General features: G+C 37.2%; 1 protein-coding gene and 2 non-coding genes across 3 annotated transcripts; 2 read left to right on the top strand and 1 right to left on the bottom strand.

The window, feature by feature from the left end:
- Positions 1-20,224: 20,224 nt before the first annotated feature.
- LOC112787466 (small nucleolar RNA R71) lies at positions 20,225-20,328 on the bottom strand. Its single transcript, XR_003194879.1, has one exon. It is a non-coding gene; the product is annotated as a small nucleolar RNA R71 (small nucleolar RNA).
- Positions 20,329-29,254: 8,926 nt separating this feature from the next.
- LOC112787751 (small nucleolar RNA R71) lies at positions 29,255-29,358 on the top strand. The gene has a single exon (XR_003195145.1). It is a non-coding gene; the product is annotated as a small nucleolar RNA R71 (small nucleolar RNA).
- Positions 29,359-40,521: 11,163 nt separating this feature from the next.
- Positions 40,522-62,219, top strand: LOC140183053 (protein FAR1-RELATED SEQUENCE 1-like). Its single transcript, XM_072231054.1, has 6 exons — positions 40,522-40,896; positions 46,624-46,888; positions 59,750-60,194; positions 60,299-60,390; positions 61,016-61,632; positions 62,166-62,219. Exons 1-6 carry the CDS (start codon positions 40,522-40,524, stop codon positions 62,217-62,219), a joined length of 1,848 nt encoding a protein of 615 aa, XP_072087155.1.
- Positions 62,220-72,089: the final 9,870 nt, after the last annotated feature.

The raw sequence follows: 72,089 nt of genomic DNA, 5'->3' as shown, positions 1-72,089 counted from the left end.
ATGAGCCATATGAACCACATATAGAGCCACCACAATTCCAACATCAATATTTTCAAGAGCCACCTCCTCCACATTATTACCAAGATGAACCACCTCCAATATATGAAAATTTTCAACCACAAGATGAATACTAATTTCCACCACAACCTCCCATGGAAGAATACTCATATCCATTGATCCAAGAGCCACATGATCCTAATCATATTATCCAAGAGGAACAAGAGTCAAGGGATTCAAGCAACCATGGAGTGTGTTGTGCAACAAGTGGAAAGAGTTGAGAATATTGAACCACCACAACTCTACCAAGAAGAACCATCTTCCTACTATGAACTCTTCCCCCAAAATGATGAATCCTTCCGTCCACCCCAACCTCTAATGGATAACATCCTTGGTGTTCTTGTTCAAGGGCAAGAAGAGATGAAAAGTGATGTGCAAAATTTCATGGCCGCCTTAGATGCGGTAACAAATCAATTAGCCTCCCAATGCTTGAACACTCAAGGAACTCCCATGGCTACATGTGGAGAATCAAATGAAGAACATAGCATGAAGGAGAGATTGGAAACTCTGGTGGAAAATGAGGGAAGTTGCTTTGTATTGGAACAATTGGAGGAAGCTTTAATTGTTGAAGACAAGGAAGAAGTGGTAGAAGACTTAGGAGATGCGGAGCTTCCATGGGAACATAGAGTTGAAGAAAACCCCTCCAAGAGGATTAAAATTGATGCTAGGGAGGAAAGTGCACACCTTACAAGGCATATTCCATATGAAGACTTGGATGGGATAGAGCAAGAACTGAGTTCCCATGGCAATAAAGAGCAAGCATCAAGTCCTAGTAGTGGAGAATCCTTTGAACTTGAAGAACCTTCTCCCGGTGCATTTGCAAAGGTTGTGGAGGTAAACTCCTTTCACCCTCCCAATTATAGTTTGATTAAGGGAAAAGGCTTAGATAGTTTGATTATTTATGAACAAAGGATTGAATTAGAGAAATCTTTTGAAGAGGTGGAAGCCCCTAGAAATAGAAGAACGGGGGTTGGTTATGCTTTGTCAAGATCTTTGGAAGCATCTTTGCCTAGGTGGCCATCTACTCCTTCACTTGAGTGGGTAAAATTCATTTCTATTAGCTTTATTGTCCCACTTGAGTATGGCTTGCTTGAAACGGATGGTCAACTTAGGATCCTTTGTGGGATGAAGCGTAAGCGAAAGATGTTTCGTGGTTGGCGTTGTAAATCAAGGCTCATTATGGTTGATGCATCAAACATGAGATATAAAGGTTGGAGTAGTGCTCAAATAGATGGGTCTAGGAGGATTGTTGGCCACTATAGAGAGAATTCACCTTACTCACCATCCGGTTGGACTAATAATGATGATCAACCTCAAGACGGGTGTAAAAACAAAGTGTGGGATCCCGGATTACAAGAAGAGGATCAACTTTGGGAGCCCCACGCTTGTGAAGAACTCCATCAAGAGTTGGCTCAATCCATGAAGAATTTTGGGGCACAATGGAGAACCAAGCATTGGTGGGAGTTCCAAGATGAATACAAGCACAAGCCACCTTGATGAGGAGCTCCCCATAAGTCCAACTTAAGGACAATAAACAAAAGTGCTAGGTGGGAGACAACCCACCATGGTAAAATCCTTTCATTTTCTCTTTTGTACATATTGATAGAATTAGTTTAATTTCATGTTTTGTTTAGATAGTTGAGTTTAATTGGTAGTTTAGTATGTTAAATAAGGTTTTAGGATGTTTTGGTAGATGCTTGGAGGTTTAGAATGTTGAGATTGGTGCAAAAATATTAAAAAAAAAATTTGAAAAACAGAGCACCATTCACGCGTACGCGTACATGGCGCGTACGCGCACTTCAAGCATTTTCTACCATTTACGCATCCGCGTACATGGCGCGCGCGCGTAGATGCAGAAGTTCCACTCCCAGCTAGCAAACCCGAGAGTTAGGCCTTCACTGTGCGAATGTTGAGCCCCTGGCCCAACACCATCTGCGCGTCCGCGCACCTGGCGCGTACGCGCCCATCATGCTGAATTCGCAACACACGCGCAAGCGCACATGCCGCGCGCGCGTCGATTAGGCCACTTGCACTTCTGGTACTTTTACCAGAGAGTTGTGCCAACTCTGGGCCAACAGTAGGCGGCCGGCCTGGCTAGCCATTCACGCAGATGCGCAAGGTACGCGTCCGCGCCCATGCCCACATCCCCATCTACGCGTGAGCGCAGAGTACGCGTCCGCGCCTCTCTCTCTATTCCACCACCCGCGCGCCCGCGCCATGTGCGCGTTCGCGTGGATACCCTTTCTCCCATCCACTTCTTTTCTTCTCCTCTTTCTATTTCTTTTCTTCTCCTTTCTTCCTCCCTCCTACTACCCCTCATCCAACACTTCATTTTAGTTGGTTGTTAGTTAGTTAGTTGATTAGTTAGTTTTAGTTTAGTTTTCATTTTATTTTCTCTCTTTTCATCATAAGTGTTGGAGTATTGACTTTGTTTACTATACGTTGCTATATCCCTTATTGCCTAAATGCTATTTTAGCATGAATGTTTTTAGATAATCTTTGTTGGATCCTATGATTGAGGTTATATTTTGCTACTTGGTTTTGAGTTTTTCATGCTTACCTTTTGAAAACTACCAAGTGATGAGAATTGCCTTCGAACTTGTAATTCTTTTGAATTGCATGATTTGGCCACCATGTGATTTGAACTGTATTCTTTGATTAGGCAATCTCTTGATGGATGATGTTGAGCATTTACCTTAATGCATTGTATTTCATGATTATATCCATCCATATGTTTGACTTAAATGCTTTCATGCTTCTCTAATGCTTGTCTTACCTTACAAGCTTACTTAAAGCATCTCAAGCACACTAGGATAAGTGACGTGCATGCTTCTTTTGTGACATAGCTCTTTATACTAATGTGTATTCTAAACCGCGCAATTTAGAATTCACACACCTAATATTTCTTAATGTCACACTAATTCACTCACCTCATTCTAGTGATTTACCTCATTCCAACAAAGTATGCTTCCTTGCTTCTATATCTTCTCATCTCATGGTGTTATATTTTTGTTTTTTATAACGAATGCACCACAAGCAACCATGGAAGCGGAAGAAAGAACACATAGCAATCCGGAGAGTTGCCGTACCCCCTTGCTCATCTTTGAGTGCACCGAGGACGGTGCAAACTTTTAAGTGTGGGGAGGTCGTCCGACCGGTCGGCGATTTTGGGTGACAAATTTCTAATCCCAACACTTTTGCATTTTATTTTAGGTTTTTAGGATTTTTACTTTCATTTTCTTATTTTTGCATATGTATACACAATAAGCTTAGTCAAAATAATGAAAATTTTCAAATAATGAAAATTTTCAAGATTTCTATCTATAGGGCATCTCAATTGATTTGAGTGAAAACCTTTCATAGAACTTGCTTGAATTATATATATTATGGATCATGTTTTGAGCTAAGAACACAAGCTTGTGAGACTTGAGCCTAATAGCGTGGTTACATCTTATAACCACTTATTTTTCCTTCTTGTGTGCATTATTCTCTTTCTATGATTGTAATCCTTGATTTGTTTGATTCTTTATGTCCATTATTTGTATTCATGCATTTATATGATTGAGGCCATCATTTCATTAGCTCACTTACCCAAATGGCCTTACCTTTTATCTTCCTTTGTTAGCCAAATTTGAGCATACGCTTAACCCACTTATTCTTTAATTTAGCATATTACTAGCCTTAAAGCAAAAAATAATAAATGTCCTTAATTTGGATCTTTGATTAGCTTAGGCTAGTGTGTGTGAGTATCATTCAAGTGTGGGAACCTTGGGACATTGGGTGAATAAAAGGGTAGTTTTGTAATGTTATTGGAAATATTGGGAATTGGGTACATACTCATGTATTGATCAAATGTAAAACCTTATGCATTGAGGTTCTTGTATATAAAAAGAAAAAAAATAAGAAAAACAAAAGAAAAAGAAAAGAAAAATAATATGGAAAAGAAAAAAAATAGAAAAAAAAAGAAGAAAAAAATAATAAAAAGGGGACAAAATACCCCAAAGCAAGGTCCAATAAAATCAATGCATAAGTGTTGTGAAATGAAAAAGAAAATGCATGAGTATGTGAAAAAGTGAAGAATGGGTAGTTAGGTTAGAACTTAATTGTATAGGATGTCATAGGTTAGGTGGGAAGTCTAAGCTTATGAAAGATTCAAACTTCAAGCTCACTTGACCATATATGCATCCTACCTTGACCCTAACCCCATTACAACCTAAAGAAAAGACCTCATGATACTTGTATGCATGCATGAAATATATGTCGATTGTTAGAAGAAAAACAAATCTTGAAAAGCATGATTAGGGGAGAATTGAGAGAATCGACCCTAAACACTTGAGCGAATAGAGTGCAAACACTACCGGTGAGGGTTTGATGCTCAATTACATGTTTTCACCTATGATCATCTCTTTTCATGCAGGTTTGTAAAAACATTTAATAACTCAATCCAATTGTGGATTAGGCTTGCTAGTTCTTAGCCCTTGTGCATATATACTTCTTGGGAATTGATTTATTTTGACCAAGCAATTGCATTCATTTAGATAGTTGCATATAGGTAGATTGCATTTAATTAGTTTCCATTGAATAAATGCCATGCCATTTGCTTCATTCTTGGTTTAAGCATGAGGACATGCTTGGTTTAAGTGTGGGGAGGTTGATAAACCCCGTTTTGACGGTTTATCCTGTATTGATTTTAAGAGATTTTATCACCTTTTACCACATTTATTCAATGAAATAGCATGGTTTTGTGATTGTCTCCTTATTTGTGCTTAGATGTGAAAACATGCTTTTAGACCCTTAATTTGATGGTTTTAATCTCCCTTTGATTCCACTAGATGCCTTGATATGTTTGTTAGTGATTTCAGATTGAAAAGGCTAGGAATGGATCAAAGGAGTGAAGAGGAAAGCATGCAAAGTGGAGAAATCATGAAAAGTCAAAGAAGTTGAACTCGTCCATGGACGCGCGCGCGCACCTGGCGCTTGCACGCACCTGCGAATCACCCCATGGACGCGTACGCGTGCTGTGCACGTACGCGTCGGTGCTGGTTTATGATTTTTTAATGAAAACGTGACCAACGAATTCTCAAGGGTTGTGGGGCCCAATCCCAACCAACTTTGGCGCCAAAGATGCTATTTAAAGCCAAGGATTGAAGAGCAATGGGGATTCCAATCATACACACCCATTAGGATTAGTTTAGAGTTAGTTTCTAGAGAGAGAAGCTCTCTCTTCTCTCTAGAATTAGGATTAGGATTAGGTTTAGTTCTTAGATCTAGGTTTTAATCTTTGCTTTCTTCCACTTCTATCTCTCAATTCTTTGTTGCTACATTCAATCTTCTTCTATTCTTTTGTTGTAATTTCCTTTATGTTGTTTTTATATTTTGTTGTAGATCTAGTATTGTTCCTTCTACATTCCTCCCATTCAATAAGAGGTAATTCATAATAAATGTGTCTTCTTTGCTTTTCTATTGTTGATCTCTTGTTTTTGTAGTTGTAGATTCCTTTAATTCTTGCATTTAATAATGTTTACTTCTATTGCACTTTATGTGTTTGTTGAAATGTCTCTTTTATTTTTAGTGTAGATTTTATTCCTCTTGGCCTAGGTAGAGTAATTAGTGACACTTGAGTTATCTAATTCCTTTGTTGATTGATAATTGGAGAGATTGCTAATTGGTTTGGAGTGCACTAAAGCTAGTCTTTCCTTGGGAGTTGGCTAGAACTTGTGGCTCAAGTCAATTCATCCACTTGACTTTTCTTTATTTAGTAAGGGTTAACTAAGTGGTAGCAATGAACAATTCTCATCACAATTGAGAAGGATAACTAGGATAGGACTTCTAGTTCTCACACCTTACCAAGAGCCTTTTATAGTTGTTAGTTTACTTTTCTTGCCATTTATAATTATTGTCTAAAAATCCTAAAAACCCCAAATATAACTCACAACTGATAACAAGACACTTCATTACAATTCCTAGGGAGAATGACCCGAGGTCCAATACTTCGGTTTATAAATTTTAGGGGTTTGTACTAGTGACAAACAACTTTTTGTATGAAAGGATTATTGCTTGGTTTAGAAACTATACTTTACAACGAGATTTTATTAGTGAATTTCTAAACCGTCAAAAATTCATTCATCAGCCCTCCGTCCGAATTGTGCGTACGAAAGAATGGGGGGTGGTACCTGCAAAGACACTCCAATGCTTAAGTCAGCAAGGGTGTGAGCAGGTCTAGAAAGTATTGGGACTTAGAGATACCTGAGAAGTGTCAGTGTATTTATAGTGGTGAACCAATAATCACCGTTGGAGTAGTGCCACTTTTTTAGGGTGTTAACCGTCCCTTTATCTTAGGGAAGTTAAGATATGGCTTGTGGAAGTGGGTAGAGAGATTCTAGGGGAAGTTATTCATTCAAATGAGTGCTTATCTGCCAGCTAACCCTTGTTCCCGACTTCTTTAGAGCAAGTCGTGACGAGTACCGACTTCCTAAGACGAAGATTGGTACTGGGTGAGGCCCAACCCTTTGGATTAGGCCTTTCGCTTGGTTCTGGGCCTTTATTATTGGGCCAGGGTATGAACAGTGCCCCTACTCGAGCCCAATTTCTCTTTAAGATTTGGGTTCGAGTATTTTACTCGGGGTTGTAGCCGACTTGTTGGAGGACCGACGTGATGGTCTGAAGCCGACGTGACTTTTCGTGACCTTTTGGTTCTGACAGTTACGTCTAATCAAGCGTCGTGTCCGTTAGGAATGTGCGTAGGGATTAATGGCCTTGGTAACGGTGCGTCTTTAATGACTGTCCCGTTTTTACCATTGTGCCCCTAACGTACTTATAAATACTTTCCCTCTCTTTCATTGTTTCGTTTATGCGATTTTTCAAATTTCCTCTTCACTCGTTCGTGCTGCATCTTTGCGTTTTCAAAGGCTTTTGCTTCCCCCAACCCTCATTTTTTGGATAAAGGTTAGTTCTTTCTGTAACATGCCTTTCTATTTTCATACCTTTATTTTGTAGATAGGTGGGTTTGTAGACTTTGGTTCCGTATACCCTCCCTTTAGAGACCGTGTTCTTGATTTTCCTTTTCTTTTTCCCTTGTAGGTTTCTGTCACCCTTTTAAGAAAAAGAAATGGCCTCCGTAGATGTTCTTTCTCAGTGGGTTGATGTCACGGTCCTAGGGGAGGAACCCTCGGTCGATACTGAGTTTATTACCCATCTTCGCACTCACCACAGAATTTGTGCTTCTGAGGAAGATGAGCCGAAGTATGAATCGGTAGTCCCGGGTCCAGAAGACCGGGTTTGCTTTGGGAGGGTCAATGAGGTGGCCCCTCATTTTTTCTTTATGTACGAGTGTATGATCACCCGTTTGGGTATTTTTCTTCCTTTTTCAGACTTTGAGATGTCTGTTTTGCGTCACTGTCAAGTTGCCCCTACTCAGCTTCACCCCAACTCTTGGGGTTTTTTGAAAATTTATCAATTTATTAGCCAAGCTTTGGAGTTCCCGACCTCTTTGAAGATTTTTTTCTATCTTTTTCATATGACTAAACCCTTTAGTGGGCTAAACAATAAGCAACAGTGGGTATCTTTCCGAGCCATATAGGGTCGGAGAGTTTTCACCCTTTTTGACGAATCCTTCCATGATTTTAAAAATTATTTTTTCAAAGTTCAAGCTGTAGAGGGTCACCACCCCTTTTTTCTGGACGATAGTTCTTCCCCCCGCTTTCCCTTGTACTGGTTGGAGGCTTCCCCCTGTGAGAAGTATGGTCTGGATGATCTAAACGAAGTGGAGGCAGCCGTTGTGGGGTTCCTCCGAGAAGTGTGGGGGAGGGCCCCATATCTGGACGATAAGAAATTCCTGCAGGGGTCTCCAACTTTTATCCAGGCGCAACTAGGTAGCCTTTGTTTTTTACTTCCGACTTGCGTTTTCTTGTACCGACTTGTCTGACTTTTTGTTATTTTTTGTAGAGATGGCGAAGAAGAATGCTCAGGAGTCTTATCAGAGGGTCCAGGAGGCCAAAGCGAGGTCTCGCGCCAGGACTGGTGGCGCCAAGGCGGTTATCTCTCCTCCTCCTCCTCCTCGGAATGTTGGGACTCCCTCCCAGTCTATTGTGATTTCTTCTTCTGCTTCCTTTCAGCTGCCCCCTTCTGCCCGATCTTCTCCTGAGCCAGAGAAGAAGAAGCGCAAGACCTTAGAGTCTGGCTCTTCTGGTGAGGTGAAGGCGGATGCTCTTGCATTCGTCTGAAAGAACATCTACCCCATGCTCGTATAAGCATGGATGATGTGTCTGTTCGTCCCCACCTTACCACTCTGGTTGAGGAGAGTCTCAAGGCGGCGGGGGTTTGTGGCAAACTCTTGGATATATTTGAGAAGGCTCCTCTCATCTCTTTAGGAATGACCTCGAGGGTCGAGGAGCTGGAAGGAAGGCTTCGTATATATCAGGAGCATGAGAGGGAGTTGAAGGAGGAAGTCGCCAAGCTGAAGGAGGAGAGAGATAACCTCCGGGAGAAGGGGAGGAAGTTGCAAGCCCAATGCAACATGGAGGTGGACTTGAGGAAAACAGCGCAGGGCAGCTATCAAAAGTTATTTGAAGATCTTGTGGCTGTGAAGAATGACCTGCTGAATTCTCGGAAGGCCTATGCCGAGTTGGAGGATTCTATTGCTGATGGTGCCGAGGAGGCTTGGAGGGTCTTTAAGGAGCAGGTCGGAGTCATTGCTCCTGACTTGGACCTTTCTCCTTTAGATCCCGACAAAGTCGTCATTGATGGTGCCATTGTGGATCCTCCTGTCCCTGTGATTGTTTCCGAGTCAGAATTGAAGACTCGGGGGCAGAGGATCATAGAGTTCCCTCCTCGTCCTGAGGACGTTCCGAGCTCTTCTACTGTTCCTCCGACTTCCTCTTCACCTCCTATGGATGCCTCTCTTCCCGGTCCCGGTGGCGCTCCTCCTGACTCTGGTGGTGGTGATCCGTCTATTTCTCTTTCGAGAAAATAATTTTGTTGGCTATATGGGGGCCCGGCCTGTGGGTCCCCCCTTTTTAAAAATCTTTATGTTTGTTTGTTGAACAATTTCTTTCTGGCCTTTTAAGGCCGTAAACAAAAAATACCCTTTTTGATCAGGGTTTAATTTAAAATAAGTACCCTTTTTTGGATAAGGGTTTTTAAGTTACCTTATGTGTGCATGCTTTTTGATAGTGATTTTTCGAACTCTCCTTGATCTTTTCTAAAAAGAAAAACCTTTTCTTTGGCTTGTCTGTCTTTCTGCACCTTTTTGTTTTAAAGATTTTAAGGACAACTTTCTGATCTTTTCCTGGGTTTTTCGATCTCTTTTGTTTATTCCTCGTACTCAATTTTGTTTTATTGAGTTTTTATGACTTAGGTTATTTTTGCGATGCGTTTCTTTATTTCTCAGCTTTTTCGACTTGTAAGTCAGATAATTTCCGAGTTCATTACGATCAACTTTTATAACCTCTTTACACCGACTTGTACCTCGTCGTTTTATCCTGACGACCATCTAGGTCGGTTCATGGGATTTTCACATTTTGTCGAGCTTAAGTCGGCGCGTTTCGTCGAAAGAGAAAACAAAGAAGGAATTTATAAGAGATATTTGTAAGATGAAAAAGATCTTTATTAATTGGGGAGGTACTTTATTGCTACTAAGGGTTTTTGACAGTTTGTTTCCCTTAGCCCCTACTATGATGCCTCGTTAAAAACCCTTCTCGAGAAAAAACCCTTTGATTTTGGGAAAAAATCATGAAGTTGGAAAAAGAGTACATCAGGGAGTAGAGTTCGCTTCCAACTGTAGTACCTTTTCATGTTACAAGCATGCCACGACCTTGGTAACTCGGTGCCGTTCAAGTCGGTCACCTTATAATAACCTTTTCCTAAGACCTCATTGATTTTGTAAGGTCCCTTCCAATTTGCAGCGAGTTTTCCTTCCCCTGATTTGTTGACTCCAATTTCGTTTCTGATCAAGACTAATTCGTTCAGGGCGAATGCTCTTCGAATGACTTTTTTGTTGTACCTTGTGGTCATCCTTTGCTTCAACGCTGCTTCTCTTATCTGGGCTTCCTCTCGGATTTCGGGGAGCAAGTCGAGCTCCTCTTTGTGCCCCTGTATATTTCCGATCTCGTCATGGAGAATCACTCTTGGGCTTTATTCGTTGACTTCTATTGGGATCATGGCTTCTACGCCATAAACTAGTCGGAATGGTGTTTCTCCGGTGGCGGATTGAGGAGTCGTCCTGTAAGCCCATAGCACTTGTGGGAGCTCTTCAGCCCAGGCTCCTTTTGCATCTTGTAATCTCTTTTTTAGCCTTGCCAGTATGACTTTGTTGGCTGCCTCGGCTTGCCCATTGGCTTGCGGGTGCTCCACCGAGGTAAACTGGTGTTTGATTTTCATGCTGGCTACTAGGCTTCTAAAGGTAGAGTCGGTGAACTGGGTTCCATTATCTGTAGTAATGGAATGAGGTATCCCATACCTTGTGATGATATTTTTGTAGAGGAACCTCCGACTTCTTTGTGCAGTGATGGTGGCTAATGGTTCTGCTTCTATCCACTTTGTGAAATAATCTATTCCCACGATCAGGTATTTGACTTGTCTTGGCGCCTGGGGAAAAGGACCTAACAAATCCATTCCCCATTTCGCAAAGGGCCATGGAGAAGTGATGCTGATGAGCTCCTCCGGGGGAGCCACGTGGAAATTTGCATGCATTTGGCATGGTTGACACTTTTTCACAAATTCGGTCGCATCTTTCTGCAAGGTCGGCCAGTAGAATCCAGCTCGGATCACTTTCCTGGCTAATGACCTTGCTCCGAGATGTTTTCCACAGATCCCACTATGGACTTCCTCCAATACCTCGGTGGTTTTTGAGGTCGGTACGCACTTTAACAATGGTGTTGATATCCCCCTCCTGTAGAGAATATTTTTCACCAAGGTGTAGTGTTATGCTTCCCTCCGAATTTTCTTAGCCTCTTTTTCCTCTTTTGGGAGGATGTCGAATTTCATGTATTCGACCAAGGGGTTCATCCATCCGAGGCTTAATCCGACTACCTCAAGAACCTCTTGTTTGTCTTTCTCTTTTAATACGGAGGGTTCCTAGAGAGTTTCCTGGATCAGGCTTCTGTTATTCCCTCCTGGCTTGGTACTTGCTAACTTGGATAGGGCGTCTGCTCTGCTATTTAGATCTCGAGTTATGTGTTTGACCTCGGTTTCTGTAAAGTGCCCAAGGTGTTCCAGAGTTTTTTCCAAGTACCTCTTCATATTTGGGTCCTTTGCCTGATACTCTCCACTTATCTGGGAGGTCACCACTTGCGAGTCGCTATATATCATCACCTTTGTAGCACCGACTTCTTCCGCCAGCTTCAATCCAGCAATCAAGGCTTCATACTCTGCCTGATTATTTGAAGCTGGGAATTCAAATTTGAGGGAAACCTCTATCTGGGTTCCTCTTTCATCCACAAATATTATGCCTGCGTCGCTTCCTGTTTTGTTTGAGGATCCATCTACATAGAGTTCCCATGTAGTTGATTTTTCCTCTTGGTCTCCTGCGTATTCTGCAATGAAGTCGGTGAGGCACTGGGCTTTAATCGTTGTCCGAGTTTCATATTTCAAGTCGAACTCGGAGAGTTCTATTGCCCATTGAACCATTCTCCCTGCAACATCCGTCTTTTGGAGGATTTGCTTCATGGGTTGGTTCGTGCGGACTCTTATTGTGTGAGCTTGGAAGTAAGGTCGTAGCCTCCGTGAGGCTACTACTAAGGATTAGGCAAACTTCTCTAGTTTGTGGTACCTTAGATCAAAGCCTTGTAGAACTTTACTGATGAAATATACTGGATGCTGACCGGCCTCGTCTTCTCTTATCAGGGCCGATGAGACGGCCTTGTCTGCTACAGATAGGTATAGGACGAGGTCTTCTCCAGCTATAGGTCAGGTCAGAATAGGAGGTTGGCTCAAGAATCTTTTGAACTCCTGGAACGTCTCCTCGCATTTAGGAGTCCATTCGAACTGACATCCCTTTCTCAATAAGGAGAACAGTGGAAGGGATTTTAATGCTGATCCTGCCAAAAATCTGGAGAGGGCTGCAAGTCGGCCATTCAGTTGCTGGACCTCTCTCAAACAAGTCAGGCTTTTCATCTCCAGGATAGCTCTACACTTATCGGGGTTAGCTTCAATCCCTCTTTGTGTTAGCATAAACCCTAGGAATTTTCCTGCCTCTACCGCGAAGGCGCACTTTGAGGGATTTAGCCTCATCCCGTGCAACCTTATGGTGTCAAAGACTTGTGAGAGGTCAGGTAAGAGGTCGACTTCTTTCTTGGTCTTTACCAGCATGTCGTCGACGTATACTTCCATTAGGCTCCCTAGGTGAGAGGCAAACACCTTATTCATCAACCTCTGATATGTGGCCCCTGCATTTTTCAGTCCAAATGGCATGACCACGTAGCAGAAATTAGCTCTGGGTGTGATGAATGATGTCTTCTCCTGGTCTGGCTCATACATCGGGATTTGGTTATACCCCGAGTAGGCGTCCATGAATGATAAGTATTGATACCCCGAGCTGGAGTCTACTATGGTATCAATGCTTGGCAACAGATAGGGATCCTTGGGACATGCCTTATTTAGGTCGGTATAGTCGACACACATTCTCCATTTGCCATTTTGTTTTTTGACTAGCACTACATTGGCTAGCCACATTGGGTACTTGACTTCTCTGATGAAGTCGGCTTCTAGGAGCGCCTGTACTTGCTCTTCTACTACCAGGGCTCGTTCTGGGCCGAGCTTGCGTCTTCTTTGTTGTACAGGTCGGGACCCCGGGTAGACCGAAAGCTTGTGGGACATGAGCTCGGGGTCTATCCCAGGCATGTCGGAGGCCTTCCAGGCGAAGAAATCGGAGTTATCTCTTAGGAGCTTAGTCAACCCTTGTTTTAGGGTTTCCCCTAGGTTGGCTCCTGTGTGAGTATTTTTCCCCTCCTCTTCGCCTACTAGTATGCGAAATTATTACTCAGGTTGTGAATATCTTCACAACTTCGCATAACTAACCAGCAAGTGCACTGGGTCGTCCAAGTAATACCTTACGTGAGTAAGGGTCGAATCCCACAGAGATTGTTGGTATGAAGCAAGCTATGGTCACCTTGTAAATCTCAGTCAGGCGGATATAAAATAGTTATGTAGTTTTCGAAATTTAGTAATAAAAGAAGGATAGAACTACTTATGTAAATCATTGGTGAAAATTTCAAATAAGCGTATGGAGATGCATTCGTTCCTCTGAATCTCCGCTTTCCTGCTGTCTTCATCCAGTCAGTCTTACTCCTTTCTATGGCTGGCTTTATGTAAGGATGTCACCGGTGCCAATGGCTACTTTCAATCCTCTCGGGAAAATGGTCCAAATGCTCTGTCACAGCACGGCTAATCGTTTGGAGGCATCACCCTTGTCGTTGGTTGCATCCTATTCCTCTCTGTGAAAATGGTCCGATGCACTGTCACTGCATGGCTAATCATCTTGGAGGTTCTCGATCATACTGGAATAGAATTTACTATCCTTTTGCGTCTGTCACTATGCCCAGCACTCGCGAGTTTGGAGTTCGTCACAGTCATTCAATCCCAGAGTCCTACTCAGAATACCACGGACAAGATTTAGACTTTCCGGGCTCTCATGAATGCCTCTATCAATCTAGCTTGTACCACGAAGATTCTGATTAAGAGATCTAAGAGATACTCATTCAATCTAATGTAGAACGGAAGTGGTTGTCAGGCACGCGTTCATAGGAAATGATGATGATTGTCACGTTCATCACATTCAGGTTGAAGTGTGAATGAATATCTTAGAAGCGAAATAAGATGAATTGAATAGAAAACAGTAGTACTTTGCATTAATCTTTGAGGAACAGTAGAGCTCCACACCTTAATCTATGGAGTGTAGAAACTCTACCGTTGAAGAATACATAAGTGAATAGAGTTCATTGGTCTCGGCCCCAGAAGGGAACCGAAGCTACCAAGACTTGATCACAGGATCAAAAAATACAATCCAGGATGTCTAATACAATAGTAAAAGGTCCTATTTATAATAAACTAGCTACTAGGGTTTACAGAGTAAGTAATTGATGCATAAATCCACTTCCGGGGCCCACTTGGTGTGTGCTTGGGCTGAGCTTGAATGTTACACGTGCAGAGGCTCTTTCTGGAGTTGAACGCCAGGTTGTAACATATTTCTGGCGTTCAACTCTGGTTTGTGACTTGTTTCTGGCGTTTAACTCCAGACAGCAGCGTAGAACTGGCGTTTAACGCCCTTTTACGTCATCTAAACTCATTCAAAGAATGGACTATTATATATTGTTGGAAAGCCCTGGATGTCTACTTTCCAACGCAATTGGAAGCGCGCCATTTTGAGTTTTGTAGCTCCAGAAAATCTACTTTGAGTACAGGGAGGTCAGAATCCAACAGCATCAGCAGTCCTTCTTCAACCTCTGAATCTGATTTTTGCTCAAGTCCCTCAATTTCAGCCAGAAAATATCTGAAATCACAGAAAAACACACAAACTCATAGTAAAGTCCAGAAATGTGAATTTAACATAAAAACTAATGAAAACATCCCTAAAAGTAACTAGATTCTACTAAAAACATACTAAAAACAATGCCAAAAAGCGTATAAATTATCTGCTCATCACAACACCAAACTTAAATTGTTGCTTGTCCCCAAGCAACTGAAAATCAAATAGGATAAAAAGAAGAGAATATACTATAAATTCCAAACTATCAATGAAACATAGCTCCAATCAGCTGAGCGGGACTTGTAGCTTTTTGCCTCTTGAATAGTTTTGGCATCTCACTTTATCCATTGAAGTTCAGAATGATTGGCATCTATAGGAACTCAGAGTTCAGATAGTGTTATTGATTCTCCTAGTTCAGTATGATGATTCTTGAACACATCTATTTTATGAGTCTTGGCCGTGGCCCTAAGCACTTTGTTTTCCAGTATTACCACCGGATACATAAATGCCACAGACATATAATTGGGTGAACCTTTTCAGATTGTGACTCAGCTTTGCTAAAGTCCCCAATTAGAGGTGTCCAGGGTTCTTAAGCACACTCTTTTTTTGCTTTGGACCTTGACTTTAACTGCTCAGTCTCAAGTTTTCACTTGACACCTTCACGCCACAAGCACATGGTTAGGGACAGCTTGGTTTAGCCGCTTAGGCCAGGATTTTATTCCTTTAGGCCCTCCTATCCACTGATGCTCAAAGCCTTGGGATCCTTTTTATTACCCTTGCCTTTTGGTTTTAAGGGCTATTGGCTTTTTGCTCTTGCCTCTTGGTTTTAAGAGCTTTTGGCTTTTTCTGCTTACTTTTCTTTTTCTTTCTATTATTTTTTTTTGCTATTTTTTTTTCTGCAAGCTTTGTTCTTTGCTGCTTTTTCTTGCTTCAAGAATCATTTTTATGATTTTTCAGATTATCAAATAACATGTCTCCTTGTCATCATTCTTTCAAGAGCCAACATATTTAACATTCTTAAACAACAACTTCAAAAGACATATGCACTGTTCAAGCATACATTCAGAAAACAAGAAGCATTGTCACCACATCAATATAATTAAACTAAGTTCAAGGATAAATTCAAAATTCATGTACTTCTTGTTCTTTTAAATTAAAACATTTTTCATTTAAGAGAGGTGATGGATTCATAGGACATTCATAACTTTAAGACATAGTTACTAACTACTAATGATCATGTAATGAAGACACAAACATAGATAAGAATTTAACATAAAGAAATAAGAACAAGGAATGAATCCACCTTAGTGATGGTGGCGTTTCCTTCTTGAGGAACCAATGATGTCCTTGAGCTCTTCTATGTCTCTTCCTAGTCTTTGTTGCTCCTCCCTCATTGCTTTTTGATCTTCTCTTATTTCATGAAGGATGATGGAGTGCTCTTGATGTTCCACCCTTAATTGTCCCATGTTGGAACTTAATTCTCCTAGGGAGGTATTGATTTGCTCCCAATAGTTTTGTGGAGGAAAATGCATTTGAGGCATCTCCGGGATCTCATGGTGATGAGATTCATGCGCCTCTTGAGCTCCATGAATGGGCTCTCTTACTTGCTCCATCTTTTTCTTAGTGATGGGTGATGAGCGGATAATTTATACGCTTTTTGGCATTGTTTTTAGTATATTTTTAGTAGAATCTAGTTACTTTTAGGGATGTTTTTAATAGATTTTATGTTAAATTCACATTTCTGGACTTTACTATGAGTTTGTGTATTTTTCTATGATTTCAGGTATTTTCTGGCTGAAATTGAGGGACTTGAGCAAAAATTAGATTCAGAGGTTGAAGAAGGACTGCTGATGCTGTTGGATTCTGACCTCCCTGCACTCAAAGTGGATTTTCTGGAGCTACAGAATTCGAAATGGCGTGCTTCCAATTGCGTTGGAAAATAGACATCCAGGGCTTTCCAGTAATATATAATAGTCCATACTTTGGCCAAGAATAGATGACGTAAACTGGCGTCGAACGCCAGCTTTATACCCAATTCTGGCGTCCAGCGCCAGAAAAGGAGCCAAAACCAGAGTTGAACGCCCAAACTGGCACAAATACTGGCATTCAACTCCAAGAAGGACCTCTACACGTGCAACACTTAAGCTCAGTCCAAACACACACCAATTGGGCCCCGGAAGTGGATTTATGCATCAATTACTTACTCATGTAAACCTTAGTGACTAGTTTATTATAAATAGGACCTTTTATTATTGTATTTGACATCCTGGATCCTGGATTGTAATTTTGATCCTGTGATCACGTTTTAGGGGGCTGGCCATCTCGGCCATGCCTGAACCTTTCACTTATGTATTTTCAACGGTAGAGTTTCTACACTCCATAGATTAAGGTGTGGAGCTCTGCTGTTCCTCAAAGATTAATGCAAAGTACTACTGTTTTCTATTCATTTCATCTTATTTCACTTCTAAGATATCCATTCGCACCCAAGAACGTGATGAAGGTGATGATTATGTGTGACGCTCATCACCATCTCCCTTATGAACACGTGCCTGACAAACACTTCCGTTCTACATGAAATAAGCTAGAATGAATATCTCTTAGATCTCTTAACCGGAATCTTCGTGGCGTAAGCTAGAATGATGGCGGCATTCAAGAGAATCCGGAAAGTCTAAACCTTGTCTGTGGTATTCCGAGTAGGATTCAATGATTGAATGACTGTGACGAGCTTCAAACTCGCGATTGTTGGGCGTTAGTGACAGACGCAAAAGGAGGGTGAATCCTATTCCAGCATGATCGAGAACCGACAGATGAATAGCCGTGCCGTGACAGGGTGCGTGAGCATATTATTCACTGAGAGAAGGGGATGTAGCCACTGACAACGGTGATGCCCTTGCATAAAGCCAGCCATGGAAAGGAGTGAGACTGATTGGATGAAGATAGCAGGAAAGCAGAGGTTCAGAGGAACAAAAAGCATCTCCATTCGCTTATCTGAAATTCCTACCAATGATTTACATAAGTATCTCTATCCCTATTTTATTATTTATTATTCGAAAACTCCATGATTATTTTATATCCGCCTGACTGAGATTTGCAAGGTGACCATAGCTTGCTTCATACCAACAATCTCCGTGGGATTCGACCCTTACTCACGTAAGGTATTACTTGGACGACCCAGTGCACTTGCTGGTTAGTTGTATCGAAGTTGTGACAAATTATGAATGTGTAACCACGATTACACGTACCAAGTTGCTCACGTGCCATGAATAGTTTGAGCCTGGACATCACAATTTCGTGCACCAAGTTTTTGGCGCCGTTGCCGAGGATTGTTCGAGTTTGGACAACTGACGGTTCATCTTGTTGCTCAGATTGGGTAACTTTCTTTTCGTTTTCTTTTCAAAAATTTTTCAAAAATATTTCAAAAAAAAATTTTTTTCATCTGTTTTCGAAAAAAAAAAAAAAGAGAGGGTTCAAAAATAAAAATGTTTTCAAAAATATATTTTCCTTTCAGAATTTTTAAGAATGAATTCTAGTGTTTCATGGAGCATGTTGAAGCCTGGCTGGCTGTAAAGCCATGTCTAATTCCTTTGGGAATGAGTATGTCAGGCGTGTCATGTCTGAGTTACATACAAAATCTTGGCTGGCTATTAAGCCATGCCTGACCCTTTGATTGGAGCTTTAGAGCATAAGATTCCTGGAATTCATATTAAAAATTTTGGAATCCTTATTTTCTTTTTCAAAATAATTTTTCGAAAAATATAAAATAAAAATCCAAAAAAATTAGAAAATCATAAAAATCAAAAATATTTTTGTGTTTCTTGTTTGAGTCTTGAGTCATATCATAAGTTTGGTGTCACTTGCATATGCATCTTGCATTTTTCGAAAATTTCATGCATTCATAGTGTTCTTCATGATCTTCAAGTTGTTCTTGGTAAGTCTTCTTGTTTGATCTTGATGATTTTTTGTTTTGTGTCTTTTCATGTTTATCATATGCATTCTTGAATTCTTAGTGCGTAAGCATTAAAGAATTCTAAGTTTGGTGTCTTGCATGTTTTCTTTGCATTAAAAATTTTTCAAAATTGTGTCTATGATGTTCATCTTGACATTCATAGTGTTCTTGGTATTCATCTTGACATTCATAGCATTCTTGCATGCATTCATTGTTTTGATCTAAAAATTTCATGCATTGCATAATTTTCATGTTTTTCATAAAAATTCAAAAAAAAAATCAAAAAAATATCTTCCTCTTTTCTCTTATCAAATTCGAAAATTTGAGTTGACTTTTTCAAAAATTTTTAAAATCAAATTGTTTCTCATGAGTCAAATCAAATTTTCAATTTGAAAATCTTATCTTTTTCAAAATCTTTTTCAAAAATCAAATCTTTTTCAAAATTCTTAGTTATTTTCGAAAATTCCAAAAATATTTTTCAAAAATCTTTTTCTTATTTTTATACCAAATTTTCGAAAATAACAATAGCAATTAATGTTTTGATTCGAAAATTTCAAGTTTGTTAATTACTTGTTAAGAAAGATTCAAACTTTAAGTTCTAGAATCATATCTTGTGATTTCCTGTGAATCAAGTCATTAATTGTGATTTTAAAAATCAAATCTTTTTCAAAACTAATTTCAATCATATCTTTTCAAAAATATCTTCTTATCTTATCTTTTCCAAAAATATCTTTTCAAAATATCTTTTCTAACTTCCTAACTTCTTATCTTTTCAAAATTTGTTTCAACTAACTAACTAACTTTTTGTTTGTTTCTTAACTTTTTCAAAACTACCTAACTAACTCTCTCTCTCTAATTTTCGAAAATATCTTCCCTCTTTTTCAAAAATTTCTTTTTAATTAACTAATTATTCTTATTTTTATTTTTAATTTTAAAAAATTTTTCGAAAAAAAATACTGACAATTTTCAAAAACCATTTTCGAAAATCACTAACTCTTTTTCAAAATAATTTTTGAAAATTATTCCTCCCCTATCTTATTCTATTTATTCATTCATATCCTAACATCTCATCTCACATCTCTGCCATCCTCACAGTTGTGTTTCTTCCATTATATTACATTCTTTGTCTCCCCCTCTTCTTCTACTCACACAGGGATCCCTATACTGTGGTATAAAGGATCTCTATTATTATTATTATTATTTTTCTGCGCCTTCTTCTTTGTCATATGAGCAGGAGCAAGGACAAGAATATTCTTGTTGAAGCATATCCGGAACCTGAAAGGACTCTGAAGAGAAAATTAAGAGAAGCTAAAATACAACAATCCAGAGATAACCTTTCAGAAATTTTTGAACAGGAAGAGGAGATGGCAGCCGAAAATAATAATAATGAAAGGAGGATGCTTGGTGACTTTACTGCACCTAATTCCAATTTATATGGAAGAAGCATCTCCATTCCTGCCATTGGAGCTAACAACTTTGAGCTGAAACCTCAATTAGTTTCTCTGATGCAGCAGAATTGCAAGTTTCATGGACTTCCATCTGAAGATCCTTTTCAGTTCTTAACTGAATTCTTGCAGATATGTGATACTGTTAAGACTAATGGAGTAGATCCTGAAGTCTACAGGCTCATGCTTTTCCCTTTTGCTGTAAGAGACAGAGCTAGATTATGGTTGGATTCTCAACCCAAAGACAGCCTGAACTCTTGGGATAAGCTGGTCACGGCTTTCTTAGCCAAGTACTTTCCTCCTCAAAAGCTGAGCAAGTTTAGAGCTGATGTTCAAACCTTCAGACAGAAAGAAGGTGAATCCCTCTATGAAGCTTGGGAAAGATACAAACAGTTGACCAAAAAGTGTCCTTCTGACATGCTTTCAGAATGGACTATCCTGGATATATTCTATGATGGTTTATCTGAGCTATCAAAAATGTCACTGGACACTTCTGCAGGTGGATCCATTCACCTAAAGAAAACGCCTGTAGAAGCTCAAGAACTCATTGACATGGTTGCAAATAACCAGTTCATGTACACTTCTGAAAGGAATCCTGTGAATAATGGGACGCCTATGAAGAAGGGAGTTCTTGAAGTTGATACTCTGAATGCCATATTGGCTCAGAATAAAATATTGACTCAGCAAGTCAATATGATTTCTCAGAGTCTGAATGGAATGCAAGCTGCATCCAACAGTACTCAAGAGGCTTCTCATGAAGAAGCAACTTATGATCCTGAGAACCCTGCAATAGCAGAGGTGAATTACTTAGGTGAACCTTATGGAAGCACCTACAACTCATCATGGAGAAATTATCCAAATTTTTCATGGAAGGATCAAAAGCCTCAACAAGGCTTTAATAATGGTGGAAGAAACAGGTTTAGCAATAGCAAGCCTTTTCCATCATCAACTCGGCAACAGACAGAGAACTCTGAACAAAATGCTTCTAATTTAGCAAATCTAGTCTCTGATCTATCTAAGGCTACTGTAAGTTTCATGAATGAAACAAGGTCTTCCATTAGAAATCTGGAAGCACAAGTGGGCCAGCTGAGTAAAAGGATCACTGAAATCCCTCCTAGTACTCTCCCAAGCAATACAGAAGAGAATCCAAAAGGAGAGTGCAAGGCCATTGACATAAGCACCATGGCCGAACTTGTAAGGGAAGGAGAGGACGTGAATCCCAAGGAGGAAGACCTCCTGGGACGTCCAGTGATCAATAAGGAGCTTCCCTCTGAGGAATCAAAGGACTCTGAGGCTCATCTAGAGACCATAGAGATTCCATTGAACCTCCTTATGCCCTTCATGAGCTCTGATGAGTATTCCTCTTCTGAAGAGAATGAGGATGTTACTGAAGAGCAAACTGCCAAGTCTCTTGGTGCAATCATGAAGCTAAATGCTAAATTATTTGGCATTGATACTTGGGAAGTTGAACCTCCCTTGTTCATCAATGAACTAAGTGATCTGTATCAACTGACATTGCCTCAGAAGAGATAGGATCCTGGAAAGTTCATAATACCCTGCACCATAGGCACCATGATCTTTAAGGCTCTGTGTGACCTTGGTTCAGGAATAAACCTCATGCCCCTCTCTGTAATAGAGAAACTGGGAATCTATGGGGTGCAAGCTGCTAAAATCTCATTAGAGATGGCAGACAGTTCAAGAAAACAGGCTTATGGACAAGTAGAGGACGTGTTAGTAAAGGTTGAAGGCCTTTACATCCCTACTCATTTCATAGTCCTGGATACTGGAAAGGAAGAGGATGAATCCATCATCCTAGGAAGACCTTTCCTGGCCACAGCAAGAGCTGTGATTGACGTTGACAGAGGTGAAATAGTCCTTCAATGGAATGAGGACTCCCTTGTGTTTAAAACTCAAGAATCTCCCTCTGCAACCATGGAGAGGAAGCAGAAAAAGCTTCTCTCAAAGCAGAGTCAACCAGAGCCCCCACAGTCAAACTCTAAGTTTGGTGTTGGGAGGCCACAACCAAACTCTAAGTTTGGTGTTGAACTCCCATATCCAAACTCTAAGTTTGGTGTTGGAGAGTCTCAACAAAGCTCTGCACATCTATGAGGCTCCATGAGAGCCCACTGTCAAGCTACTGACACTAAAGAAGCGCTTGTTGGGAGGCAACCCAATTTTTATTTATCTAACTATATTTTTCTTAGTTATATGTCTTTATAGGTTCATGATCATGTGGAGTCACAAAACAAACAAAAAAATCAAAAACGGAATCAAAAACAGCAGAAGAAAAATCACACCCTGGAGGAGCATCTGTCTGGCGTTCAAACGCCAGAACAGAGCATGGTTCTGGCGCTGAACGCCCAGAATGGGCAGCATCCTGGCGCTGAACGCCCAGAACAAGCATGGTTCTGGCGTTCAACGCCAGAAATGGCAGTAAATGGGCGTTGAACGCCCAAAATGGGCACCAACCTGGCGCTAAACGCCCAGAGTTATGTGCAAGGGCATTTTGCATGCCTAAATTGGTGCAGGGATGTAAATGCCTTGACACCTCTGGATCTGTGGACACCACAGGATCATCTCAGGATCTGTGAATCCCTCACCCACCTCACCCTCTCTCTCTCCATTCATGACCATCCCTTCTGTTCTCCATTCACCACTCACATCCATACACAGATCCCTCCATCTCCTCTATATCTTCTTATTCTTCTATTCTTTCTTCTTTTGCTCGAGGGCAAGCAACATTCTAAGTTTGGTGTGGTAAAAGCATAGCTTTTTTGTTTTTTCCATAACCATTGATGGCACCTAAGGCCAGAGAAACCTCTAGAAAGAGGAAAAGGAAGACAAAAGCTTCCATCAAGGTTCTATAGCTCAGTGGTAGAATATTTGACTGCAAATCAAGAGATCCCTGAGATACCTCAGGGGATTCATTTTCTTCCACACAATTATTGAAAGCAACTAAGGGTGGAACATCAAGAGCACTTCATCATCCTTCATGAAATCAGAGAAGATCTAAAAAGCAATGAAGGAGGAGCAAGAAAGGCAAGGAAGAGACATAGAAGAGCTCAAAAACATCATTGAAACGCCATCATCACTAAGGTGGATTCATTCCTTGCTCTTATTTCTTCTGTTTTTTTTCGTTTTCTATGTTATGGTGCTTATCTATGTTTGTGTCTTCATTACATGATCATTAGTAGTTAGTAACTATGTCTTAAAGATATGAATGTCCTATGAATCCATCACCTCTCTTAAATGAAAAATGTTTTAATTCAAAAGAACAAGAAGTACATGAGTTTTGAATTTATCCTTGAACTTAGCTTAATTATATTGATGTGGTGGCAATGCTTCTTGTTTTCTGAATGTATGCTTGAACAGTGCATATGTCTTTTGAAGTTGTTGTTTAAGAATGTTAAATATGTTGGCTCTTGAAAGAATGATGACTAGGAGACATGTTATTTGATAATCTGAAAAACCATAAAAATGATTCTTGAAGCAAGAAAAAGCAGCAAAGAACAAAGCTTGCAGAAAAAAAAAATAGGCGAATAAAAAAAAATATATATATATATAGAAAGAAAAAGCAAGCAGAAAAAGCCAAAGCTCTTAAAACCAAGAGGCAAGAGCAAAAAGCCAATAACCCTTAAAACCAAAAGGCAAGGGAAATAAAAAGGATCCCAAGGCTTTGAGCATCAGTGGATAGGAGGGTCTACAGGAATAAAATCCTGGCCTAAGCGGCTAAACCAAGCTGTCCCTAACCATGTGCTTGTGGCGTGTAGGTGTCAAGTGAAAACTTGAGACTGAACGGTTAAAGTCAAGGTCCAAAGTAAAAGAAGAGTGTGCTTAAGAACCCTGGACACCTCTAATTGGGGACTTTAGCAAAGCTGAGTCACAATCTGAAAAGGTTCACCCAATTATGTGTCTGTGGCATTTATGTATCCGGTGGTAATACTGGAAAACAAAGTGCTTAGGGCCATGGCCAAGACTCATAAAACAGCTGTGTTCAAGAATCATCATACTGAACTAGGAGAATCAATAACACTATCTGAACTCTGAGTTCCTATAGATGCCAATCATTCTGAACCTCAATGGATAGAGTGAGATGCCAAAACTATTCAAGAGGCAAAAAGCTACAAGTCCCGCTCATCTGATTGGAGCTATGTTTCATTGATAGTTTGGAATTTATAGTATATTCTATTCTTTTTATCCTATTTTGATTTCAGTTGCTTGGGGACAAGCAACAATTTAAGTTTGGTGTTGTGATGAGCGGATAATTTATACGCTTTTTGGCATTGTTTTTAGTATATTTTTAGTAGAATCTAGTTACTTTTAGGGATGTTTTTAATAGATTTTATGTTAAATTCACATTTTTGGACTTTACTATGAGTTTGTGTGTTTTTCTGTGATTTCAGGTATTTTCTGGCTGAAATTGAGGGACTTGAGCAAAAATTAGATTCAGAGGTTGAAGAAGGACTGCTGATGCTGTTGGATTCTGACCTCCCTGCACTCAAAGTGGATTTTCTGGAGCTACAGAATTCGAAATGGCGTGCTTCTAATTGCGTTGGAAAGTAGACATCCAGGGCTTTCCAGTAATATATAATAGTCCATACTTTGGCCAAGAATAGACGACGTAAACTGGCGTCAAACGCCAGCTTTATACCCAATTCTGGCGTCCAGCACCAGAAAAGGAGCCAAAACCAGAGTTGAACGCCCAAACTGGCACAAATACTGGCGTTCAACTCCAAGAAGGACCTCTACACGTGCAACACTTAAGCTCAGCCCAAACACACATCAATTGGGCCCCGGAAGTGGATTTATGCATCAATTACTTACTCATGTAAACCCTAGTGACTAGTTTATTATAAATAGGACCTTTTACTATTGTATTTGACATCCTGGATCCTGGATTGTAATTTTGATCCTGTGATCACGTTTTAGGGGGCTGGCCATCTCGGCCATGCCTGGACCTTTCACTTATGTATTTTCAACGGTAGAGTTTCTACACTCCATAGATTAAGGTGTGGAGCTCTGCTGTTCCTCAAAGATTAATGCAAAGTACTACTGTTTTCTATTCAATTCATCTTATTTCACTTCTAAGATATCCATTCGCACCCAAGAACGTGATGAAGGTGATGATTATGTGTGACGCTCATCACCATCTCCCTTATAAACACGTGCCTGACAAATACTTCCGTTCTACATGAAATAAGCTAGAATGAATATCTCTTAGATCTCTTAACCGGAATCTTCGTGGCGTAAGCTAGAATGATGGCGGCATTCAAGAGAATCCGAAAAGTCTAAACCTTGTCTGTGTTATTCCAAGTAGGATTCAATGATTGAATGACTGTGACGAGCTTCAAACTCGCGATTGTTGGGCGTTAGTGATAGACGCAAAAGGAGGGTGAATCCTATTCCAGCATGATCGAGAACCGACAGATGAATAGCCGTGCCGTGACAGGGTGCGTGAGCATATTATTCACTGAAAGGAGGGGATGTAGCCACTGACAACGGTGATGCCCTTGCATAAAGCCAGCCATGGAAAGGAGTGAGACTGATTGGATGAAGATAGCAGGAAAGCAGAGGTTCAGAGGAACAAAAAGCATCTCCATTCGCTTATCTGAAATTCCTACCAATGATTTACATAAGTATCTCTATCCCTATTTTATTATTTATTATTCGAAAACTCCATGATTATTTTATATCCGCCTGACTGAGATTTGCAAGGTGACCATAGCTTGCTTCATACCAACAATCTCCGTGGGATTCGACCCTTACTCACGTAAGGTATTACTTGGACGACCCAGTGCACTTGCTGGTTAGTTGTATCGAAGTTGTGACAAATTATGAATGTGTAACCACGATTACACGTACCAAGTTGCTCACGTGCCAGGAATAGTTTGCGCCTGGACATCACAATTTCGTGCACCAATGGGCTTCTCTTCCTCAATGGGAATGTTTCCTTCTATGAAAGCTCCAGCTGAGTAACATAGATGGCAAATAAGATGAGGAAAAGCTAGCCTTGCCATGGGGGATGACTTTTTGGCTATTTTGTAGAGTTCAAGGGAGATGACTTCATGAACTTCTACTTCCTCTCCAATCATGATGCTATGAATCATGATGGTCCGATCCACAGTAACTTTAGATCGGTTGCTAGTGGGGATGATGGAGCGTTGGATGAACTCCAACCATCCTCTAGCCATAGGCTTGAGGTCCAGTCTTCTTAGTTGAACTGGCTTGCCTTTGGAGTCAATCTTCCATTGAGCTCCTTCCACACATATGTCCATAAGGACTTGGTCTAACCTTTGATTAAAGTTGACCCTTCTAGTGTAGGGGCGTGTATCTTCTTGTATCATAGGCAAGTTAAACGCCAACCTCACATTTTCCGGACTAAAATCCAAGTATTTTCCCCGAACCATTGTAACATAATTCTTTGGATTCGGGTTCTTACTTTGATCATAGTTCCTAGTGATCCATGCATTGGCATAGAACTCTTGAACCATTAGGATGCCGACTTGTTGGATGGGGTTTGTTAGAACTTCCCAACCTCTTCTTTGGATTTCATGTCGGATCTCCGGATACTCATTTCTCTTGAGCTTGAAAGGGACCTCGGGGATCACCTTCTTCTTGGCCACAACATCATGGAAGTGGTCTTGATGGGCTTTGGAGATGAACCTTTCCATCTCCCATGACTCGGAGGTGGAAGCTTTTGTCTTCCCTTTTCCTTTTCTAGAGGATTCTCCGGTCTTAGGTGCCATCAATGGTAATGGAAAAACAAAAAGCTTATGCTTTTACCAAACCAAACTTAGAATTTTGCTCGCCCTCGAGCAAGAGAAGAAAGAATAGATGAAGAAGAAGAAGAAATGGAGGAGAGGGAGAAGGGGTTGTGTTTCAGCCAAGAAGAGAAGAGAGGGTTGTGTTGTGTGAAAATGAGGAAGAATGGAGGGCTATATATAGGGAAGAGAGGGGGTGAAGGTTCGGCCATTTAGGGTGGGTTTGGGTGGGAAATTGATTTTGAATTTTGAAGGTAGGTGGAGTTTATGAGGTAGGTTTATGGGGAAGAGTGGATGGATGTGAGTGGTGAAGAGGTGATGGGGAAGAGAGATTGAGGTGATTGGTGAAGGGTTTTGGGGAAGAGTGTTTATGGGATTTTGTGAAAGAGGGGTGAGAAGAAGTGAGTGGAGGTAGGTGGGGATCCTGTGGGGTCCACAGATCCTGAGGTGTTCAAGGATTTACAACCTTGCACCAAATTAGGCATGTAAAATGCCCTTGCACACAACTCTGGGCGTTAAGCGCCAGGTTGGTGCTTGTTCTGGGCGTTCAGCGCCAGCTCTCCTCCAGGGTACATTTCTGGCGTTCAAACGCCCAGATGCTGCCCATTTCTGGCGTTCAGCGCCAGAACCATGCTCTGTTTTGGCGTTGAACGCCCAAAATATGCTTCTTACTGGCGTTTAAACGCCAGTAAGGTTTTCCTCTAGGGTGTGAATTTTCTTCTGCTGTTTTTGATTCCATTTTCAATTTTTATATTTATTTTGTGACTCCATATGATCATGAACCTATAAAGACATATAACTAAGAAAAATATAGTTAGATAAATAAAAATTGGGTTGCCTCCCAACAAGCACTTCTTTAATGTCAATAGCTTGATAGTGGGCTCTCATGGAGCCTCACAGATGTGCAGAGCTTTGTTGAGACCTCCCAACACCAAACTTAGAGTTTGGATATGGGGTTTTGACACCAAACTTAGAGTTTGGTTGTGGCCTCCCAACACCAAACTTAGAGTTTAACTGTGGGGGCTTTGGTTGACTCTGCTTTAAGAGAAGCTTTTTCTGCTTCCTCTCCATGGATGCAGAGAGAGATCCTTGAGTTGTAAACACAAGGTTATCCTTATTTAATTGAAGGATCAATTCTCCTCTGTCCACATCAATCACAGCTCTTGCTGTGGCTAGGAAAGGTCTTCCTAGGATGATGGATTCATCATCTTCCTTTCCAGTATCCAGGACTATGAAATCAGCAGGGATGTAAAGGCCTTCAACCTTTACTAACACGTCCTCTACTTGTCCATAAGCCTGTTTTCTTGAATTGTCTGCCATTTCTAATGAGATTTTAGCAGCTTACACCCCATAGATTCCCAGTTTCTCTATTATAGAGAGGGGCATTAGGTTTATCCCTGAACCAAGGTCACACAGAGCCTTAAAGATCATGGTGCCTATGGTACAAGGTATTAAGAACTTTCCAGGATCCTGTTTCTTCTGAGGTAATGTCAGTTGATCCAGATCACTTAGTTCATTGGTGAACAAGGGAGGTTCATCTTCCCAAGTTTCAATGCCAAATAAATTGGCATTCAGCTTCATGATTGTACCAAGGAACTTGGCAGCTTGCTCTTCAGTAACATCCCCATTCTCTTCAGAAGAGGAATACTCATCAGAGCTCATGAATGGCATAAGAAGGTTCAATGGAATTTCTATGGTCTCTAGATGAGTCTCAAATTCCTTAGGTTCCTCAGAGGGAAGCTCCTTATTGATCACTGGACGTCCCAGGAGGTCTTCCTCCTTGGGATTCACGTCCTTCTCCTCTCTTGTGGGTTCGGCCATGGTAATTAATTCAATGGCCTTGCACTCTCCTTTTGGATTCTCTTCTGTATTGCTTGGGAGAGTACTAGGAGGGATTTCAGTGATCCTTTTACTCAGCTGACCCACTTGTGCTTCCAAATTTCTAATGGAAGACCTTGTTTCATTCATGAAACTCACAGTGGCCTTAGATAGATCAGAGACTAGATTTGCTAAGCTAGATGGATTCTGCTCAGAATTCTCTGTCTGTTGCTGAGTGGATGATGGAAAAGGCTTGCTATTGCTAAACCTGTTTCTTCCACCATTATTAAAGCCTTGTTGAGGCCTTTGATCCTTCCATGAGAGATTTGGGTGATTTCTCTATGATGGATTATAGGTGTTTCCATAAGGTTCACCTAAGTAAATTACCTCTGCTATTGCAGGGTTCTCAGGATCATAAGCTTCTTCTTCAGAAGATGCCTCTTGAGTACTGTTGGATGCAGCTTGCATTCCATTCAGACTCTGAGAAATCATATTGACTTGCTGAGTCAATATTTTATTCTGAGCCAATATGGCATTCAGAGTATCAATTTCAAGAACTCCCTTCTTCATAGGCGTCCCATTACTCACAGGATTCCTCTCAGAAGTGTACATGAACTGGTTATTAGCAACCATGTCAATGAGTTCTTGAGCTTCTGCAGGCATTTTCTTTAGGTGAATGGATCCACCTGCAAAAGTATCCAATGACATCTTTGATAGCTCAGATAAACCATCATAGAATATGTCCAGGATGGTCCATTCTGAAAGAATGTCAGAAGGACACTTTTTGGTCAGCTGCTTGTATCTTTCCCAAGCTTCATAGAGGGATTCACCTTCTTTCTGTCTGAAGGTCTAAACATCCACTCTAAGCTTGCTCAGCTTTTGAGGAGGAAAGAATTTGGCTAAGAAAGCCATGACCAGCTTATCCCAAGAGTTCAGGCTGTCTTTGGGTTGAGAGTCCAACCACACTCTAGCTCTGTCTCTTACAGCAAAAGGGAAAAGCATGAGCTTGTAGACTTCAGGATCTACTCTATTAGTCTTAACAGTATCACAGATCTGCAAGAATTCAGTTAAGAACTGAAAAGGATCTTCAGATGGAAGTCCATGAAACTTGCAGTTCTACTGCATCAGAGAAACTAGCTGAGGTTTCAGCTCAAAGTTGTTTGCTCCAATGGCAGGAATGGAGATGCTTCTTCCATGTAAATTGGAATTAGGTGTAGTAAAGTCACCAAGCATTCTCCTTGCATTATTGTTGTTGGGTTCGGCTACCATCTCCTTTACTTGTTCGAAATTTTCAATAAGGTTGTCTCTGGATTGTTGTAATTTAGCTTCTCTTAGTTTCCTATTCAGAGTCCTTTCAGGTTCTGGATCAGCTTCAACAAGAATGCCTTTTTCCTTGTTCCTGCTCATAAGAAAGAGAAGAGAACAAGAAAAGAAGAGGAATCCTCTATGTCACAGTAAAGAGGTTCCTTATTGTTAGTAGAAGAAGAAAAGGAATAGGGGTGAAGAAGAATGAAGAATCCAAACACAAAGGTAAGGATAGGAGCAGTGATGTGAGATGAAGAGAAGTGTTAGTAGATGAATAAATAATTAGAAGGAGATGAGGGAGGAAAAATTTCGAAAATAATTTTTGAAAAAGAGTTAGTGATTTTCGAAAATAGTTTTTGAAAAAGGTTAGTAATTTTTGAAAATTAAAATAAAAAATTAAAACAATTAGTTAATCAAAAAGAATTTTTGAAAAAGAGGGAAGATATTTTCGAAAATTAGAGAGAGAGAGTTAGTTAGGTAGTTTTGAAAAAGATAAGAAACAAACAAAAAGTTAGTTAGTTAGTTGAAACAAATTTTGAAAAGATAAGAAGTTAGGAAGTTAGAAAAGATATTTTGAAATCAAATTTTTTGAAAAAGATAAGATAAGAAAATATTTTTGAAAAGATATGATTGAAATTAGTTTTGAAAAAGATTTGATTTTTAAAATCACAATTAATGACTTGATTCACAAGAAATCACAAGATATGATTCTAGAACTCAAAGTTTGAATCTTTCTTAACAAGCAAGTAACAAACTTGAAATTTTTGAATCAAAACATTAATTGTTATTGTTATTTTCGAAAATTTGATATAAAGATAAGAAAAATATTTTTGAAAAATATTTTTAAAATTTTCAAAAATAACTAAGAAAAATGAAAAAGATTTGATTTTTTTGAAAAAGATTTTGAAAAAGATAAGATTTTTAAATTTGAAATTTGATTTGACTCATAGAAAACAACTAGAATTTTAAAAATTTTTGAAAAAGTCAAATCAAATTTTCGAATTTATGAGAGAGAAAAAGGGAAAGATTTTTTTTATTTTTTAATTTTTATGATGAGAGAGAAAAACAAGAAAAATGATGCAATGCATGAAAATTTTAGATCAAAACTATGAATGTATGCAAGAATGCTATGAATGTCAAGATGAACACCAAGAACACTGTGAATATCATGATGAACATCAAGAACATATTTTTTGAAAAATTTTATATGCAAAGAAAACATGCAAGACACCAAACTTAGAAATCTTTCATGTTTAGACTCTAATAAACGAAAAATGCACATGTAAAACAAGAAAAGACACAAAACAAGAAAACATCAAGATCAAACAAGAAGACTGACTAAGAACAACTTGAAGATCATGAAGAACACTATGAATGCATGAATTTTCAAAAAAATGCAAGATGAATATGCAATTGACACCAAACTAAAAAAAATTGACTCAAGACCCAAACAAAAAACATGAAATATTTTTTATTTTTATGATTTTATGATTTTTTTTCTTTTAATTTTTTTCGAAAATCATTCTGAAAAAAGAAAAATAAGGATTCCAAAATTTTTAATATGAATTCCAGGAATTTTATGCTCTTTAGTCTAAAGCTCCAATCAAAGGGTTAGGCATGGCTTAATAGCTAGCCAAGCTTTAGTATGTAACTTAGACATGACACGCCTGACATACCCTATCCAGAAGAATTGGACATGGCTCCATTGAGGTGATTAGTTGAAGACCAATCCCAAAGCAGTTTGGGTATGGCTTTACAGCCAGATAGGATTCAACATGTTTCATGAAACACTAGAATTCACTCTTAAAAATTCTGAAGAAAAATATATTTTTGAAAGTTTTTTTTTTTAAATTTTTTCGAAAACAAAGGAGAAAATTTTGAAAGATTTTTGAAAAATTTTTGAAAATAAAACAAAAAGAAAACTACCTAATCTGAGCAACAAGATGAACCGTCAGTTGTCCAAACTCGAACAATCTCCGGCAACGGCGCCAAAAACTTGGTATGCGAAATTGTTACTCAGGTTGTGAATATCTTCACAACTTCGCATAACTAACCAGCAAGTGCACTGGGTCGTCCAAGTAATACCTTACGTGAGTAAGGGTCGAATCCCACAGAGATTGTTGGTATGAAGCAAGCTATGGTCACCTTGTAAATCTCAGTCAGGCAGATATAAAATAGTTATGTAGTTTTCGAAATTTAGTAATAAAAGAAGGATAGAACTACTTATGTAAATCATTGGTGAGAATTTCAGATAAGCGTATGGAGATGCATTCGTTCCTCTGAATCTCCGCTTTCCTGCTGTCTTCATCCAGTCAGTCTTACTCCTTTCTATGGCTGGCTTTATGTAAGGATGTCACCGGTGCCAATGGCTACTTTCAATCCTCTCGGGAAAATGGTCCAAATGCTCTGTCACAGCACGGCTAATCGTCTGGAGGCATCACCCTTGTCGTTGGTTGCATCCTATTCCTCTCTGTGAAAATGGTCCGATGCGTTGTCACTGCATGGCTAATCATCTTGGAGGTTCTCGATCATACTGGAATAGAATTTACTATCCTTTTGTGTCTGTCACTACGCCCAGCACTCGCGAGTTTGGAGTTCGTCACAGTCATTCAATCCCAGAGTCCTACTCGGAATACCACGGACAAGGTTTAGACTTTCCGGGCTCTCATGAATGCCGCCATCAATCTAGCTTGTACCACGAAGATTCTGATTAAGAGATCTAAGAGATACTCATTCAATCTAATGTAGAACGGAAGTGGTTGTCAGGCACGCGTTCATAGGGAATGATGATGATTGTCACGTTCATCACATTCAGGTTGAAGTGCGAATAAATATCTTATAAGCGAAATAAGATGAATTGAATAGAAAACAGTAGTACTTTGCATTAATCTTTGAGGAACAGCAGAGCTCCACACCTTAATCTATGGAGTGTAGAAACTCTACCGTTGAAGAATACATAAGTGAATAGAGTTCATTGGTCTAGGCCCCAGAGGGGAACCGGAGCAACCAAGACTTGATCACAGGATCAAAAAATACAATCCAGGATGTCTAATACAATAGTAAAAGGTCCTATTTATAATAAACTAGCTACTAGGGTTTACAGAGTAAGTAATTGATGCATAAATCCATTTTCGGGGCCCACTTGGTGTGTGCTTGGGCTGAGCTTGAATGTTACACGTGCAGAGGCTCTTTCTGGAGTTGAACGCCAGGTTGTAACGTATTTCTGGCGTTCAACTCTAGTTTGTGACTTGTTTCTGGCGTTTAACTCCAGACAGCAGCGTAGAACTGGCGTTTAACGCCCTTTTACGTCATCTAAACTCATTCAAAGTATGGACTATTATACATTGCTGGAAAGTCCTGGATATCTACTTTCCAACGCAATTGGAAGCGCGCCCTTTTGAGTTTTGTAGCTCCAGAAAATCCACTTTGAGTACAGAGAGGTCAGAATCCAACAGCATCAGCAGTCCTTCTTCAACCTCTGAATCTGATTTTTGCTCAAGTCCCTCAATTTCAGCCAGAAAATACCTGAAATCACAGAAAAACACACAAACTCATAGTAAAGTCCAAAAATGTGAATTTAACATAAAAACTAATGAAAACATCCCTAAAAGTAACTAGATTCTACTAAAAACATACTAAAAATAATGCCAAAAAGCGTATAAATTATCCGCTCATCACCTACCTGTATCTCCTCGGTTTTTCCTCCCAGTTGTGGTCGCAGCTCTTCTCTGGCCCTCGCTCCACCGAGCTCTATTGTATGAACTTCCCTGCCTTTTCCTCTCAGGTTTAGGCTTTCATTGTAGCATTTCCTTGCCAATTTCTGGTCTCCCCTTACCGTTGCTATTCCCGCCGAGGTCGGGAAATTTCATACAAAGGTGGGGAGTGGACACCACCGCTCCGAGTCGATTAAGGGTAGTTCTGCCGACTAAAGCATTATATGCTGACCCTACATCGATGACTATGAAGTCTATGCTCAGAGTTTTTGATTTTTCCCCTTTTCCAAAAGTGGTGTGGAGGGGCAAAAATCCCAGTGGCTTTATTGGCGTGTCGCCTAGTCCGTATAAGGTGTCGGGGTAAGCTCTCAACTCTTTCTCATCCAACCCTAATTTATCAAAAGCGGGCTTAAAAAGGATGTCCGCTGAGCTTCCTTGGTCTACTAGGGTTCTGTGGAGATGGGCATTTGCTAGGATCATAGTTATTACCACTGGATCATCGTGTCCAGGGATTATTCCTTGCCCATCTTCTTTTGTGAATGAAATAGTAGGGAGGTCGGATGACTCTCCTCCGACCTGGTATACTCTCTTGAGATGCCTTTTGCGAGAAGATTTGGTGAGTCCCCCTCCCGCGAATCCCCCTAAGATCATATGGACATGTCTCTCCGGAGTCTGCGGTGGTGGGTCTCTTCTATCCGTATCGTCTCGTTTTCTCTTGCCGTGACTGTCCGACCTTTCTATGAGATATCTGTCAAGTCGACCTTCTCTAGCCAGCTTTTCTATCACATTTTTAAGGTCGTAGCAGTCGTTTGTGGAGTGACCATATATTTTATGGTATTCACAGTAGTCGTTGCGGTTCCCCCCCCCCCCCCTTTTGTTTTTAATGGGTCTGGGGGGTGGTAACCTTTGAGTGTTACAAATCTCTCTGTATACATCCACTATAGAAACTTTCAGAGGAGTATAAGAGTGATATTTTCTTGGTCTATCGAGACCGAGTTCTTCCTTTTTCTTGGTTTCCCTCTCCCTCTCTTTTGCCGAGGGAAGGTGCCCGGGTCGCCAACTCAGGTCTCTCAACTTAGCATTTTCCTCCATGTTGATGTACTTTTCAGCTCTTTCTTGTACATCACTTAAGGAGATGGGGTGTCTTTTTGATATGGACTGTGAGAAGGGACCTTCTCTGAGTCCATTGACTAATCTCATTATAACTGCCTCGGTGGGCAGGTCTTGAATCTCTAAACATGCTTTATTGAACCTTTCCATATAGGCTCGTAAGGATTCTCCGACCTCCTGTTTTATTCCCAGGAGGCTTGGTGCATGTTTCACTTTATCTTTCTGGATGGAGAACCTCATCAAGAACTTCCTTGAGAGGTCTTCGAAACTGGTAACCGACCTTGGAGGGAGGCTGTCAAACCACTTCATCGCTGCTTTCGATAGGGTGGTCGGGAAAGCTTTGCATCGCGTAGCATCGGAAGCATCAGCTAGGTACATCCGACTTTTGAAATTGCTTAAATGATGCTTCGGATCCGTGGTTCCGTCATAGAGGTCCATATCGGAGCTTTTGAAGTTCCTTGGAACTTTTGCCCTCATTATCTCCTTGCTGAAAGGATCCTCCCCTCCTAGTGGTGGTTTTTCTCGTTCGTCTCAGGAGTTCCGACCTTTGAGGGAGGATTCTAACTTTAAGAGTTTTCTTTCTAACTCTTTTCGTCGCTCCATCTCCTCTTTTAGGTTCTTTTCAGTTTCCTTTTGTCGCTCCCGCTCCTGTTCTAACTGTTCGAGGCGACTGTGGACTAATCCCATGAGCTCAGTTGCATGGGAGGGTCCCTCTTTCTCTGATTCGCGCCCTTCTGAAGAATTCACCTTTGGATTTTTTATTCCGGAGGTACCTTCCCTGTGTTGGTCATTGGCTTCCTGGTGAAGGGTCAAGTCTGCATCATTGTTTCCGGTGTCCAGATTCTCTTGTTCAGAATCTAACTCCACATGACCCTCTTCAGGGGATCTATCCGCCATCACTGGTTGATCTCTTGGGTCCCCGGCAACGGCGCCAATGTTACGATGGGTAACCGGAGATTAGTGGGCCAGACGGTGTTGGTTGGCCCAAACGTATGGAGGAGGAGGATTTCAAGTAGATCTGCAACTCGGTGCCCTCCGTCCGACTTGTGCGTACGAAAGAATGGGGGGTGGTACCTGCAAAGACACTCCAATGCTTAAGTCAGCAAGGGTGTGAGCAGGTCTAGAGAGTATTGGGACTTAGAGATGCCTAAGAAGTGTCAGTGTATTTATAGTGGTGAACCAATAACCACCATTGGAGTAGTGCCACTTTTTTAGGGTATTAACCGTCTCTTTATCTTAGGAAAGTTAAGATATGGCTTGTGGAAGTGGGTAGAGAAATTCTAGGGGCAGTTATTCATTCAAATGAGTGCTTATCTGCCAGTTAACCCTCGTTCCCGACTTCTTTAGAGCAAGTCGTGACGAGTACCGACTTCCTAAGATGAAGATTGGTACTGGGTGAGGCCCAACCCTTTGGATTAGGCCTTTCGCTTGGTTCTGGGCCTTTATTATTGGGTCAGAGTATGAACACTTAATTTATTAAAAAATTTAGAAAATATAAAAAAATATTTTTAATATTGAATACTTACTTTTTAACTTTGATAAATTTGATACTAAACTCAAAGACACAGAAAATTTGTTTTTATTTTTTTACTATTTAGATAAGTTTTAATTTAATTTTAACTATTTGGATAAGTTTTAATTTAATTTTTAATATATTAAACATCTTATTTTAGTTTCTAAAAATTTTAAAAATTTTATTTTAATTCCAAAAAATTTTAAATTAATTTAATGTTATTCTATTATTAAATTTGACACAAATAATTTAAATATTAAAGAGTTAATAACATTTAATTTTAGCTTATAAGTAAAATCAATCTATAAGGCTATATTTGAATGTTGTATCTAAGATAAAAATACAGAGATAAAGATACAAAGACAGAGAGACAGAAACTGTCTCTAATATTTTTATGCTTTTGTATTATGTTTGGAAGTAGTGGATAAAAACCTGTCAAATATTTTATTTTGTATTTAGAAAAATAGATACAATTTACTAAATACACAACAAAAGACATTACATATCTTTTTGATATTTTTTAAACTAAAATTTTTTTTCGATCAAATCCCATCTTGTAATAAAAGAAAATCCTTCCTTGTGTCTTCTTGATATTTTTTGATCAAATCCCAGTTAGTTTAATATTTATCTTTTTCACTTTACATTTATCTCTTCTTTCATTATGGGACGTGATGATTTGATGCTTCAAAGTTGTTTGGAGTATTAAAACTCCTCTTTAAAAGTTAGGAATAAATTGCGATTTTGTAGTTTAAATGATGTTTGGACTAATGTTAATTTTTTGTTTTTACTTGGCCTGTTTTAGTCTTCTTTTATTTTTTAAATTGCTATTGGATCATTAGAAAATTATAATAGAAACAAATATTAAAAACTTCTTAACCAAAAAAAAAATTAAAAACTTTAAAATATTAAAAAGACAAAATACTTCTTTATAGTAAATTTTAAAAAAAAGTATAATATGTTTTAATTAATTTCAAAAAAATAAAAATATTTTTTTACGATTAGAGTTGTTTGATTTTTAAAAAATAAAAAAATTATGTTTGAATGTAAAAAAGATAAAATTATCCCTTTTGAAGATTTAGTTTAAACTTTTAAAAATATCCATTTAAAGTTTAATTAAAAAGACAAAAATATATTTTTAATATTAATGTTGTTTAAATATATTTAAATTTAAAAATTTGAATTTAATACTAAAAAAAATTAAAATGTCATGTTTAAGATTAATTTTAAAAAGACCAAAAATTTTTTTAGTATTAATGTTATTTAAATATTTAATAAAAATTCAACTGTTAAACTTTTTTCTTATCAAGGCCAGTCACCCAACCCAACACAAACAGAGACCCGAAAACCCCACTCCACACAACACTTAATACCATCTCCTTCGTCACTGCGCATGCAGTTCGTGCACCCTTGAAACAAGATTGGGATCGGCAGAAAAAGCTTTGACGCTGTTTGTTCTCCAACGCTCTGATTCCGCAGTCATCTCTGCTCCTCCTTGGTCACATGTAGTCTTTCCTCTGTACTGGATTCAAGCCTTCCAGTGATCGGCGACGCTTGCTGCACCTCGGTTCCAAGAGGTTCACTCTCAGGCGTATGGGTCTTGCCTTCGGCTAGGGCTGGAAGTGAGTCAAGCCAGCTCATGAGCCAGCTCGAGCTCGACTCGTTAACAGCTCGATAAGCTAAGTTCATGAGCTGGTGAGCCAAGCTTGAGCCTGGAATTGAGCTCATAAATTAAATGAGCCGAGCTTGAGCATGGATAAGCTTAGCTCATTAGCTCGTGAGCTGGCTCGATATATATATATATATATATATATATATATATATATATATATATATATATATATATATATATATATTATAACAATCTTAATTATTTAATATTTATATTTATTTTTTACATATAATTTTAATATAGGAGGACATAAATAAAAAATTTATAATTTATTGATAGATAAACAATATATAAAATTGATCTTTTTAAATATTTTTTAAAATATATAAATTATAATTTATTGATATAGAATTATAAATTATGTATTTATGTTTCTCTTATTTGAGCCAGCTCGTGAGCTCGAGCCAGCTCGTAAGTTTTTGGTGACCCGAGCTTGAACTTAAGAAATAAGCTCGATTGTTAATGAGTCGAGCCGTGAGCCAAGCTCAATTTTCGTGAGCCGAGCTTGAGCTTTGTCTAGCTCGACTCAGCTCGACTCACTTCCAGCCCAACCTTCGGCTGACGCTGCCGCTTCTCCTCTGTGGTTCCGTGTTGATTACCCGATGCTACTTGATCTCCGTCCACACCAACTTTAAATTTTTGTTGCAAGGATCTAGGCCAATAGACTGACCCTAACGCGGTGGAAGTGTGGCGGCAGTGGGAGAGATAAGATTGAGGAGAGGAAAGGGATGTACAGTGAGGTGACTTACTGAGTTAGAGAGAAAAAGAAGAGATAGTAAATAAGAGAATTAGATTATTTTAATTTTATGTTAAATTTAAACCTCATAGAATTTTCTAAAAAAACAAAAATATACCATTTTAGAATTAGAGTTACTTAATTATTTTAAAAACCAAAAATTATATTTAAATTTAAAAATTATAAAATATTTATTTTAATATTAATAAAAAGGTAAAAATATCTTTTTGGTATTGACGTTGTTTAAATGCATTAAAAAATTAAAAATTTAAAAATAAAAATTATTTTAGAATTAAATTTTTTTAAATGAATTAAAAAATATAATTTTAAATTTTAATTTATCAAATACTCTTATAAGTAATTTTATAAAGACAAAAATATCCTTAAAAAAAATTAATGATCGACTTACAAGTTTGAACAACCAATCCAACAACAAATTGTATAACTTTTATCTAATCATAATCTCACTTCAATTATTATTCACTTTTTTTTTATTCATATTTTTCTTCGTTGCAGAAAATTTCTTCTTTGCTTTTTTCTTTTATTTAAAAATCTAATTCTAATTTGGATTGATATCATTTAATAAATTTATAATGTTAAATTTAAATTTAATTTTAAAAGACTAAAATGTACTTTTCATATAATTTTAATTGATAAAAATACTCTTTAAATAATTGAAGTTGTTTTATTAAATAAAAAAATAAAAATAAAAATTTGAATTTGAATTTTTTTTCTTTAATAAGTAAAAGAAACAACATGGGAATGTGAATTTGAATTTAACTAACAGAACCAAATATATTATTTAGCATTAAGTTTAAATATTAAGATGTTCTTTTAGGATTAGATTACTTAAATGAGTTAGAAAGTAAAAAATTTAATTTTAATTTAATACACTAAAATAGAGATAAAAATAGAATATCAAAACAATTAAAATAGGAGCAAAAATTGAAGAATAGCTAAAAAACAACTTAATTAGGGGGTGAAATTCTAAAATATCCTAAAAATATTCTATTTGAAATAAAAATTTGAAGAATAGGAACAATAACATATCCTTAATAAAAGAACAGATCCAGAATACAGGAATAGATTCAAGATAGACTAAACAGAGCAACCAAAAGAACAAAACATGGCTTAGGCAAATCGAACGACGACAGGAAATTAGAAGCAGAATGGCAGTAGAGAATCACAGCAGCACAAGAATGGAGGATGCTGAAGGTGTCAAGAACAGAGTAGCACAATAACATCACCACTCACACCATAGGGGAGAAGTAGGCGGCGAGTAACCACAGTGAAGAGAAGATAGCTACGACGCGAGTACGGTTGCAGCCTGCGAGACACTAAGCCAGCGAGGCGAAGTGGCTCCAAGACGGCGACGCGACAATGGAAATGATGAAGGAGATGCGACGTTGAACGAGATTTCGGTGACAGTGGTGAACGGTGGTGATGGATATGGTTAGAAGTGAGATTTGAGAAAGAGAGCTATGAAGTAAAATAAATATAAAAGATTTTTTAATTTAAAGCAGAAAAGGTAAAATAAATATGAAGGATATAATGGAAATTTTAACTCCGAAAAACTAATTTAAAAATGTTTAAAATAATATATATATATATATGGAGTATTAATTCATTAAATAATTAAAGACTTTATAAACTAGTGATTTACCAAACTATTAGGGAGTATTGTAAATGTAGTCGTATTAAAAAGGGTTAAGTACGATTTCGGTCCCTAACGTAGACGCCAAAAATTTATTTCATCTTCGACATTTTTTCGCTACAAAATAGTCTCGAAGGTTTAACTTAGTTTTAAAATCGTTATTTTTACTAATTTTTTATTTTTATTACCAAATTACTCTTAACTAAAAAAAATATAAAATAAAAAAAGAAAACGGGAAAGGGGGAAGGGATTCAGGGAAGGTCACACTTTGGGGGGGGGGAGTGTTGTTTCCAGGGAAGAAGGGGAAGGGGGAAGGGGGAAGGTCGATGCTCCATGCCGCCACCGCTGCTTCCACGTCGCTGCTCTTTTCTTCCTCAGCACACACTGACACTAACGACAAGAGAGGAGAGAGCAGAGGGAGAGAGAAAGAGAAGAGAGGAACGGAGTCGTTCTCGTCGCCATACCCCTGCCCTCGTCGCGATTCGCAGCACCGCCGACCACCACAGCTCTCTCCTCGTCAATTTGCAGCTCGCCACCACCGCATCGCCGTTTTCGTCGCAATTCGCGGCGTTACCACCACTGCCGCAGCCCTTTCCACGCAATCCGCCACCACCACCGCAACTCTCCTCCCCTCGTGATTCGTATTTTACTGCCGCAGCCCCTCCTCCCCCACCACCACCGCATCCCTTCCCCTGCAGTGTTGTTTCAGTTTTTTATTCCTTTTTTCTTTAATTTTTTAGATTTAAAGGAAGGTGTTTTGCTTTTGTTTGTTCCATTTTTGTTGTTGTTGTTGTTGTTGTTGATGCTTCTGGTTGCTTCTATTTATTCCTTTTATTCCATTGTTATTATTGATGCTTTGGTTGCTTCTACTTCTGCCTGCTTCTATTTTTGTTTCTGCTTCTGGTTCTGCTTTTGTTGTTGCTCTGATTTCATTATTTATTGTTATTGTTATTGTTGTTCTGATGGTTGTTGTTGCTTGATTGTTGTTATTCTGCTTCTACTTTTTGCTTCTGCCTGCTTCTATTTCCGCGTTTGCTTGTGCCTCTGCGCTTCTGCTTCTGGTTAATTTTGGGAAAGAAGAGGGGAGGTGTATTTTCGTCCAAAGGATGATTTTAAAATTAAGTTAAACCTTTTGGACCATTTTGTAGTGAAAAAAGGCCGGAAACTAAATAAATTTTCAACCTCTACGTTAGGGACCAAAAGCATACTTAACCCTATTAAAAATAATAAGAGTATATTAATTTTTTAATTTATAATTAACGATTTTAGGGTTTAGGGTTTATTATATCTTTACTAATTTTATCACTATATCATGGTATTAGTGTTTTATTATGAACTATAACTCAGAGTTAAGTACCCATGGATAAAGTATGTATTGTCTGCCATAATGTTTGCCTCATTATTTGTTCTGCTTTTATTTTCTTACATGCAGCTTGCAAAAAAAAAAAAAACTCATAATTAATTATAAACATTCAACAATATAAACAACTTTTATATAATGTAACACAAAATATTTAAAATAGTTAATTATCTAAAATATTATGTACATAACTAACTTATTAAATTAAGAGGAGTGTTAGTGGGCGACATATGTTGTGATTTGTAGTCATTAATTAGTTATTATTATAATTTTTAATGGTGTGAAATTATATCTAATGCTGTGAGATTATTCACTGTTCTTTTTCTGATTAAGTGCTAGCTAAATTTTAATAAAATTACTGTCCCTAGTCTTTCTCTTAAATTAAATCTATCTTATAGTATTTAATTGGTAATTTGATTTCAATCATTTTATATCTCCATTGGAATAAATCATAGTATTCGTGTTTGGAAAAAAACAACTATTATCTCCATGAATAATTCCAAACCAAAAATATTTAGGTCAATAAAATTAAAGAATCAACTCATCGTAATAATTTGTTCTATTAAAAATGAAAGATTATTCCAAAAAATTAAACTTTATTTGTTAAAAAATAATATTAATTACAACTTAATGTAAACAGCATGATTTCCTCAGCAATTAATGGAATACTCCTAGAATATTGCACCAACGCACAATAAGAATCATTGTAAATTCCTTTTTTTGTTGAAATTTTATTATATTTTAAAACTCCAAGAATAGAGGTTGTGCTAAGAAAAAAAAAAATGTTAGGGATAAGAACTTTTTGTTTTAAAAAATCATATTTTTGTATATTAATATCTTAAAAAATCAATATTAGTAATAAAAAATAAAAAAAATCAAGTTTTATATTTAGTAAAAAAGAAAAAAAACACGTAAAGATTTTTTCAAATAAAGAAGAATACATACAGTAGACAACGCTTTTGAATTTTAATACGGAGGCATAGTGCTAGACGCTGATATGGGGAGTAGGGGTGCTTGACATTGGGGTGGTGCTAAAGCGGACCGTCTGATTTGTTGCTACTCCATTTACCGGCCGGGTGCTCCCTAGAGACGGTGTCCATTTAGCATAACCAACCCCCTCTATTGCATGCGTACCCAGAAATTTCATTTTTCCTTTCTTCTCCAGCCAGCTTTGAAGTCTTCATCTTCTTCCACCCTCAACCATTTTTGCTTCATCTGTTTGAACTAAAAAATAAATCTAAATGTCAAAGAAATTAAAACCTAGAAATGTTGATCGTCCGGAACTTTACATTATAAAAATTACTTTAAATTATTTTTTTATATACATGCAAAAACAGAACCTAAGAAAAATAATATAAAAAATATTTATTATATAAATAAATAAATACAATAAAAAATATAAAAGAAAGTACTATAAATTTTATAATGTTAAACAAAAAAAATATTCTATAATTTTTCTAATATTACCCGTACTCTTTAATTTAGTATTATTTTAGACTATAAATTTTTATTATTTATAGCTCTATTGTTACTTATAATTAATTTTTTATTTATTTTGTCCTTTTTTTTATAGGATCATAGTTTATATTATACAAAATTTTGATAATAAATAACATAGTATATAATAATTACAATTATAAATTTTACAAAGTAAAAATAAAAAATAAAATAAATTAATATAAAACAAAGATAGAGTACATCAAAGAATAATACACTTTTAAAATGACTCTATCATCCATTCCTATCACTCACTAAAACGAAAACAAAAACTTTACCAGCAACTATTTTTTTCCAACCCAACAATACAGACCACACACCTGAGAAAGAAGAAGAGAAGTCGAAGAAGATTAACAAACTTGGATCTGGTCGGCTATCTATGGTTTGGGAACTTCACAACTATATATATACACACAACTCGGACCATGCGACTACTAGAACCTACTTCCCCAACGAACAAAACGGACCATCCGATTTGTTCCATGAGAAATAGCAGGGTCTGATTTTCATGATGTGAGTTTCATCTCCTCCAAGCAAAACGGACCATCCGATTTGCATATAAATTTTTGGAAATAAAGAACTCGGAGGGTCCGATTTTTCCACATTAATTCTGATAAAAAAGCTGTCCCACATAACGGTGTAAAACCCCATCTTCCATAACTCTACAAAACACCTACACCTCCTCCGTAACAAAAAAAAAATCAACCGACAAGACAAACTAATTTTGTATAGACATAAAAAAACAAAAAATTAAATAAAATCTATCTGGTTTAAATTCTAAACTCAAAAAGCATAAATTATTAACCTCAATTTAGAAACCTAATGAATGAATTCATTCTCAACAATTGCATACCACAGCTTCTTACTTTCTGTTACTAGTCACAAAATTGAATAAAAATTGAAAATCGTCACTTCTCTCATCTCATTCGCACGCAGGGGAATGGATCCTCTCAATTTTTTTTAACAATTGAGAGAGTAAAGTGTAATCTCCTACCATTAATTTTGTAAGTGGGATCAATAATAAATATGAGAAAGAACAATAAAAGACTAGAGATCACACTTTACACCCTCAATTTTTTTTAACAATGGAGAGGATCCATTCCCCGCACGCAGCCTCTTTATCACTCCATGCTAGAGCTCGCCTTCTCATACACGTCTCTGTCTCCCTTTCTCGTTGTGTCCGTCTCGTTTTTCACTCTCACTCATGGTTTTTGTCTTCACATTAGTAGACGTTCCGCCGCTTTCACGGCCACCGTCCGCCGCTTCATCTGGATCGATCCTCTTTCTGCTGTTGTTTTTTTTTTCGAGAAAAATTAGAAGTGTCTAGGTTGTGATTCGGGTTCCATTCACCTGTTCCCGAATGGTTTATCGGTCGGTTCGTAAACCCGATGATTTATGTAAGGACCGAACCGTATTGCTTTAAACTACTTTGTAAATTCCACATTGTGTTTTGGTCACATGATAGTTGAATGGAGCAGTTTTAATTTTATATGGTAATCATGATTGTTATTTGTTGGAAATAGATTATAAGGGCTATAATTAATAAGCTAATGGGTTTACGAGAAGAATTGCATAGTTATTTTTCATTTGTAAATTATGTAAATAATTTGGTATATGTAAATAATTTCATACCAAACGTCATGTAATAAAGTTTGGGGTATTTTGAATAGAGCAGTTTAAATCATATAGGTTACAATTAATTATCGTTTGTTGAAAATAAATCATATACGCTACAATTAATATACTTGTAGTTTTTCAAGAAGTGTGTTGCCATTTTTTGCTTGTAAATTATTTATATAACTGAATATCAATCATCATGTGTTTATTTATTATGCGCCGCCTTTGGATAGAGCAGTTTAAATTCCTTTTAATGATCTTCATTGTTATTTATTACAAATAAATCATTAAAACTATAATTAATATGCTTACAGTGTTATGAGAAGAATCAGTATATGTTGATTGTTTTATGATCCTACCAATATATGAGGAAAAAAGTTTGGTAACCAAAATTTTTCAGCCATAATCAGCTAAAATTTTTTATATTTTACTTCATTTATATTACTTAATAACAGTTTTATTTTTTACTTCACTCTCTTATTATTCTACTTATCACCGTACTTATCATATATACTTATTAATGATATTAATTAGAAAAGCATATCCCTTTTTATTAGGCACTATTGTAATCAATACTTAATATTCATTTTTATGATTTGATTTTTATATATAAAAATACAATAAAGATTAATAATAATTATATTTAAGAACGGTAATTATAATATCAATTACATTAAATAATTACAATTGATTCTTTATCCGTTATGGTATTTATCATCAATTATTTGAAATATGAAACATGAAACCTATCCTAATATATACTTTATGTTAATTCAATTGTATTCATTCAAAAATCACAAGAATAACACCATTGCAAGCACAATAGTGTATAAGCCAAGAAATTTTACAAGAAATTATTTTTATCATTGTAATTTCTATGGCAATTGATATCGACCTTAATACAGCACCTATGACAGAAGGTGCTGAAGAATTTGAACAACAGACAAACTCACCCAGTGTAATTGTTGCCAGTCAATCAATTTCTGAGAATATAGAAAACTACACTAGTTCTGATGAGATATGGTAATAACCCGGATTATTTTTTATGTATTTTTTAGCATTTTAGTTATATGCGTAACATTTTTTTACCATTATTTGTTTGCTATTTATCTCAAAAAAAAAAATTTTTTTTGCACCAGCAAATAAGTTTTAGCATCATCACAAACAATATAACCAAGACTATCATATATTATCACGCTTTCGTACACATAGCATTCATTGATATTCTAATTAATATAGAATTTCATTCAATTCTCAAAATTTAAATTTTATGTTTAATTTTGCTAAAGCATTACAAAATAATTTTTTAAATCAAAATTCGAGTTAATAAAAATATTGATAAACAACATTGGACTTATTCTATAATTTAACTGTTTAAAATAAAATGCTTTTCAGAGAAAATTTATTTAAAAGATTTTAAAACAAAATCTGAAGAAATAGAAGCTATGGTCCCTACTATATCTTCCGCCTTATTCCTCTTTTATTTTCATAAATATGCCTTTTTTGTGGTTTATGCTTTGATAATTGATATCTTTTATTATTATTATTATTATTATTATTATTATTATTGGAACACATAAGCAACCATTGCGCCTGTTCTTGAAAAGAAACGTTAGGACATGAATGTTTTCATCCTCTTATATGTGTTTTAATTTAAATGAGAGATAAATCATAGAAATAAGTATTTTTATGACCAATAACTTTTTTATAATATTTTATTCTAAATTACTTAAAATATAATAGAGAATGTAAATAAAAAAAATAAAAAATATATTTAAATAAAAAAATAATTACATGAAGTTAACATCAACGTTAACATACATAATAAAATGAAATTAGCACCTAAAATTATAGTATTGTGTTTTATTTGTTATACTCGATAGTGAAATTAGCCACTTTTGTATAGTTAACTATTAGGTAGAGTTTCATTTGTTTTTTTTTCTTTCTTTATTTTTTTCCAGGTCATAAACCAAGCCAATGGTGACGAGGAGGTAGATCCCGAGGAGGGAATGTGCTTCGGCACATTAGAAGATGCGCGTGCATATTATTATCGATATGCGGCTAGGACTGGATTTGTCGTCAAAATAAGAACCACCGGCTGGGAGACCATAAACGATCAGAGGGTGGTTGTTAATCAGGCTTTGCATTGTAACAGAGATGGATACCACACATCCCGTGTAAAGTGTAACAACCCCGGTTTTCGAGAACACGAAATCTTTGCTGAAAGTACGGATTTCTCCGGAAGATCAGTAAGGGGAAAACCTTTGATATATCATCAAGTATCTCAATCCTCATTGTCATTATGTCATCTTTAAGTTAGAACCTTTTCCGAGACAAGCTCGATAACGCGGTCACGAAGAACCTGGTTTTTGAACCGTATCGGTTAGAAGTTTTGATTTGGTTTTTTGTAAATAGTCTCAGTTTGACGACCGAACTCGATTTATGAGAGAAGAGAGATAATAGGATGATATTATCATTATATTAGTATTAGAAGCTTCTTGAATAATATTATAAGGTTACCTGGTCAGTTTTAGTTAAAAACAGAAAATCGATTTAACCGGGTTTACGGTTTACTGGTGCAGCTTAGCACCAACACTCTCTGATGAATTTAGCAATGCTAAGGCCTCATTATACATGTACTATTCTCATAATAAATATGTTACTAGTGTCATTTATGCTAGTAGCTCAGAAAATAATTTTTAGAGATGTTTTTACGAGTGTTCCGATACACCTAGTTTTAGTAGTTGTACACCAGAGATATTTTAATATTATTTTAAACCACCTCCAAGCCAACCAATCACAACTCACCCTACACCCCCAAGACCTCCAAGTCTGTCTCATTTCATCATTTTGGCCGAAAATAACAAGAGAGAAAAGAGAGAAACTTTCATGAACACTTAATCTTCAAAGCTTGATTTCTTTTGAACTAAAACTCAAATCAAAACTCCGATTTCACCAAAATGATCCTCTCTTCTTCCTCTACATAACCATGTAACTTATCAAGGATGGAAATAAGGTGAGATGGCTGTCTCCCTCCCATTTCAATTCGGTTTTCAAGGAAAACCATACAAAACATGTGTTTTCTTGATGTTCTTCCTTAGGAATCATGCTTAACTTGACTTGAGGGCCAAGAAACGTGAATTTCCAGCAAGTCTAAGGTGAGATATCTCTTCCTAACATACTAAGTGAGATTTGGTCAGTTGAGAGTTTGTGGATTTAAAGTTGTTCTTGATGTATTTTAGGAGGAAAAAGTGCTTTAAGAACACTTCAAAGAGTAACCGGATTTGGAGCAGCAAATCAAGGTAGGGTGTAATGAAATTAATCTTGATTATTTGTGTTTGAGTTGTGTGAATATTGTATGATTTGGCTGTGCTAAAAATTGGTTGCATATATGATTGATTCTTGGTGAAAATTTGGTGAAATTTTGATGAAATTTGATGAAATTCAAGCTATGAATGTGTGTTCTTGTGGCTGCTGGAAAAATGAACCCTAGAGCTTAAATTGAGGTTCAATTTGTGTTAAAATCATGTAGAAAAGATGGGGTTTTAGTGGCTGCTAATTTATTATGAATTATAGTAAAAATCGGTTGCTGAAAAGACTGAAAAACGGGTAAAAACAGAGAAAGAATCTGAAGAATTTGTGAAGAACATGAAGAACACTTTGAGTGTGGTGAAGAACAATGAAGAACACCTTTTTGATTCATAAAAGGGCAAGGAAGTAATTAATTTGGTGTTTGGGGGGTTATTATGTAATTTCTGAAAGTTAGGGTGGTTAAAGTAGAAATATTAAAAGTTACGGGTGGTAAAAAGTTAATTTTAAAGGTTAAAAGGTAAAGTTAAGGTAATTTTCGAAAATTTAGTAATAAAATATTAAATAATAATAAAATATTAAATAATAATATTTAATTAAAAATAATATTTTAATAAAAATAATAAAATAATACAAAAAAGGCAGTTTTTTGTAAAAGCTTTAGAAAGACAACTTTAAGCGCAGAATCTCATAATTACCTTCATAAAACACTTAGGAAGTGGTAAAAACATATTAGTGAGGCAAAGATAAATAAAAGATAAAAAGTTGAAGAAAAGATAAAAATCGAAGAAAAAGTCTGTAAAATTTTAATGGCAGAAAAACAGACAGAAACTAGTGAACGAACTAGGGCAACATAGTTAGTCCTGGAATTGCGAATAGGGTTAGGTATTATATGAAAAGTTAAAATGTTTCAGTATAGACTTAATGAAACTATACTTGGGACAGACTAACTATTCATACCGAAATTTACATAAGCTTTAAATACATACGTTAAACAGAGAAATCAGAGCAGAGTAAAGAAACATAGAGAACAGAGTAACCAGAGCAGAGTAAAGGGATACAGAGAAAAGAGTAATCAGAGCAAAGTAAAAAGACAAAGAGAAAAGAGTAATGTGATAAAAAGAAATGGTTTGAATTAAGATGTTGTAAAAGTGAAAGATGTAAAGTTTGTACAGTATGATTGAACAGAGAAAGAAAGAGGTACTGCATAAAAATGTGAAAATGATGATGAATAATGAGAATGATGATGAATGATGATAATGAGAATGATTACGTGATGATTTGTTGCTTGAGGCAACCCAAGAGATGTGTTTATTCATTTGTTGCGTTAAGGCAACTCCAGATATACTTGTATGATCATCTGCTGCAGTGAGGCAGTCAGATAGATAATGGTGTGATCACTGAGAACGCTTTCCTACGGTACAGATCCATATTTTATTTCTGTAAGGCAGAGGGGTTATTTCCTACTACAGAAGTACCGTGACCACCTGTCTCATTTCTGTAGTGGCAGAGGGGTTATTTCCTGTATACAGAAGGTGTGTCGGCATACATCCCTACAGTGGCAGATGTGTTATTTCCTGCGTGCAGTGGACCCTGTGGGAAAAAGAGGGGTTATTTTCTGTACACAGGGGTATAGCTAATAGGAAAGCCTTATCCAGACAGAGGTTGCTGGATAACGTTGGGAGCGGGTTAGTAACCGACAGATGAGCTCATTACCTGCACTAGGGCTAGACATGCATCATACTTGGTTGCGCATTTCCTTTGTTATGTTTGTGGTATGAATGTATGCTTTCCTTGTTTGTATTCCATTCTCTGCGCTTGTGATATTTTCTTGTATTCTTCTGTTTGTGTTCTGCTATCTGTTTTCTCTATCTTCTCTACTTATCTGTGTTTTCTAATTACTGCTTCCTTGTATTCTGCTAATAGTCTGCTAAACAACATAGAATTAATGAACGTAACTAATAACCCCGACCCTACTAAGAACTCCCCAGTTCTTACCCCTTCTCTCTCCCTTCCCCCTTCAGATGGAAGTAAGAGTACCTTACCATAGTTCGCTGATGACCGTTCGCAAGAAGAGGATTCTGCTCTAGATAGTCTTCTAAGTCTAGGGTGAATATCGTTCTCTGATTATATGTAGATACTGTGAGACCAGCCAACGTCTGCACCCCTTCGTATGTGCACTTTAACCTAAATCCTGTGTACGAGATTCCTATTTTGTGGATACTTCATGAGATACCAGAGAGACGTCCTGTGGAAAAGTCTGATCATGCAGGGAAGTAGCAGATGATGTTCTATCTTTTGATGACGTTCCACCTGACTTGAGTTGTGAAGACTTAGAACATACTTTCCCTCAGTTTAGTAGTTTAGAGGGACTAGGTGAGTATAGAGTCTAGGCTAGCCTAGGTGCCAGCTTAGGGACCTCTTGAACAGGTTAGGACCTGGGATGTTATATGTATGTATATGAATATAGTTATTATCTAGCTATATCTAGGGGTGTTCTAACTAAAGGTCTATACTCTAATAAAGGCTGGATAACTGAATGTTGCTAGCTACTTGTGATGTATTTATATGTGGTTGCTTATAACTGTTTTATCTGTTATCAGCTATGAGTTGATTATGAATGAATCCATCTATTAATCCAAATGTTTTCAAAAAAAAAAAGTACCTCGCTAACTAACTACGCTTTTAACAACGAATCAGGCTCATATAATAGATAATAGATAATATATAGGATGACAAATTGGTAGCACTCAGTTTCTGGTATGTCCTAGGTGTACTGAAAATTGGGTCGTTATAATTTAGTATCAGAGCAGTTCGTTCTCAGTAGAGCCTGGGGAGTGGACTGACTATGCTTCATTGCATACTCTGCTTGTGTGTCTCATGATGTTAGGGTATCTTCAAGATACATTTGGCATGAATGTCTATGAGTGCTCATTTTGGGAATGTTCGTGCCTAACTTAAAATATTAAGACTGATCACCTTAATGTTGATTGTTTGGTGCGGATAGGACCTTAATGACTGCGAATAGATGACGATTAGATTTTTGATGGTTTAGAATTTCACAAATGAAATCTCGTTGCAAGTATAGTTTCTAAACCAATCACTAATCCTTTCATACAAAAAGTTGTTTGTCACTAAAACAAACCCCTAAAATTTATAAACCGAAGTATTCAAACCTCGGGTCGTTCTCCCTAGAAATTGTAATGAAGTGTCTTGTTATCGGTTGTGAGTTATATTTGGGGTTTTGATATGAAGCATGAAAGATAAATGGTAAGAAAGTAAACTAATGGCTAAAAAGGTCTTGGCAAGGGTTGGTGGTCAAAGATCTCTATCCTAATCACTAACCACAATATGAGAATTGGCAAGGATTAATCTCATTAAATCATCCTCTAACTAGTAGTAAAGGAAAGTCAAATGAGCTATATCAATCCTAGTCCATAAGTCTTAACTCTCCACTAATTCAATTAGTGAGAACTAGAGTCAATGAATCCCAATCATCAATTACTTGGACATTAGTAACTCAAGAGTTCCTAAGTTACCTTTCCAAGCCAAGAACATAAAACTCTACTCTAAAATCCAACCAAGCATTTCATCAAACACTTGGAAGGCACAAAAGAAAAACATAGTAAATCAACAACAAGAATTAATTCTAACTACAATCAAATGTAAAAAATTAACAACAACAATTAAAGGAAACAAGATCTACATGAATTACCTCTTATTGAATTGAAAGAAAATGTAATGAACAATAGTAGATCTACAACAAAACATAAGAACAACATAAAGGAAATTACAACAAAAGAATGGAAGAAGAATGAATGTAACAACAAAGAATTGAGAGGTAGAAGTAGAAGAAAGCAAAGATTAAAATCTAGATCTAAGATTATTGAACTAAATCTAATCCTAATTCTAGAGAGAAGTGAGAGCTTCTCTCTCTAGAAACTAATTCTCACTACTAAACTAAGCTAAAGCTAAACTAATGATAACTAACATCTAAAGTATGAAAAGTATCTCATTCCCCCTTCAATCCTTGGCTTAAATAGCATCAGAAATGAGTTGGATTGGGCCCACAAGGCTTTAGAATTCGCTGGCCACGTTTTGTTTTAAGTGAACCAGGTGGCAGCAACGGCGCATGCGTGTACTATGCGCGTACGCGTCACCATGCGCGGTTCAACCATAGCAAATCTTATATCGTTTCGAAGCCCTGGATGTTAGCTTTCCAACGCAACTGGAACCGCATCGTTTGGACCTCTGTAGCTCAAGTTATGGTCGTTTAAGTGCGGAGAGGTCGGTTTGACAGCTTTTGCGATTCCCTCATTTCTTCATGAGTTCTCCATTTTTACATGCTTTTCCTTCATTCCCTTGATCCAATCCTTGCCTCCTAAATCTGAAATCACTTGGCAAACACATCAAGGCATCTAATGGAATCAAAGGTAAATCAAGATTAAACAATTAAGGACCTAAAAAGCATGTTTTCACTCTTAAGCACAATTAAAGGAGAATATGTAAAACCATGCTAATTCATTGAATAAATGTGGGTAAAAGGTGATAAAATCCCCTAAATCAAGCACAAGATAAACCCTACAAATGGGGTTTGTCAATAGACATAGTTTAATCGAGTTCCGAATGACGAATCGATGCGAGGCACAGTTATCCTCATAGCTGTTATGATCTCCATGGTTATGGTTATGTTATATTTGGATGCTGTAAGGAATGAACGCTTATTTTACTTGTGAGGAATCTGGACACACAGCTAGGATGTACCCAAGAAAGTTTTTTCGGAATCTAGTACGAACCCAGCAACAAGGTCGAGTGTTTGCCATGACTACTGATGATGCTATGCAATCAGACGCCCTGATCCAAGGTCAGTGTATTGTCAAAGATCGATTTCTAACTGTACTGTATGACTCGGGTGCATCGCATTCCTTTGTTTCTTTAACTGTTGCTCGTGAGTTTGGACTAGATTTCTCTGAGTTGAACTTTGATCTGATTGTCCATACACCTGCATCCCAAAATGCTTTGACTAGTTTAGTGTGCCTGCAAGTACCATTCACTATTAGGAACAGAACTTTTATACATGATCTAATCTGTTTGCCTCTATGTGGTTTAGAAGTTATTCTAGGGTTAGATTGGTTATCTAAGTATCATGTTTTCCTTGATTGCTATGAAAGAACTGCTGTTATTCCGTCTGATAGTTTAGATATTAAACCATTTCTGTCTCATACTTTATATCGGAATTCTGTAAGAGTTGCATTAGATGGGAGTGATTGTGAGGGGTACGTTCTGTTAGCGGCTAGCTCAAATGATAGTGAACTAAGCTTAGAACGAATCCAAGTGGTGAAGGAATTTCCTGATATTTTTTCGGACGACATACATGAGTTTCCTCCTCAGCGAGAGATAGAATTCAGCAATGAACTTGTACCTGGAACCAGACCGATTTCCATAGCACCGTACCGGATGTCACCACTGGAACTTGCAGAGTTGAAGAAGCAGTTGGATGAGCTACTTGGAAAAAAATTTATTCGTCCCAGCGCATCACCTTGGAGAGCTCCGATGTTGCTAGTAAAGAAGAAGGATGGTGGAATGTGACTTTGTGTAGATTACCGATAGTTAAATAAAGTCACTATCAAGAACAAGTACCCACTTCCACGAATAGATGATTTGATGGATTAGTTAAAAGGTGCAACTGTGTTTTCGAAGATTGATTTGCGATCGGGCTATCACTAGATTCGAGTGAAAGAGTCAGATATACCGAAGACTGCATTTAGAACTCGATATGGTCACTATGAGTATACGGTTATGTCGTTTGGACTAACTAATGCTCCTGCGATTTTCATGGATTACATGAATCGTATTTTCCGTCCGTACCTTGATCAGTTCATAGTAGTCTTCATAGACGATATTCTCATCTATTCGAAGACAGAAAGAGAGCATGAAGAGCATCTAAGGACTGTATTGCAGATACTAAGGACTCGAAAGTTATATGCTAAACTATCAAAGTGCGAGTTCTGGACAGAGAATGTGGCATTTTTGGGACATGTTATATCACAGGGAGGAATTGCAGTGGATCCTTCAAAAATTGAAGTAGTAGTGCAATGGGAACCACCTACGATCGTTACAGAAGTTCGGAGTTTTCTCGGACTTGCTGGATATTACCGGAGCTTTATTAAAGGGTTTTCACAGATAGCCTTACCTCTGACTTACCTTACACGAAAGGAAGTTCCGTTCGTTTGGATGGCTGAGTGTGATAGAAGTTTCAAGATGCTTAAGGAGAAGTTAACAACTGCACCTGTATTAGTACTACCCGACCCACAGAAACCTTTTGAAGTATACTGTGACGCCTCTCATAAAGGACTTGGATGTGTGCTGATCCAAGACAAAAATGTGGTAGCCTATGCTTCCCGGCAGCTGAGACCTCATGAACGAAATTATCCGACGCATGACTTGGAGTTGGCTGCAGTAGTGTTTGCTCTGAAGATCTGGAGACACTATTTGTATGGCGCTCAACTAGAAGTTTTCTCTGACCACAAAAGTTTAAAGTATATCTTTGACCAGAAGGATCTTAATATGCGACAGCGAAGGTGGATGGAGTTCCTGAAGGACTATGATTTTAAGTTAAGTTATCACCCAGGAAAAGCGAACGTGGTGGCAGATCACTATGGATTTTGTCACGGGATTGCCAAGGACCTCAACAGGACACGATGCTATTTGGGTGATTGTGGACAGGTTAACAGAATCAACACATTTTCTTCCGATTCGAGTTGACTATACTTTAGAAAGGCTAGCACGGCTATATATTCAAGAAATCGTACAATTGCACGGGATACCTTCGTCAATTGTTTTAGATCGAGATCCGAGGTTTACTTCCAGATTATGGGGAGCTTTCTAGAAAGCTTTAGGAACAGAATTGCATATGAGTACAGCATACCATCCTCAGATAGACGGACAATCAGAGCGAACAATCCAGACATTGGAAGACATGTTAAGATCTTGTGTGATGGATAACCAGGGCAGTTGGGATAGGTATTTGCCATTGGTCGAGTTCGTCTACAACAACAGTTACCAACAAAGTATCGGGATGGCACCATATGAAGCTCTCTACGGAAGGAGATGTCAGACACCATTGTGTTGGAATGATGATGGAGAAGCTAGTGTCTTAGGTCCAGACTTAGTGCAAGAAACTACTGAGAAGATAAAGGGGATTCGCCAGAAGATCCAGACCGCACAGAGCTGTCAAAAGAGCTATGCCGATAATAGACGTAGACCCTTAGAGTTTAGTGAGGGAGATCATGTCTTTTTAGAAGTAACTTCGATTACTGGAATAGGTAGAGCCCTTAAGACTAAGAAGCTTAACCCACGATACATAGAACCTTTCCAAATACTTAAAAGAGTCGGTCTAGTAGCTTATCAAATAGCCCTTCCTCCTTATTTATCAAACCTTCATGATGTTTTTTTTATGTCTCGCAACTTAAGAAATATGTTCCCGATGATAGTCACGTTTCACAACCAGAAACAGTACAGTTATAAAATGATTTGACATATCAAGCATCACCAGTTCAGATCGTAGAAAGAAGTGATAAGCAGCTAAGAGGCAAGACTGTTCGCTTAGTCAAAGTAGCATGCGAACCAAGAGGAGAAGAAGAGCACACTTGGGAATCGGAAGATAAGATGAGAGCTGATTACTCGCATCTATTCTCAGGTAACTGAAATTTTGAGGGCAGAATTTTCTTTTAGGAGGGTGGAATGTAACAACTCCGATTTTCGAGAACACGAAATCTTTTCTGAAAGTACGGATTTCTCCGGAAGATCAGTAAGTGGAAAACCTTTGATATATCATCAAGTATCTCAATCCTCATTGTCATTATGTCATCTTTAAGTTAGAACCTTTTCCGAGACAAGCTCGATAACGCGGTCACGAAGAACCTGGTTTTTGAACCGTATCGGTTAGAAGTTTTGATTTGGTTTTTTGTAAATAGTCTCAGTTTGATGAACCGGACTTGATTTATGAGAGAAGAGAGATAATAGGATGATATTATCATTATATTAGTATTAGAAGCTTCTTGATAATATTATAAGGTTACCTGGTCAGTTTTAGTTAAAAACAGAAAATCGGTTTAACCGGGTTTACGGTTTACTGGTGCAGCTTAGCACCAACACTCTCTGATGAATTTAGCAATGCTAAGGCCTCATTATACATGTACTATTCTCATAATAAATATGTTACTAGTGTCATTTATGCTAGTAGCTCAGAAAATAATTTTTAGAGATGTTTTTACGAGTGTTTCGATACACCTAGTTTTAGTAGTTGTACACCAGAGATATTTTAATATTATTTTAAATCACCTCCAAGCCAACCAATCACAACTCACCCTACACCCCCAAGACCTCCAAGGCTGTCTCATTTCATTATTTTGGCCGAAAATAATAAGAGAGAAAAGAGAGAAACTTTCATGAACACTTAATCTTCAAAGCTTGATTTCTTCTGAACTAAAACTCAAGTCAAAACTCCGATTTCACCAAAATGATCCTCTCTTCTTCCTCTACATAACCATGTAACTTATCAAGGATGGAAATAAGGTGAGATGGCTGTCTCCCTCCCATTTCAATTCGGTTTTCAAGGAAAACCATGCAAAACATGTGTTTTCTTGATGTTCTTCCTTAGGAATCATGCTTAACTTGACTTGAGGGCCAAGAAATGTGAATTTCCAGCAAGTATAAGGTGAGATATCTCTTCCTAACATATTGAGTGAGATTTGGTCAGTTGAGAGTTTGTGGATTTAAAGTTGTTCTTGATGTGTTTTAGGAGGAAAAAGTGCTTTAAGAACACTTCAAAGAGTAACCGGATTTGGAGCAGCAAATCAAGGTAGGGTGTAACAAAATTAATCTTAATTATTTGTGTTTGAGTTTTGTGAATGTTGTATGAGTTGGCTGTGCTAAAAATTGGTTGCATATATGATTGATTCTTGGTGAAAATTTGGTGAAATTTTGATGAAATTTGATGAAATTCAAGCTATGAATGTGTGTTCTTGTGGCTGCTGGAAAAACGAACCCTAGAACTTAAATTGAGGTTCAATTTGTGTTAAAATCATGTAGAAAAGATGGGGTTTTAGTGGCTGCTAATTTATTATGAATTATAGTAAAAATCGGTTGCTGAAAAGACTGAAAAACGGGTAAAAACAGAGAAAGAATCTGAAGAGTTTGTGAAGAACATGAAGAACACTTTGAGTGTGGTAAAAAACAATGAAGAACACCTTTTTAATTCATAAAAGGGCAAGGAAGTAATTAATTTGGTGTTTGGGGGGTTATTATGTAATTTCTGAAAGTTAGGGTGGTTAAAGTAAAAATATTAAAAGTTACGGGTGGTAAAAAGTTAATTTTAAAAGTTAAAAGGTAAAGTTAAGGTAATTTTCAAAAATTTAGTAATAAAATATTAAATAATAATAAAATATTAAATAATAATATTTAATTAAAAATAATATTTTAATAAAAATAATAAAATAATGCAGAAAATGCAGTTTTCTGTAAAAGCTTTAGAAAGACAACTTTAAGCGCATAATCTCATAATTACCTTCATAAAACACTTAGGGAGTGGTAAAAACATATTAGTGAGACAAAGATAAATAAAAGATAAAAAGTTGAAGAAAAGATAAAAATCGAAGAAAAAGTCTGTAAAATTTTAATGGCAGAAAAACAGACAGAGACTAGTGAACGAACTAGGGCAACATAGTTAGTCCTGGAATTGCGAATAGGGTTAGGTATTATATGAAAAGTTAAACTGTTTCAGTATAGACTTAATGAACCTATACTTGGGACAGACTAACTATTCATACCGAAATTTACATAAGCTTTAAATACATACGTTAAACAGAGAAATCAGAGCAAAGTAAAGAAACACATAGAACAGAGTAACCAGATCAGAGTAAAGGGATACAGAGAAAAGAGTAATCAGAGCAAAGTAAAAAGACAAAGAGAAAAGAGTAATGTGATAAAAAGAAATGGTTTGAATTAAGATGTTGTAAAAGTGAAAGATGTAAAGTTTGTACAGTATGATTGAACAGAGAAAGAAAGAGGTACTGCATAAAAATATGAAAATGATGATGAATAATGAGAATGATGATGAATGATGATAATGAGAATGATTATGTGATGATTTGTTGCTTGAGGCAACCCAAGAGATATTTATTTGTTTCTTGAGGCAACCCAATAGATGTGTTTATTCATTTGTTGCGTTAAGGCAACTCCAGATATACTTGTATGATCATCTGCTGCAGTGAGGCAGTCAGATAGATAATGGTGTGATCAGTGAGAACGATTTCCTATGGTACAGATCCATATTTTATTTCTGTAAGGCAGAGGGGTTATTTCCTGCTACAGAAGTACCGTGACCACCTGTTCCATTTCTGTAGTGGCAGAGGGTTTATTTCCTGTATACAGAAGGTGTGTCAGCGTACATCCCTGCAGTGGCAGATGTGTTATGTCTTGCGTGCAGTGGACCCTGTGGTGGCAGAGGGTTTATTTCCTGTACACAGGGGTATAGCCAATAGGAAAGCCTTATCCAGACAGAGGTTGCTGGATAACGTCGGGAGCGGGTTAGTAACCGACAGATGAGCTCATTACCTGCACTAGGGCTAGACATGCATCATACTTGGTTGCGCATTTCCTTTGTTATGTTTGTGGTATGAATGTATGCTTTCCTTGTTTGTATTCCATTCTCTGCGCTTGTGATATTTTCTTGTATTCTTCTGTTTGTGTTCTGCTATCTGTTTTCTCTATCTTCTCTACTTATCTGTGTTTTCTAATTACTGCTTCCTTGTATTCTGCTAATAGTCTGCTAAACAACATAGAATTAATGAACGTAACTAATAACCCCGACCCTACTAAGAACTCCCCAGTTCTTACCCCTTCTCTCTCCCTTCCCCCTTCAGATGGAAGTAAGAGTACCTTACCATAGTTCGCTGATGACCGTTCGCAAGAAGAGGATTCTGCTCTAGATAGTCTTCTGAGTCTAGGGTGAATATCGTTCTCTGATTATATGTAGATACTGTGAGACCAGCCAACGTCTGCACCCCTTCGTATGCGTACTTTAACCTAAATCCTGTGTACGAGATTCCTATTTTGTGGATACTTCATGAGGTACCAGAGAGACGTCCTGTGGAAAAGTCTGATCGTGCAGGGAAGTAGCAGATGATGTTCTATCTTTTGATGACGTTCCACCTAAGTTGAGTTGTGAAGACTTAGAACGTACTTTCCCTCAGTTTAGTAGTTTAGAGGGACTAGGTGAGTATAGAGTCTAGGCTAGCCTAGGTGCCAGCTTAGGGACCTCTTGAACAGGTCAGGACCTGGGATGTTATATGTATGTATATGAATATAGTTATTATCTAGCTATATTTAGGGGTGTTCTAACTAAAGGTCTATACTCTAATAAAGGCTGGATAACTGAATGTTGCTAGCTACTTGTGATGTATTTATGTGTGGTTGCTTATAACTGTTTTATCTGTTATCATCTGTGAGTTGATTATGAATGAATCCGTCTATTAATCCAAATATTTTCAAAAAAAAAAAGTACTTCGCTAACTAACTACGCTTTTAACAATGAATCAGGCTCATATAATAGATAATAGATAATATATAGGATGACAAATTGGTAGCACTCAGTTTCTGGTATGTCCTAGGCGTACTGAAAATTGGGTTGTTACATAAAGGCACCCAAGAGAAGGAAAACGGTGGCCTCAACAAACTGCAAAGCCTGTTGCTATTTGGCATTTGATAAAATGACAGGGCAGTGGAGGATTTCTCGAGTAGAGGTATCCCACTCACACCTGCTTAATCTGAAGCTATCTGGAATGTTCTCAGCAAACCGTCAGCTAAGTATGCATGTAAAGGACCTGATACAGCAAAATGACCAAGCTGGCATTAGACCTAGTAAGACGTACCAGGCACTAGCCAATGCAGTCGGTGGCCTTGCCAACCTCACCTTTACAGAGAATGATGTTAAAAGTTACATTAGTCGTCACTTACGCATTTCCGGGGATGAGACGGATCCAAAAGATTTACTTAAGCACTTCTCACGGATGAAAGAGCTCAATCCGAACTTTTTCTTTGAAATAGATGTGGACAAAAACCATAGCATTAGAAATGTGTTTTGGGCCGATGCTCAGTGTAGAGCTGCATGGGAATATTTTGGTGATGTCGTGACATTTGACACTACTTACAAGACTAATAGGTACGGAATTATTATTTTTCTGTTGTACGAAATTAGACTTTTTTCCATCCAAGGCATTTGGAGTTTCCACCTACATATCATGTTTTTATATTTCTATTGTTTAGGTACGACATGCCGTTTGGGTCTTTCATAGGTGTCAACCACCATGGGATGTCTATGCTTCTTGGGTGCACATTATTGCGGAATGAGGACACTCGTACATTCGAATGGCTTTTTCGTACTTGGTTGAAGTGCATGGGTAAGGCCCCTATATGTGTTATAACAGATCAGTCGCTGCAGATGCGATCTACATTAGAGACCACATTACCACACACACGCTATAGATGATGCATATGGCATATCCTAAAAAAGATACCAAACAAGATGGTAGGTTACCGTCGTTTCGATCAGCTCATCACATGTATGAAGAGGATTGTGTATGAATCTAGATCTAAGGACTCATTTGAGAGAAATTGACACGATTTTATTGAAGAGTATGACCTCCACAATTCTAGGTGGCTAAATGGTAGTATAATCTTCCGGTTCATTGCTGCCTTTGTGTGACTTCTTTATAAATGTTATTTTATAGTCAATATGGATGTTACACTTATGGGTTAACTGATGCTATTTTTGTTTTTTTTGCATTTTTGGTTTTTCCTGTTCATTTGCAAATATATTTGCTGACCGACACATGTGGGTGCCAGTATTTTTCAAGGATAAATTTTGGGCTGGCATGAGGAGCACACAGCGTAGTGAGAGCATGCATTCAGTTTTCGATAAGTACTTAAATAGTAAGAGCTCTTTGCTGTAATTTGTTTGCCAATACCAAAACTATGTTATAGACAAGGAGCAAAAGGAGCTTGAGCGTGACGCTGCTGATTTAAGGGGTATTATCCATTGTGTTTCCAGCTCACCAATAGAGAAGCAGTTCCAGAGAGAATATACAAACTCCATGTTTCGAGACGTTCAGGATCAATTTATAAAAAAGGCCGATTGTGATATCTCCTCAGTCAACCATCATGGCACAAGTATAGTTTGTGAAGTTGACCAACAAAAGATGGTGTTTGACATGTCAGTGTATAGCAGATACCAAGTCATGTATTGCTCGCAGTCATCAGACGTTCAATGTGATTGCTTTATGTTCCAATCGAATGGTATTCTATGCTGTCACAGTCTTGCTGTTCTTCTACATTTTCATGTGACAGTAGTGTCCTCACAATACATTCTATCCCGATGGAGTAAGAATGTTAGTCGGAGACATACATACATCAGGAGTAGCATTGACATGGACCGTTCTGATGAAAGCATGACCATTTTTAGGCAATTGTGTTCTGATTTTTACAACGTCGCTCAGGATTTTGTGGCTACTCCAGAGGTTGCTGCTATATTGCGTGATGCCATGGACAATGCTCGGCAGAAGCTCAAAGAACACAAGGAATCCGAGCATCAAGCTGCACATGTACCAAGTGCGATTTACTCACATACGCGTGATGAGTGTCCCGTTAGCATGGATGAGCTACATGGCCCACGTCGTGTTCCTACCCGAGGTCGTCCAACGTCCACCAGACTTGGGGCAGATATAGAAAAATCTATTAAAAAGAGGGCACGCAAAAACAAGAACACTCACAATCACAACAAGGTAAATATGAGATCTACCCCCTTTTTCACGTCATTTGTTTATTTTAAGTGGGTTGAATGGACGATAAGTGGTGATGTTATCTTTCAATATGATTTGCGTGTTAAGGGGCTTAATGGTAATGCACAACCATATCCTCCAAATGTGACATCTTCCTACAAAGATACGCAACGGGCTTGTTCAAAAATGACAAACAATTTGGCTACGCACTCTGGCTCCTTCATATCACTATTGAATTCATTCCATAACGCCGAACAATTGTGTATGTGTACCTAGTGTATTTTTCATAGCATTAATGTCATGTCCATTTACTTATTGTTTTCTCTTTTGTTTTGTTTTTAAATTTTTTTCCACAGGAAGCATTCTTGGAGGATTCGAAGTTTAACAGCACTACATATCATAAGCATTAGAGTTTAGCAACTACTTTGTACTTTGCCCATGCTTTAATGTTATTTCACGTTATCATGATTTTGGTGGTTTATTAGATTTATTTTATGTAAATCACTATACTCAACTTTATTTTACCTTACTACTGCTTCATCTACCATTATTAAACAAAATACAATAACAGACTTGGGCAACTAATATACAAATTTTTTATTCTTTTACTCTTTATTACCGTTATTATTTGTTACTAATATTAAAAATAATAAATATTTAGTTGATAATTTGATCATTACGATAATGTGGTGCAATACATGAAGTTTAAAATTGAATATCCAAAAGTATTCGTACACAATAAGGTCTTTTTTTTATTATTTAAAAAATTACACATCAAAAAGCCATATCCAGACATGTATTTTATTTACATCCAATAACATCCTTTAATTTATTAGAATAACATCCACGATCGAGCATTTATTGCTTGGGCATACATATTTTTAGCTGCCTGTTAAGCATGGATAATTGTATATTCGAAAGATAATTCAAAATTCAATCAACGTGTTCTCGATTTGACCAAAAACAAGCCAAACACGTATTAAAAAAATATACTAACAATTTAAAAACAATTTTTTTAATACATAAATATTAACTGGGATATTGAATTATTGTGTTTTTTTTTCCAGTTCAAATCCAAAACCTTTCACAAATATTTCATGATAAAATCACTTAAATCCTGCAACCATATCAACCGTAAATACACACAGCAACTCTAGTCCTAATCAATTGTTTGTGAATATATTTACCCTGCTGCCCAATATAGGTACCCCTTTAAAAAAGATGAACCCGATTTTGGTTTATATCCGATAACATCCATTTGTATATAAAAATAACATCCACTAAATTCTGAAATCAAATTAACAAAAAACACACACTGACCAACTCTAATCTCAATTTATGGCTTATAGTTCCGTTTAGCTTTCTTTGCCCGTTCTGCCCTTCGAACCAGTGATCTTGTCCGTGGGTTCGTCCAAGGATCTTCAAGAGTTTTCTTCTTTTCCTATCCTCCACATGACGACATGGTACATTGAGTACACCATCTACCTCACTCCTAGAGATGTTGTCTTTGCAAATTAGAATGTCAGTTACAATTTCTTTTCGAATTTGTTGCAGCTGGGCCTGTGGTCACAAACAGATGTATTTGTGTTTGGTATAGAATACTCTAAAGAAGCAAATATAAATCCAGCCAGCATAAGTAGAATTCATCCAAGAAAAGTTATTTATCAATTATTAAATACGCAAATAAGCATCAGCATATGTTTTGGATTTCACTAACCGTCGTCCAAATAGGCATGTTCAATTCATTCTCTGCCAAGCTCTTTGGATCCCACATTTCGATCCATTTCATGACGTATACACCACAGTCCCACCTATGCAACACAAATGACAAAAAGTCGTGCCAATATATTAAAATTTGTGTTGGTTGATTTTTTAATCCCTTCTTCATTTTCATCTCTAGACTTACCAATTTGGTTGTTTTTGGAGCCTTGTTTCATAGCAACACTCATAGCCCTCAGCTGTGAATACTACATTCGGGTCTACAGTTGCTGCTAACTCTTAGAGAAGAAAGCCCTTCGACAAGCCAGACAGAAAAAATTAGGGAGGAAAATATAAAAAAAAACATGGAAGGCAACACCTAACACCCGAAAAAATATGCATCATTAAATCTATTTTCACTTACTACATATTTATCTATTTTCTCTCGGCGCTCTGAGTGTGGGCCATTGTGCATGGAGTCTAACACCCATAGGTTATCAGTCTTCCAGTGGAGTACATATAGCCACCAGTGATCATCTCGGCACACTGGAACAAACCACTTCATCGTTGAATAAAGCATGTTAGCATATAGTTATTTTTTTCATATTCTTGTAATGAAAAAATAGATTTTGTGTGTGGATAAGTAAGTACGTAAATTACTGACATAATCAACTTTTTTCGCCTTCCCCGCATCGAACCAGTGTTGCCCGCGGCCCATGAAGTTGCTAAGAACAGGGACAAAACCAGTATTCATCCCAGCACATCGTTCAATGTTATCATCAGTCAATATTATGGCCTGTAAACCCATTTTGCATTAGTTAAACACCTAAAGTAATAATTTAGAGTATCCTTCACCGAGGCAATTATGGTATTAATTAATATTAAGTGGGTAAGGACATATTGCACTAACCATTAGTCTCGGTGGAATACAGTAAAAATCCGTGCAAAACCTTGCGTTGCTCGAAGCATTGAACATGGCACAACAGTAATCAACCACCTAAATAGAGTAAACGTATTATATTTCATGGCACTTTAATGCAGAACACATATATAGCAATTGATTACAGTTTTTTTGTTTGCTCTTACCATATCACTTACTCTTCTACGCCATCCCAGTGATTGAAGATCCGCTTGCTACAGCTGAACATCATCACCATTGCGAATCCACACGAGCGTGGTATTCTTTCCACCCCTCCGATCTGTCACCCACTTGTATATCCTGTTCATGTCATCACCTGTAGGCCTTGCAGCACCCCCAGATGGCATTAGTGTGTCCACCACAGCTTTTGTTGTTATGTTTTCTGGTGCTTCAGGTTCCGGAGTCGCATTTCGATCATTTGTTACCGGAGATCCGGGCGGTGAGTCCGGTATGTGCATCTGAGTGATGCCAAGCGAGAATGACAGGATTGGAAAGTCAACTTGAGCTGGGTCCTCTGGTGCAACATACACTACCATTGCAAGTTCTCCGGGTTCCCTGCACAGTCATTAACAATTAAGTGCTCTTAACTGAGTGCTCTTATCTGAGCCAAAACTAAAATAAAGAAAGTTGATTAAACATTCCACCTCAAAAGAAGGAAAGAGTCAGAGGTAAAAGAGTCTCACAACTACTATAATTTTCAATAATTCGTAGTATTGTTAAATTCATCTAACTTGCCTTTGATTTGAAGGTCCTTCATCAATATTATCATCTGTTTCGTTTCCAACAGGTGTGTCAGGCATTGTCTCATCTCCTTTGGGCATTTCAGCACATGTCCACCTCATACTCACAGTATTCCCCCTAATGGACCTGTTTTGGGACTCTTAAATAAATTAGAAGTTGAGCACCTATAAGTGATAATAACAAAAGACACTTGATACAAATCTGATCTAATCAAGTAAATATAGTACGCTTAATTTTGTAAATGATGTTAATTCTAAAGTTTACCCAAAGCTTCTTCGTGCAGAATAAAGTAAAGAATGGATAGTAACATCTACATTGCCAACCAGTTAGCAACCATAATGCCAGACAGATAACATCGGGTATGAGGCATGCATAACATCCGAATTTAAATGATAAAATATTAGCTATTCAAACTCCTATTCAAGATAAATATACCAGTTACAACCCCTAATTTTGCCATTCTTCTCAAATAAGCACAATATTATACGTAGGTAACGTATATTAAAAGTACTTTATATATGGTAAAATATTATATGCAAACAAATGTAATGATAAATTATGTCAACGCAGTTGCCCAAAAAAAAAATTATACTAGTATATTATTACAATGAGGCAAGTTAAAGCATTAAAACTTCATACGATAACTGAAAATTCAATAACTTGCCTTTCCTTTGAATGTCCATCCTTAACATTATCATCTGTTGCATTTACCACTGGCATGTCGGCCAATGTCTCCTCCCCCGTAGGCATTTTGATACATGTCTTGTTCGTGGACACTTTATCCCCCCAATGCATCCGTTTTGTGAACCTTGGCTACATTTTCTGTTTAAATAAATTGGAAGATGAACAACTATAAGTGATAATTAAAAAGGTCACCTAGCACAAATATAATCCGACCAAGTAAATCTAGTACACCCAAGTATAGTACAGAATGGACAATAACATCCGTAATTCCAATCAGTTAACATCCATAAGGCCACACGAATAACATCAGGAGTCTTATATACATAACATCCAAACTAATAAGACAAGATTTAGCTATTCGTAATACTATTTAAAGTCACTAGTATTGGCATTACTTAACGGGAGAGAACACATAGTCATCAAAATTTATTATGTTATGGAATTAATGCTAAAACACAAAAAGATGTATTTACATGTGTAAGGTCTATTGCCATGCTCAAAATAAGTATCTCCAACAGTTTTTAAAATATAGATTTACTAGCTACAGCATCAATATCACACTTCTAAAATTAGATAAATAATTAATTACTTTATACATGGTAAAACTTTATATACGATTAAAAAGACGCAAAATCTAAAAGATTTTTATACTATAATAATATTAAAAAGACGCAGGTTAGAGCAATAAAAGTTTATAACAAAAGTAATAAATCGTTGAATTGCCTTTTTTTGGAAGGTTGTTGATCAAATTCAGCAAGTGATGCATGACCAGCCGGTATGTCGGTCTCGTTTTCATCTACCGTGAGAGCTTCTTTACGAGTCTTTCTATTAAACTTTATTTTTTTCTTAATGCATCCTCTCTTTGATACATGGTTGTGCTTTTTTGGTGACCCATACATTCTTCCAATTAAATTTAGAAACTCCTACAGTGGACAACGTATAAGTTTTATTTACGTTAGAGCTTAAAAGCAGTGATCCGATTAACATATCTTTCACACTTATCACTATATATATATATCATATGCCTCACCGAGTGAGATGTGCTTTCCTCTTCATCCATCTTCTTCAGATAAACAAGCGACCAGTCTCTGATCCACGGTTCTCTCCCATTATATCTTCCTAAATCTCTATGCTTGTTAGCATGGAGATATATAATCTGAAAGTTATAGTAATTGTTATAAACAAGGTATACTATAAAATAACAAACAACAAATCAAATGTTAGGGATATACGGCTCACCAGTAATGCGAACATACATCCATCCACTGTCTTCTTCCCTACACCCTGAAACCTCAGAACTCCTCCAATTAAAAAATCATAAATGTACCTCGCCCAATACATCTTCCTTGGGTTCGATACATCAATGGCAGCCTGTATGTGTATGTCTGAAACAGTGGCCTTCGGCGAGGGAAAGAAGAAACACTTCACTATCAACATGATAAACTGTCTCCGGAAGTTGATTCTATCGACATCGGACTGCATCGAGCATGTGATAACATCCCTTTTCAAATCTGCTTGTGTCTTTCCTGTGAAGCTGTTAACAAGTCGGTGCTCTGCTGCTGTTTCTGGACTTTTGAAACTATCCCCTGTCAAGCACAAAATTGAGTCGATACAGTCCAAATCTTTAATGGCTATTTTAACCGAAAACATATACTCAACGAAAGTACTGTGGATAAATTTTTTTCCTTTTCTCCCTATTTTATTTGAGGATTGCGTACCATGGTTCGGTAGTCCAAAAACACCGCGCAATTGATTCAACTGATATGAGAATTTTTCTTGTTCCGACGACCAAAGAATTTTCATCCCGACTATATGATGATGCTAATGCAACCATCATATCTTGGTTGACAGCCCATTCAGGCACATATTGCAGCCAGCCAAGTCCCATGTTCTGCACCTCCTTTAGTTTCTCTCTGCCCACGCCTGAGTCTAATTGCTTCATAACTGAAGTCACGCAACATGGCGAGCACCTAGATACTAGTGTTTTCTACACAAAAATTCATAATCAGCACAAAGTGACAACGAAGGAGAATGTGGGATTTAACATTTACTATCAAAACACAATATCCCAAGTTTACAGTTAATTCACCACTTACCATCCAAGGTACCTTTTTTGGTCCACCAGTTTTTTTTTGCGATCCTCTTTCGGGATTGTTATTCTTTTGTGTCTCTTTTTTGCTCCTGGTACGAGCCATAGCTACTTGTTTTTTGAACACCTGTTCACAAGAAACTGCTATATATACTCAAATAACCCACTTAAATTAATCATTAACATACCAACATGTTTATCAATATCATAGATATGCCAATATTATTTTTGTTTATAATTTATTAGACATCACGATGCCCAAATCCATTTGTCAGATCCCTTTGGCACACTTCAAACCTGCTCTTTTGCATACAAACAAATTTAAATAGCTGTATTTTTTTCAAATTCTAATGTATAGAATTATGAAGAACACAATCTAGGTGTATGATGAATATATAAGGCACAAATTATTAATTATTAAACTTATGATAGGGAGTTTTAAATTTCGTTGACAAAATCTAAGTCATCTGTCTTAGTTAGTACTTAAAATAAATCTCAGATTCAAGTTTAAATATTTTAACATTAACGCTAAGCAAGGTATAACAATACAAGGGTTAAAGTTAATCAAAAATAAAAAATGAATAAAAAATAATAAAAAGTATGAACGAAAGTAGAGTAACTAACATCATGTAAATTATTATAGAGAGTAAATAAACTTTATTTTATTTCAGAGCGTGTAATTATATATTTTAACTATATATATAAAACTAATAGTAATTTGTGTTATTTAATTTGAACGGTCCCAAATTGCACAACTCATACTTTTATATAGAAAAATGCACAATGTTATACGTACCATTTACAAGTACTGTATTTTTCTTGTATATTTCTTTTTATATTTGACATTAAAAATAATTAATAAAGAATATAAAATGATAAAAATTTTTGTGTTTTATTTTATGCTGATGGATACAAGCATTGATGGTGGAAGAATAAGAAGAAATATAGCCAAAACTTTTTTTTAGTCCACATCACCGTCTATTATATTCTTCCCTTCCCCAATTCATCACTGCTCTCTGTCTCTCTCTCTGGTGATCGAGGGTTCTATGATTATTTGATTTTGGTAGTAGTGGAGATAATTAAGGAATGGATGGAGGTGCAGAAATGTTTGTTGGGAATTATAAGTTAGGAAAAGTGATTGGACTTAGAGAGTTTTGGTAAGGTTAGAATTGCTCAACATTTACCAACCGGTCATAATGTTGCTATCAAGATCCTTAACCGTCACAAGATCAACCAAATCAAAATGGAAGTAACTAATCAAAATTCAGTGAATTAATTTGTTTAACTACATATCATTACTTAAATAGTCATATATGTATGTGTATGTTCACACTAAAAAATTTCATGCAAAATTCCAACTCAACATTTTATAAAGTTAAAGCAATTCAAACTAAAAAAATCAAGGCATAACATCTCTATTCAACTGTATCTAGAAGGATTTTTTTTCTTCCACATGAATAAAAAAAAATAATTTGCCAAAAACTTTAAGTATTCCTAATGTACTCCCACCATAGTTAACTACCATAATTAGTCAACTACTAAAAAATACACAATCTAAATGACACACATGATAAAAAAAAAACCTTTTTTGGTGCCTTTCCTTCATCTCCAGCCCAAAATGCCATCTTTGCAAGTTTTTCCCATTTCCCAAACCCATCAAAGTGAGATAAAGAACAAAAATTTTATCGTTAACATCGACTCCAACCACATGCAACAACTGATAATGTAGCCCCAATACGCCAATTAATCGAAACACAATTAATAGAAAGATAAAACTAGATAACATACCTATAGGAGTCGGAGACAAGGCTATGAGATGCTCAGCTTTTCCAGTGGATACTTTCGAAATATGGAGGCAACTTGAACGAAATGACTGCTTCATATTTGTCACATTATTAATTACTTGAAAGAAAGCACAATACCAAGTATGAAAAATAGCAATTCAAACCACATGACATATAAAAAATCAGGGAACCATGACACACCATAAAATTAATGTCTACTTATCACGGTTAGACTTAGCCTGATTTTGATGCTTAATCACAATGCACCCAAACAAGTTCATAGCATTTTTTTTTCAATTGTTAAAAAAAATATTCATAGAAAATGGGGAATTGAAATATTGATATAAGGTCTTTTAATAAATAGATTGTCATATTGGATAACATCCATGAAAGACACACCAAATCCCATTGAAGAGTTACGACAGAAATTTTGAATGGTGTCTTGCCATATCCATAATCAATTAAGAGGAAATACTCTCTGCCAAAATAAAAACAAAAAAAATACACAACTCCACCTAACACACAGTATCAAGATTCAAGAGTAATATATACTGTAACATATAATCAGAACATGTCATTCACATTGCAAAACGATTCAATGAGTTTCAATAGACCTTTCAGATAATCAAAGTCCAAAGCCCAAAAAGAGGAACCGAGCGAGCGAGAAAAGGGTTTTACTTACCGTGAAAAAATGCTAGTGAATGCGAATATGGTGAAGATGAGAGTGTGAAAGTGAGAACTGGAAATTGCGTTGAAACCGTTGGGTGCGAGAATGGCGCAGAAGAAAAAGGGATTAGAGGATGAAACGCGTAACGGCGTGTTATTGCAGAACAGAGGCGCCGGAAAACAACAAAAAAACACCCCTTTTCTGCTACCTTCCCTTCATTTTTACTCCCAAAACGTGATCTTTTTCCAGCTATTCCCTTTTCCCTATTCCCAAACCCATCAACATGAGATAAAAATCAAAACTTTCATCCTTAACATCAACTCCAACAACATGCAACAACAGATAATGTACTCTCAACATGCCTATTAACGAAAAAATGAAACTAAATAACATACCTATAGGAATCGGATACAGTGCTATAGAATGCTCCGATGATCTTGCTGCTGGGTTTCTCTTCTCTGCATCTTTCCATTTTCCTGGTTCCTGGGGTTATGAAAGGAATGAAATGGGAGAGAAAAGTTTTGATCTTTCACTCTATGTAATTTCTTCGTGTATTTGGATGTTAATTCACTGAACTGAAATTGCATTTTATTAGAATTAAATATAGAGGAGAGATTTTTAGGGATTTGATTGAGATGAAGCAGAAATTAATTTTGGGAATGAAATTAATTACTATAGGAATGAAGAAGAAGAAACGGTGATAAGTATGTTATTGATAAGCAAGTGGAATACACTCTCTTATCATGAGAGTGGAATTTAGTTTGTACTATATCTATAATATACTCTTTTTTTTGGCTACGTAGCACTCCCCTATATAAGAATAGCTAAGTACCTTAAGAGATAGTACATTTCTCTCTTCCAAGAAATTTCATCGTCAAAGATGACCCATGAAGAAAATGAACCACTCTCAAACTTGGAAACAACTGATAAAGTACACCACATAAAAGTGGAGGACAATTGCAATAATTCTAGTTCAGGACAACCAAAATTCGGAAGGTGATACTTGCCTTTTAACGGCTCTACTATCTCTTTTGCCTTATTATTTTAGTGACACGAATATATATATATATATATATATATATATATATATATATATATATATATATATATATATATATATATATATATATATTATTCAGCCTTCACCTTTAAGATTGTGATGTTTGGCATCTTACTTAAAAAACTCACATTTTCTGAAATTTTGTGTTATCGTTGAACTACTTCTTTTGAATGCCATGCAGGACGACTTCGTGACACCAACTTTATTTACCAGTTCTTCTCGAAGTCAAGACGAGAGTGGCAAGCTTTTGAATTGCCCAGTGGGACAAGTCCTCTCATTTATCAAGGTATTTTTCAATAGAACACATACATTTGACAAAGATTAAGACTTTTTACTACTGTGAGATTATTTAAGTTTATCTGTTATCGAATGATATGCATATTAAAATTTAATATTTTACACTAGGATGTGAAGGAATACGTTAAAATAGATTGCCTGAATACTTGAGCTAACTTGTTGTCAATGGAACGCAAGATTGACATTCTTGTTGCTCAGTCCAAAAAAGAAAAGGAAGACGACGTCCAAAAAACAGGATCAATCTCACCGCCAGCTTCGTTGATCATACCCGAGGGCCAAGATGTTAAGCCCATTGTGAAATCGTCTCTGTCTTTAAGACCATTTGTAAGCAAGCTTAGGCC

Source organism: Arachis hypogaea, chromosome 20 (assembly GCF_003086295.3).
Source record: "Arachis hypogaea cultivar Tifrunner chromosome 20, arahy.Tifrunner.gnm2.J5K5, whole genome shotgun sequence".
Lineage (NCBI taxonomy): Eukaryota > Viridiplantae > Streptophyta > Magnoliopsida > Fabales > Fabaceae > Arachis > Arachis hypogaea.
The sequence above is the reverse complement of the archived record's forward strand: the minus strand, read 5'-3'. Positions and strand labels throughout refer to the sequence as shown.

Bases quoted from the DNA above. Each gene is read 5' to 3' on its own strand.
- LOC140183053 (XM_072231054.1), top strand. From the start codon at position 40,522: ATGCCGCCACCGCTGCTTCCACGTCGCTGCTCTTTTCTTCCTCAGCAC. The intron at 60,195-60,298 runs GTACGGAATTAT...TCTATTGTTTAG, and splicing joins ACTACTTACAAGACTAATAG to GTACGACATGCCGTTTGGGT. The intron at 60,391-61,015 runs GTACATTCGAAT...ACTATGTTATAG, and splicing joins ATTGCGGAATGAGGACACTC to ACAAGGAGCAAAAGGAGCTT.